This window comes from Oryx dammah, unplaced genomic scaffold (genome assembly GCF_014754425.2).
Source record: "Oryx dammah isolate SB20612 unplaced genomic scaffold, SCBI_Odam_1.1 HiC_scaffold_27, whole genome shotgun sequence".
Lineage (NCBI taxonomy): Eukaryota > Metazoa > Chordata > Mammalia > Artiodactyla > Bovidae > Oryx > Oryx dammah.
In genome coordinates this window covers 130,491,608-130,563,696 of record NW_024070211.1, presented here as the reverse complement: position 1 = coordinate 130,563,696, position 72,089 = coordinate 130,491,608, and the positions used below count along the sequence as shown (strand labels likewise).

Below are 72,089 nucleotides of genomic sequence, written 5' to 3'. Positions count from 1 at the left end.
CGTCTGCCTGCAATGTGGGAGACCTGGGTTCAATCCCTGGGTCGGGAAGATCCCCTGGAGAAGGAAATGGCAACCCACTCCAGTATTCTTGCCTGGACTATGCCATGGATGGAGGAGCCTAGTAGGCTACAGTCCCCGGGGTCGCAAAGAGTCGGACACAACTTCACTTTCACTTTCCAAGGGTATTTCTCATGTAACGCAATACAAGGAAGAGCTTTGACTCACTCTATGGATTGCTACGGGCTTCCCTGGTGGCTCAGACGGTAAAGCGTCTGCCTACAATGCGGGAGACCTGGGTTCGATCCCTGGGTCGGGAAGATCCTCTGGAGAAGGAAATGGCAACCCAATCCAGCACTCTTGCCTGGAAAATCCCATGGACGGAGGAGACACAGGCCTCGAGCAACAGACAAGACCCTCTAAGGCATAAGAAATGGCAGGAGTGAATTTCCTCTGACTGCAGATGACCTTAAGGAAACACGCCAAGCTGGCCCTCCCTATCAAGTATTTGATATGTACCTTTCCAACCCAGCTTTCTCACTGACACAGAGTTATAAAAGTTGAATGAGAATAATCATCTCCTCAAAAACTGGAAGTGCATTTTTGTTGCTCATAGAATAAAGTTTGAGTCCCTAGCTGGCTTCTTTACCCGTTTGCTCCCCCAGCAATGCCATATTCACTAACATTTTAGGCCTTGCTTATGTAATTTCCTCTGACTCTAATGCCTTGTCCACCTGTCAAAACCCTGCTTCACATTGAAGGATATTAAATAACACCACCCCCAGGAAATTTTTTCTGATCAAAATCAACCCTCCTCAATTAAAATCAATAACCCTCCAACCTGTCAAAGCAGTTATTTCATGCTGTATATCATGACTAGTTGTTGACATATCACCTGCTAATTTCTACACTCCTGGACTTCAGACTGTCCCATTTATCTGTGCATGTCCCACAAATTCCACATGTATCCCCTACACAGAAGTTGTGAAAAAGAAGTTGTGTGATTGCTATGTGAGCACAATACTGAGTGGTGGGATAAATACCGAGTGGTGGGGATAAATAGAATATCCCCAATCATTATCCCAATCCTATCAAGGGGAAACTTGGAATCCAAAGAATCTGATCAAAGCTGAGACACCCCTCTTAGACAGATGGTATGTTGGCTCATGTCTTCAGGCCAACTGTTTCCCAGCACACAAAAAACAGCAGGTTCCATTTTTTTTTTATTTTAAAAGGATAAGAAAATCATAGTTACAAGAGAATTATCCTTTCTTCAGTATGAGTTTAGTCTATATTGTCTCAGACAAAAAACAGTGCTTCAATTGGTGAGGTGTGATTACTTTTCTGGCTGACCAGTGGGAAAGGTCAGCTTTTTATTTATTATAGTTGATTGTAGTTCTCATGGTCAGGAGACTGACCTGGGATTAGAACAGCTACTTCCACCCTCATTTAGGGGTAGGCCTGTCCCTTCCCTCCAAAGCTGACTAAATCAACATTAGTACCACAAAAGAAAAAGCCTGATGGGGTCAGGGTTTCAAGATTCAAAAAGGTTTCTCTGGACAGAGCTTCTCTCCCTCATCGGAAAGAATTTCCCCAGAGAAAGGATGAGGATGGGGCCTTTAGTGGTGGAGGGGAGGATGAAGGGAAGGAAACACAGAAGGATGGACAGAAGACAGTTTCCCTTTGAAGTCCACGCTGGGGAGAGTCTTTGCTTGGATAGGACAGAGGAATGCCTTGGATTCAGCCACAGCCGATGCGTCTTTCACACTGCCCCCCTACCCTGAGATCTGACCCACCATGGTCAACAACAGCCACACACTTCACATACTTGGACTGAGGCTCTATCTGTTTGACCAGGCAGGCCAAGGGGTCAGGCAAAGACAGAGCTGGAAGGAATTTTGTCCCCAAGTGGATTGCTGAGAGTGGTCATACTTGAATAGCAGCAGTGATAAGGAGACCCGCTGTCTCCAGAAACAGAGAACAAGAGACACAGAGATGGTCACACTGGACTTCCAGGTGACTGTATTGATATATCAGCAGTTCAGTTCACTTGCTCAGTCATGTCCGACTCTTTGCGACCCCACGGACTGCAGCATGCCAGGCCTCCCTGTCCATCACCAACTCCCAGAGTTTACTCAAACTCATGTTCATCGAGTCGGTGATGCCATCCAACCATCCCATCCTCTATCGTCCCCTTCTCCTCTTGCCTTCAATCTTTCCCAGCATCAGGGTCTTTTCCAATGAGTCGGCTCTTTGCATCAGGTGGCCAAAGTATCGGAGTTTAAGGGCATCCTAAAAGCCAACAGGTGATGAGCAATAGGGATTCTGATAAGGAAAAATTTCTCTTGGTTGGGGGCTTAGAATGGATGAATGGAGATTTAGGGAACTCTTGGTGAACTCTGCTGAAATAAATCATTTGCATAGAGAGAGAAGGCAAAAAAAATCTATGTGGAGGCCATCCTTAAGAAAGCATTAAAGGCTATCTGACCTCCCTTTCCCAGCTGGTGAATGCCAGGGTTTTCCTATCCAGCTGAGTTGGATTTGTCAGAGGACCTCATTGGCTGCACCGTATGGAGCTAGATATGAGAGGTATCTTTTGGGAAAAAGTTCAATCCAAAGCCAAGCAGGTGTCCAAATTCACTATCAATCGGGTAGAGCCAGGCAATGAGAAATCTGGTGATGGGACATAGGACAGGTGTGAAGTGCCAGGTAGGAGGGTCCTCTGAGCCAGAGAACAGACTTGGCTTTTTTCTAGTGACCCAGGGGCACTGATATCTGGATAGCAAGGAAACTCCTAATAGTACTCACTGGCCCCTCTACCCCTGCAAACCCTTGCTTAGGGAATTTGGATTGTATGCTATTAGCAACAGAAAACCATGGGAATTGTTTGTAGTGCTGTGTCTTGCTTTTCTTTAGAAGGGCAATGAATGAAGAAAGTACTGTTGAGGGGAATTATTCTGGAAACAATATACAGAATGAGATGGAAGACAGAAAAAAAGTAGAGGTTGAAATTGTATGAAATGATAAGGGACTAAACTATGGGATGACAATAAGACTAGAAAGAAATGAATGTATGTGTGAGAAGATACAAATGAAAAATCAACAGGACTTGGTATTTGGCCAAATATGAAGAACAGAGAAAGGTATGTTTCAGCAATGACAAGTTTTGAATCTAAGTGAAGATGAAAGTGTTGGCACCAATCAGGAGTAAGAATAATTAGCCTTTCCATTGTCTCCCCTTCAAGTTCTCCCTGAGAGTATTTTGGTGGAAATAACTAATTTTAGGGAAGCCGATAAGCTAAAAATAATTGGATCAGGTAATTTGAGCAGAGAAAGAGAAAGAATGAAACTCTTTGCTGATTACAAAATTCTTCCAGCTAGATAGGAAGGTAATATAAGCAGAGTCCAATGAAGATGGCATGCTGCTGCTGCTAAGTTGCTTCAGTCGTGTCTGACTCTGCAACCCCATGGACTGCAGGCTACCAGGCTCCTCCGTCCATGGGATTTTCCAGGCAAGAGTCCTGGAGTGGATTGCTATTGCCTTCTCTGAAGATATCATAAACTCAAGCTAATATTCTTTAAATATTGTTCTATAGGTGTTTAGTAGGAATGGGAACAAACTATTATTTATTAGCGAAAGCTGTGGGTTTTTTTATGTTAAAAAGAATTGATTACATGACCTGAACGTAACCACATTTTCACATTTTATAGTTTTAAAATCATTCCTGCCAAATAACATCATTCAAATTTTATTTTGCTGAACCCATTGGAATTTGCTTTATTTATAAAGCACAGTGTTCCAGTTTCAGTCAGCTTTCAGTTATAGAATCTTCAGTCGTTATCTGACACAGGAGATATCCAACACTGTTTTATTTGATTTTTCTACATCATACTCAGAAAATGAAATGTATTCTGCACAAAAAAAAATGTTTACATAAACAAGAGAAAGAAACATTCATTTAGGGATTTACTCCTGTAGCCAAAACCAAGCCTGAAACGTTTTGGCCAAAAGAGTCCACATTTCTGTAGCTGTTTGTTTGTTTTGGGTCACTCTCCCTTCAGTTTTCTTCTGCAGTATTTTGAAATGGCACATTTCTTGGGAGTCCTGTGAAGGTTTCAAAATTTAGACAATAAAGCAAACCACTTGTTCTCATAACAGCACCGTGCCTTGCAGTGTTAGGCGTCACAGTTTTAGCTGACTGAGACTTCAGGAGATCGTCAGCTGATCTCATGGTTGATATCCAATTTATAATTGCATGGTGCAACATGCATTTATGTGTTGCAAGAGTCTCACCAGAGATTGCTGTTTGGTATTTCTACCCAAGAACACCAAAGGAGCAAGACAAGTTATATTTAACCTATTATTCAAGGAGCTACTTAATTAAGCACCATGACATTCCTAATTAGGTCCAGTGTGTCCACGTGAATCCCTATTGACTGGAGTCCCAAGATGGTCAACAAGCTAGTTACCTTTTAAACCAGCTCTGAGTTTCAAGTAGTTTCTGTTGTGGGAAATTACATAGGAGTCAATCATTAAACAGTCAACTGGTTTGTTTCAGAGAACTCTGTTACAAAAATCACTTAAAAATGTGGCCATTTTGCTACCTACAAGGCCATCGGTCAATGAAGCTGTAGCTTTCTTTTTATTCTATAGCAACGTGCTTAGCTTTACACGGATAATACTAATGTCTTGTCCCCATCTCTAAAAAGCCAGAGTTATAATTCAATGAATCTTTCAATCTGTGCTATTAGAAAATCCATAGAATTCAGAGACTAAGAAATTTCCTTTGGAAACCAATGTTCTGGTATGTTAGTTTTCTGGTAACAAAGTACCACAGACTCAGTGACTTAAAGCAGAAATGTACTCACTCACAGTTCTAGAGGCTATTCGTCCCCCAGGAGAGTATCAGCGGCATTGGTTTCCTCTGAGGCTTGTGAGGGAGGGGCCTGGTCCGGGCCTCTCTCCTTGCCTTGTAGATGGGCCTCCACCCCTGCATCTTCACAGTTTCCTCTCTGCCCTGTGTCTGTGTCTGAACTTCCTTTTCTTGGAAGGACAGCAGTCGTAGGAAGTCCCACCTATGAGACCTCATGTTAATTTAATTACCTCTTTCAAGACCCTGCTTCCCTGGTGGCTCAGATGGTAAAGAATCTGCCTGCAATGCAGGTGACCTGGGTTCGATCCCTGAGTCGAGAAGATCACTGGAGAAGGAAATGGCCACCCACTCCAGTATTCTGGCCTGGAGAATCCCATGGACGGAGGAGACTTGGCAGGTTACAGTCCGTGGGGTCACAAAGAGTCGGACACGACTGAGGGACTAACACTCACACTTTCAAGACCTTATCTCCAAATATGGTTACACTCTGAAGTGCCAGGGTTGGGGGAGTGGTTAAAACTTCAACATGTGACATTTTTAGGGAAGCAGAATTCTAACACCTGGAGACAAGGTTTTACAGATCTTAGTGACCATTCTGAAGGAGATCAACCCTGGGATTTCTTTGGAAGGAATGATGCTAAAGCTGAAACTCCGGTACTTCGGCCACCTCATGCAAAGAGTTGACTCATTGGAAAAGACCCTGATGCTGGGAGGGATTGGGGGCAGGAGGAGAAGGGGACGACCCAGGATGAGATGGCTGGATGGCATCACCGACTCGATGGACGTGAATCTGAGTGAACTCCGGGAGATGGTGATGGACAGGGAGGCCTGGCGTGCTGCGGTTCATGGGGTCGCAAAGAGTCAGACACGACTGAGCGACTGAACTGAACTGAACGACCGTCAGCCCCTGTCTGAGTCAGTGTAGACACTGGCTCTCAGGCAGTGCGCCCCAAACGCGTGCCCAGATCACACTGGTACTATCTGACATGGGTCCCGGGCTTGCTTTCTCCTACTTCTTGTACATCATCTCCTCACAAGGCTGCTGAGAGAATTCTTCCTGTGGCCAGCCTGGGAGAACTCCCGAGGCCTTGTACAGGGTGCAGGCTCTGCTCCCACAGCTGCCAGAGCTGCCACAGCTGGCAACAGCTCCCCACCACCATTGTCATCTGGGCTCCTGAAGCAGCTGACCTGTACCCGAAGCCTCAGAGTCTTCTTGACTAACATAGCCAGCTCTAGCCTCCAACCGCTCCCCACACAGAGGACCCCGAACAGTCTGAGAGGTGTGGAGACTCCGTTCTGCCCTCCACAGCCTTCTCCTGCTGCACCCCAGCCCACCAGTCCTACAAAGTGTCCTCTTAGTTTCAGAGCAGGGACTCTGAGACAAGGAAGCAAGCAACCTCCTGCACAGGAATATATTTGGGGGGTGAGGGCGGGCAATGTGGGTGCGTGGGTGGGGCATGGCTGTGCAGGCGGGGAGAAGGTGTGTGGTGTGCTTGTATGTATGGACAGTATTGATTATTTTAGCGCAGATGTTGATTTTTCAGTCCCAGCTCTCTGATCACCTGTCTACCGACATTTACAGATGTGTTAATGTTTACATCTGTAAGGTTTCTTAAAACTCACCATTTAATATTCCATGATTCTCTTCATCTTAACACATTTGTAAATGTCGGTAGACAGGCCAATCATTCGGAGAACTAAAACTGAAAAATCAACTTCTGTGCTAAAATAATCAATACCATCTATACATACAAAAACAAACACACTTTGGGCTTCCCAGGTGGCAGCGTGGTAAAGAATCTGCCAGCAGTGTAGGAGACACAGGAGACTAGGGTTTGACCCCTGGGTCAGGAGGATACCCTGGAGAAGGAAATGGCAACTTACTCTGGTATTCTTGCCTGGAAAATTCCAAGTTCAGAGGAGTCTGTCGGGCTTACAGTCCAACGGGTCCCAAAGAGTTGGACATGACTAAGTGACTGAGCTCACACACACACACGCGCGCACACACACACGTGCACACATACACGAGCACACACACACACACACACACGCGCGCGCACATTATCTTTAGAGTTTATGTGAAAAAACTGGGAGGGAAAAAGAAATATTGTGTCCAAGCTTACATAATAGTTCACAACAGATTATATTTTATAAGTCTGAATGCTGACATGTTGTCTAATGATCTCATACTGTGAGTTATAACTGTGTAAAGAGTTTCATATGAAAACACTTTGGAGTATTTGCCTGGTTCATGACATCCCGCTATAATATTCCCCCCCCCCCCACCCCCACCTAAAGTGGACAGATCTCTACCCTCCTTTCCACAGTGAGTTGGACTGGAGTGGACAGCTGATCCAGGCTATGCCAGTCAGAACTCCTTCCCTGGGAATCTGGAGCTGAACTTGGCGATAGAAAGCAGCAGTCTGTGTGATCCTATGCAGCGGTCGCGCTCCCCACGGCCAGTACTGTCCAACCCCGTTCCTCCTTCTGTCGCTCCCCACCTCTGGGGTCAGGGCCCACCCCCTGTGGGGAAAGACTTAGATATGTCCTGCTCCACTGAAATGGCTGGTCCACATGGGCAGATCAGATAGATAGCCTTAAATTCTTAAATCCAGGAGGCCCCCTTCTGCGCCAAGGGGATGTGATGTACTAGCTGCTGTCAGCAGAAGGACCTCTACAGGCAGCAAAGCAACAGAGGCCAGACCTTTGTGGTCCCTGAAACAAGGACAAGTGTGGGCTCACTCCAGCAGTTACCCACGATCTGCGGGCCTGGCTGGGATTTTCCCTGGCTGGGGTTCCCAGCCCTGCTGACTAAGGTACTCAGAGCTTCTCTAGGCCAACTCTGCCTTCATCTATGTGGATCCTGGAAGGTCCTGGTTCCTCATCCCAGGCTTCACTGACCTGCCTCCCTTCTTCTGGGGGTAAGGGATAGTTACACTCAGGGTCTTATTCCTGCTTCTTTCTACTGTATTATTTTTAGGATATAAGCTCTATACCCTGCTTCCTTCAAGGTCTTTTCTTTCATTTCTCACAACCCCTTTTTCTTTCAACAAAACCGACTGCATTCAAATTAAAACTTTGGCTTCTATGCATGTCTTCATGAAGACTTTGGCTTCTTTGCAAGACTTCTGTGAAATACTCAAGGGCAATCGTCTACTGTGGGCAGGTATTCGAGAAATCACCCCTGCAGGTGAGGCACTTTGGCGCCTGGCTGTGCTGACACCTACGGTGGCTACACCACCATACTGGGAGTCTGCGGGCCTGACCACCACGATGCCCTCACCCAGTGCTACTGTGCCAGGCCCACTCCATCCAGATCTCTACGCTGCCCATGACTCCAAGGCCAAGTTCCCACTGCCCTCTAGGCTCCTGCGTCACCAGAATGAACCGTGCTTCACCATCAGGAGGCTCAATACACTCTTTCTTATTTTCTTTCCCATTATTACAGTATATCGAATACAGGATAGTGAATTCCCTGTACAGGAGGACCCTGTTGTTTATCCATTCTATATATGTGTTAGTCGCTCAGTCGTGTCTGACTCTCTGCGATCCTATGGACTATAAGCCACCAGGCTCCTCTGTCCATGGGATTTTCCAGGCAAGAATACCGGAGTGGGTTGCCATTTGCCTCTCCACGATCCTATATATGAAAGTGAAAGTGAAGTCACTCAGTCGTGTCCAACTCTTTGCGACCCCGTGGACTGTAGCCCACCAGGCTCCTCTGTCCATGGGATTCTTCAGGCAAGAGTATTGGAGTGGGTTGCCATTTCCTTCTCCAGGGGATCTTCCCGATCCAGGGATCGAACCCAGGTCTCCCACACTGCGGGCAGATGCTTTAACCTCTGAGCCATCAGGGAAGCCCATTCTATATATAAGAGCTTGCTAATACCAAACTTCCAATCCATCTTCCTCCTATCCCCTCGTCCCCTTGGCAGCCACGAGCCTGTTCTCTTGTCAGTCAATACCCTCATTTGGTTGCAAAGCCTCCTTACCCAAACCTGCCCGAAGAAAAACTTCTTGGGGAAAGGGGCAGAAAGACAGAATGCACAGGAAGCTTCTGCATCTTCCTCTCCATTTTCCTAAGAATCTTCAACTACTCTAAAATGTGAAGTCTTACCAAAAAGAGTTTCAGCTTCCAGAGCTACTGTTTCTGACCAAAAAAAGCTTATTTTGTGTGTGGGGGGGGAGGGCGGAAGCAAGCAAGCATGGACTGTCTTTGCATACTGTCTGGAACTTTCTTAATTCTCTTTGAGGCAGTGTGGATGGCTCTGGAGGAGCAAAAGTACAAAACAGAAACACAAGTTCATGTTTCAATCACCTCCGAAGTGGGTAAGCTCACTATTCTTGGAGGTCATATTCCACTTTGTGAACGAGGCAACAGGAAAAAGCCCGTTGGCAGGGATGGTAAGAAAGTGTACTTACAAAGAGAAGCAGAGAGGACAGCTGAGGAGAGGAGTATGTGGGTTCCTGATACTCATCAGTTTCCCAGTTCCTGCCCAGTTAGAGCTACCCTTTCACCCACGTATTCTTAAACATCACTGTATTTCTAAAACCAATTTCTAATTTTCCTTAAGCTAGCTCACATGAGCTTACATATTTAGCAACCAGAACAGTGATAACAAATACAGTTTTATAGTTTCCAAGTTAATCGACATTTTTCTGTCTTAAAATTTTTTTAAACACTAATAGGTAGTTAAATGGTCCTACAATTTTTGTTGGGAAAGTCTGTATTATTTCTGCAACTCTGTGGTTAACATTTTCTTGATGAAGATTTCAGAATGTGGTTGTCACATAAAACCTCAAGTGCTGGTATCCATCTGGAAACAGACATAGACATACCAGACTAGCTCCGCGATGTTAACTGGTAGCTGTGGGCTGTGGGTGTCTTCTCCAGATAAAGGCTCCCTCTGAGCGTGAGGGAGACTGGACCTTGGGAGCAAGTGACAGTGATCCACCCTCAGTTGCTATCAAGTGCTCCTGATGTTGACCCCTTCGCCTTGATCTGAGGTCTGCCATAGGCTGGGCAGGCTTCCCCGGTGGCTCAGTGGTACAGAATGGGCTGCGGTGCAGGAGACAGGGGTTCAGTTCCGGGTCAGGAAGATCCTCTGGAGGAGGAAGTGGCAGCCCGCCCCAGTGTTCTTGTCTGGGAAGCTCCATGGACAGAGGAACCTGGTGGGCTACAGTACATGGGGTTTCGAAGGAGTTGGACACAACTTAGCAACTAAACCACAGGAACACCATATGTGCTAGGTATAAAAGTCAATTCCTTTACCTACCATTTTCACTCTTCCTAACACCTTCTTTTTAGGGAAGCTTAAGGGAAATTTTGCTGTCATGACTCTCCTCCCTTAGGCTGTTAAGTCGCTTCAGTCGTGTCCGACTCTGTGCGACCCCATAGACGGCAGCCCACCAGGCTCCCATGTCCCTGGGATTGTCCAGGCAAGAACACTGGAGTGGGTTGCCATTTCCTTCTCCAATGCATGAAAGTGAAAAGTGAAAGTGAAGTTGATCAGTCCCGTCCGACTCTTAGCGACCCCATGGACTGCAGCCCACCAGGCTCCTCCGTCCAAGGGATTTTCCAGGCAAGAGTCCTGGAGTGGGGTGCCATCGCCTTCTCTACCTCCCTTAAGCTGGAGCAATCAAATCTCCCTGGGGGGAATTTGAGCATTCAAGACTCCATCAGTCTTGATTGGGGTCTGGGTGGAAAGTCTTTGCTGCGGTTAGCTGGCCATGAATATTCTGAAGCAGACACTGCTAGTGGGACAGATAAAGTAGGCGTGCAGAGGGAAGGGGAAACTAGGAGACATTTAGCTTCTCTGAGAGGCTGGAAACAAAAATTCACTTCTGAACCCTTAGCTTCCTGGGCACTGGTCCCTCCTGAGCCAGCACTGATATCCTGTCCAGGATTCCTTGGGATATACCTGTATTCTTCAAAAAGCTTCCCTATGTGCTTACACTGATTTGAACGGGCTGTTCTGCAGTCAACCAAGAGCTTACTGTAGTCATTACATAATTGATAGAGAAGGTGGTCTGTTGCCCATTCACCTGATTCTCAGAACAGGTAATACATAAAAAAGAACATAATCCAAGTTTATTTATTGTCTTTGCATGTATCTTTTCAAGCAAAGAGGAGTTCTTCAATTTCTTTTTAATATGAACAGATTTAAGAACTTGTTATATAAAGTGCCATTGTATTTTAGTTGCTGGCCTAGATGTGTGAGCCAAAAATGATCTTTGCTTAAGATATGGGATGACAGATTCAGGAGTTCCCATTTTAAATAATATTGAGGACTTCAGATCCTTTTCTTCACAAATTTCAACTACTTATGGAGTGGCGTTGTGCCAGAAATCTCTTACCATCTGTAGGATCCAGGCTGAACTCTAATGAATAAAAAAGCTAACCGAAAATGGAATGCTATCTTTGCCCAAAATAGACATAGACATCTTGGTCAGAGCTTTCCTAGACAATTAAATCTAGAAGAGACCAACGAGGTTAGGCATTCCTAACCTGGAGTCCATTCTGTATTAGGTTAGACCGTGTTGTTGTTCAGTCGCTCAGTCGTGTCCGACTCTTTGCCACCCCATGGACTGCAGCACACCAGGCCTCCCTGTCCATCACCAACTCCCAGAGCTTGCTCAAACTCACGTCCATCAAGTCGGTGATGCCATCCAGCCATCTCATCCTCTGTCGTCCCCTTCTCCTCCTGCCCCCAATTCCTCCCAGCATCAGGGTCTTTTCCAATGAGTCAACTCTTCACATGAGGTGGCCAAAGTATTGGCGTGTCAGCTTCAGCATCAGTCCTTCCAAAGAACACCCAAGACTGATCTCCTTTAGGATGGACTGGTTGGATCTCCTTGAAGTCCGAGGGACACTCAAGAGTCTTCTCCAACACCATAGTTCAAAAGCATCAATTCTTTGGCGCTCAGCTTTCTTTCATGGTCCAACTCTCACATCCATACATGACCACTGGAAAAACCATAGTTTTGACTAGATGGATCTTTGTTGGCAAAGTAACGTCTCTGCTTTTAAATATGCTGTCTAGGTTTGTCTAGGCTTTGTGTCCACTGAAATTTATGCTAAAGTTAAGGCCTGGGTGCATTATGAGAAGAGGATCAATACACTTAATCAGATTATCAGAAGGATATGTGGCACAAAGAATTAACAACCCATGGAAACCTAACTCTCTTTTCACAGAAGAGGAAATCAGGGTACAGCAAAAGTGTGATCTGACAAGTCACACAGTAAGACATTAGCCGAGTCCAGGACTGGAGTCCAGCATCCCTAACCTTACTCAGTGTTCCCTTGCTTCGTGACAGACCCTCCCAGGAGTTAGAATAAAGGCCTTTTTAGTCGGCTTGCAACAAATAAGCAAAGAAGTATGTTCTGTAACGGAAAGAAAGTTTGCAGACCCTAATAATTTTTTCCTCAGTAAATATTAGCCATAACTTTAAAACATCATCAGGACAGCCTCCTGGATTCTTGAGGACACTCATGGAATCACAGAAGGCAACGTCTGTACTGTATATAAGTCTGTGACTATTTTAGCACGTCTTCTATATGCGATAATTCCACCGCAGTCCTGGGGTCTGGAGAGCATTTCATGATCCTCTTCTTACAAGTGAGAAACTAAAGGTCAAAGAACTTTAATGACTTGTTTGAATGTTTCGCTGCCTGCAGATAAAACCATTTATAAAGCAGAGACTCTCTGACCCTCAGTCCTTGATCTGTAGCACTCAGCTTTGAAGTACCAAACTGTACTTCTCTGGATGATGGAGATGCAGGTATAGATGTAGACACATGAGTGAGTCGGTGGCAAATAAATGGTAGATGAGTCAGAACTCAAATTCATGTTTCCTGAATTTTCTCTGGCCACTAGCAGCACAAAGTTCTCTGTTTTGTTTGGGGAAGTACTAAAAATCTCACCTAGCGGAGAGGCAGGGTGTTGCAGGAGAGCACCGGACTAGGGAGACGGGCCTGGGGGTTCGCCGGGGCAGGTGGCTCCGTCACCTGTTGCTTGTGAGTCCTTTGACAAGCCACCAACTGCTGGGCCCAGGTTCATCTGGGGATAGAACTGGAGATCTTAACATTCTACCCTTTTTCGTCACGGGTCCAGTCATGAGTAGTTTACAGTTAAAAGCTTGCTTTACTGAGATGCATTAAAAAAAAAAACAACAAAAAACCTAAATGTTTTCTTTTACACCAAACTCTTCTGCTGTGAAGTTTGGTGTTCCTGATCAGGTATTGTGGGATTCTACCTCAACCTTTCTTCTTTTTAATTAAAAAAAAAAAGCATTTAGCTGCATCGGGTCTCAGCTGTGGCGTGTGGGATCTTCGCTGCTTCCTCACTGTGGTGCAGGGACTCTCTCTAGTTGAGGTGCAGAGCTCAGTTGCTCCACAGCATGTGGTATCACAGTTCCCAGACCAGAGATCAGACCCACGTCCCCCGAAGTGCAGGACCGATTCTTAATCACTGAACCACCGGGGAAGTCCCTCTACTTCAACCTTTTGAGATGCAGGCTGTGACAGGGGTTGGGCTGAGCTTAAGTGATCTGGATACACTGATTTTTGGCTCGCATAGTCAGTGCGATCTCAAACAGCCCCAAGTAAAGCTGTCTAGCCTGTGATGAGTCAGGAATGTGGTGTCTATTCAAACCTTATGTTTGAACGAAAGATCCCATAAATCAAGGTCACTACTAATTTTCATACTCGATTACTTTTATCAGTATGTTGTTTTACTTTGGTGAATTGCACTGAACAGTTGCATCAGTTCTCCCCCCCGCCCGCCCCCAATTACCCTGTTTGGTACCACTCTCTTAAAAGGTTAACAAAGCCCTATTTAACAATCAAATCCAACAGCCTGTTCTCGTCCTACTTGACTCTCACCTACTCTGACATGACTGCTGATCTCCTCTGTAGCTTCCTCGATGAATTAATTCTCTCTCCGCTTCTCTAACTGCCCTTTCCTCCATGTCTGGCAGCTCTTCTCCATGTTTCTTCCCACCTGCTCCATGTTAGTATTTCCCAGGACTCTAACTCTCTCCTATTTCCGTGCTCTCTCCCTCTGATAGCTTCAACCACCATTTATGAGACACCAGTTTAACGCCCAGATCCATGAACCCTGTCTTGATCGGAGCTCCAGACTTTCCTGATCCTGAGACTTTGTTTCCACCCTAAATAGCTCCACTAAGACAAACGGCAGAATGATCTCTGTTCATCTCCAAGGCAAACCATTCAATATCACAGTTATCCAACTCTATGCCCCAACCAGCAACGCTGAAGAAGCTGAAGCTGAAAAGTTCTATGAAGACCTACAAGACCTTGTAGAACTAACACCCAAAACAGATGTCCTTTTCATTATAGGGGACTGGAATGAAAAAGTAGGAAGTCAAGAAACAGCTGGAGTAACAGGCAAATTTGGCCTTGGAATACAGAATGAAGCAGGGCAAAGGCAAATAGAGTTCTGCCAAGAGAACGCACTGGTCATAGCAAACACCCTCTTCCAACAACACAAGAGAAGACTCTACACATGGACATCACCAGATGGTCAACACCGAAATCAGATTGATTATATTCTTTGCAGCCAAAGATGGAGAAGCTCTATTCAGTCAACAAAAATAAGACTGGGAGCTGACTGTGGCTCAGATCATGAACTCCTTATTACCAAATTCAGACTTATATTGAAAAAAGTATGGAAAACCGCTAGACCATTCAGGGATGACCTAAATTAAATCCCTTATGATTATACAGTGGAAGTGAGAAATAGATTTAAGGGCCTAGATCTGATATGTAGAATGCCTGATGAACTATGGAATGAGGTTTGTGACACTGTACAGGAGACAGGAATCAAGACCATCCCCATGGAAAAGAAATGCAAAAAAGCAAAATGGCTGTCTGGGGAGGCCTTACAAATAGCTGTGAAAAGAAGAGAAGTGAAAAGTCAAGGAGAAAAGAAAACATATAAGCATCTGAATGCAGAGTTTCAAAGAATAGCAAGATGAGATAAGAAAGCCTTCTTCAGGGATCAATGCAAAGAAATAGAGGCAAACAACAGAATGGGAAAGACTAGAGATCTCTTCAAGAAAATTAGAGATACCAAGGGAACATTTCATGCAAAGATGGGCTCTATAAAGGACAGAAATGGTCTGGACCTAACAGAAGCACAAGATATTAAGAAGAGGTGGCAAGTACACAGAACTGTACAAAAAGGATCTTCACGACCCGGATAATCATGATGGTGTGATCACTCATCTAGAGCCAGACATCCTGGAATGTGAAGTCAAGTGGGCCTTAGAAAGCATCACTACGAACAAAGCTAGTGGAGGTGATGGAATTCTGGTAGAGCTATTTCAAATCCTGAAAGATGATGCTGTGAAAGTGCTGCACTCAATATGCCAGCAAATTTGGAAAACTCAGCAGTGGCCACAGGACTGGAAAAGGTCAGTTTTCATTCCAATCCCAAAGAAAGGCAATGCCAAAGAATGCTCAAACTACTGCACAATTGCACTCAATCTCACACGCTAGTAAAGTAATGCTCAAAATTCTCCAAGCCAGGCTTCAGCAATACGTGAACTGTGAACTTACTGATGTTCAAACTGGTTTTAGAAAAGGCAGAGGAACCAGAGATCAAACTGCCAACATCCGCTGGATCATGGAAAAAGCAAGAGTTCCAGAAAAACATCTATTTCTGCTTTATTGACTATGCCAAAGTCTTTGACTGTGTGGATCACAATAAACTGTGGAAAATTCTGAAAGAGATGGGAATACCAGACCACCTAACCTGCCTCTTGAGAAATCTGTATGCAGGCCAGGAAGCAACAGTTAGAACTGGACATGGAACAAGACTGGTTCCAAATAGGAAAAGGAGTACGTCAAGGCTGTATATTGTCACCCTGCTTATTTAACTTATATGCAGAGTACATCATGAGAAACGCTGGACTGGAAGAAACACAAGCTAGAATCAAGATTGCCGGGAGAAATATCAATAACTTCAGATATGCAGATGACACCACCCTTATGGCAGAAAGTGAAGATGAACTAAAAAGCCTCTTGATGAAAGTAAAAGAGGAGAGTGAAAAAGTTGGCTTAAAGCTCAACATTCAGAAAACTAAGATCATGGCATCCGGTCCCATCACTCCATGGGAAATAGATGGGGAAACAGTGGAAACAGTGTCAGACTTTATTTTTTGGGGGTCCAAAATCACTGTGGATGGTGATTGCAGCCATGAAATTAAAAGACACTTACCCCTTGGAAGAAAAGTTATGACCAACCTAGATAGCATATTCAAAAGCAGAGACATAACTTTGCCGACTAAGGTCCATCTAGTCAAGGCTATGGTTTTTCCAGTAGTCATGTTTGGATGTGAGAGTTAGACTGTGAAGAAGGCTGAGCGCCGAAGAATTGATGCTTTTGAACTGTGGTGTTGGAGAAGACTCTTGAGAGTCCCTTGGACTGCAAGGAGATCCAACCAGCCCATTTTGAAGGAGATAACCTGGGATTTCTTTGGAAAGAATGATGCTAAAGCTGAAACTCCAGTACTTTGGCCACTTCATGCGAAGAGTTGACTCACTGGAAAAGACTTTGATGCTGGGAGGGATTGGGGGCAGGAGGAAAAGGGGACGACAGAGGATGAGATGGCTGGATGGCATCACTGACTTGATGGATGCGAGTCTGAGTGAACTCCGGGAGTTGGTGATGGACAGGGAGGCCTGGCGTGCTGCGATTCATGGGGTCGCAAAGAGTCGGACATGACTGAGTGACTGAACTGAAGACAAACTGCGGGCCTGTCAAACTCAGTGTGTCCAGCAGAGCTCATGGCCTGCCTCCCCACCCCCGCCCCCGCAAGCAGCCTCCAAGATGGCTGGCAACCATACCCATTCCTGGTACACACGCCCTGGAGTGAAGGCAGAGTATGGGTCTGGATGTGAGCTGTTTGTAATTCTCTTATTGTTTGAGTTTGTTCTGAATAATGTCATCTGTTTAGTATTATAAATGTTTCAAGTTCAGGAGCCATACCTTAATTTGTTCTTATAGTCACCTTATTCTCAAACGCATGACTAAAAAATGTTCATGATAATTTTTGCATTATTTAGAAAACCCTGGAGTTTGAAGAAAATACTTAACAAAACAACACATGATTTCTCTGAAGACTGTCCATTTAAGAAACAAAGTATGGAGAAGGAAATGGCAACCCACTCCAGTATTCTTGCCTGGAGAATCCCATGGACAGAGGAGCCTGGTGGGCTACAGTCTATGGGGTTGCAAAGTGTCAGACATGACTGAGCGCCTAAACAACAACAGTAAACCTGGGTGCTGTCCGCTTTCTTTTAACTTGTGTGTGTTTTAGAATTTTCCATAATAAAACTTTAAAAAGAAAAACAAAAAAAGAAACAAAGTAACAATCTTTAGATTTGAGGTTGTCGGTTCCTTGCTGCTTCTTTCCTCAGCCTTCTTTAATTGTCTCACCGGAGCCCTCACATTGGTCCACATAAAGGAGCTGGAGGCAACTTTGGGGTTTTAAATGCACAGAGCTTTTCTTTCATTAAGGACAGAAACCATAGCGGAAACAATTGTCACCTGCAAATTAATTCCTTCTCAAGGTATCAATGAGCTTCCAAACCTCTCAATGTAGTTTTTCTTTCATAAAAAGAGGAAATCAGTGCAAATGTGCTGGTTTGTGGAAAGGGATTAATTAGGTCACAACTGTAATGATAAAGATAGTCTGCAAGCTTTCAATAAAGGTGTTACTTCCAGAATTTTTCCACTCAGTCCAGGAAAGGAGAATAGATTTCACTATATATATATATATGTATATATATATATATATAAAACAAATGAATGGTTTTTAAAAACTCTTAGGAATTGGAATTAAATATCTGGTTTTATCTGTGATAGGTCTATCTCATCAGTCAAGCTGTCTTCTCACTGATAACAATCAGAAAGATATGCTCCAACTTGAGAATTAGCTGATGCACGCAGAAGTTCCGTCAATCAATGTACGAGCATGTTCTGATAGAATGAGTGGCTGAATTCAGAAAGGAAAAAGACGACCTTGTCCATTTTAACTGCTGACGGAAAACATCCTCACATTATGCTGTCAGAGACTTAAGGGTAGCAAGCGTGTTGTACCTCTTCTTTAGAATTGTAACTAAAATGATGAGATGTTGGAGGGCTTACAGTATAAGAACATGCCACCAAAAAAAAAATCACTTTGTCTTCTGGGAAGGCTACAAAATAACAGGGTATGGGGCTAGACCACAGATGTCTGGTTCAACAGTTCACAGTTGAGGATGGTATGGAGTCTCAGAAAACTATAAAATCCTCAGCTGAGCCAGTTACCGGTAAGATTCCACCTACGTGCGCACTACTTAAATATCTTCCTACATACTTGAGCCTAAATGACCTGTCAGCAGAGGGTGTCTGTGACAGTTGCAAGAGAATGGCCTTACTTGCTTAGGATTGTGTGTGGGTGTTGAACATGGCACTTTTAAGCATAAATTTATGAGGTGCAAACTTTTAATGCAAAGATGACTCATAAAGTTTCAGAATGTGTAAATATGAAGCACAATCTTAACTTATACCGTCACTGGTGCTCACCCACAGTAAGACTAGCCTTGGTAGATTACCAAATTGTTTGGACTACCAGGAAATTGACAAAAATCTGTCACTCTTAATAGGCTGATGAGAAAAATTCTTGGGTTGATTGTTAACACTTGTGTCATGGTATCATCTAAACCAGTGTTACATGTACTTAATCTGCATTTTGCAATATTCTGTTTGATGGCAGCATTCAATTAACTCTATTTCTGATATTGTGAAGAAATCAATTCTTTTGAGAACCTACACTGGAAAACTTAAATAGACAGCAATTATATAGTAGAGTAAAAAAATTCGAGGTAACTTCTCACTTAAGTGTCTGGAATCAGGCAGTAAGAATAAAACAGAAAAAGGATAACTAAACATTTGACCTGAATGTTGCGGTAAAACTAAGATCAGTATTTTTTGTAGTTCATTTGTGATGTTCCTTGAGAGTTTTATACAGTTGCTACAAAAATGTCATAAAAATTTCCACTATAAGATGAATTGGTAAAAACTAGACCTTTAACCTTATTGGGATTAATACTTGGAAGCAGATTATTTAGCTGTCAGAAAAATAACCTTGGAAACTGTGATCAAACAGACACAACCAGGAGACCCAGAATTCAACAGGATATTGTTTTAATGATTCAAAATTGTGGCCCTCAGAAGACAGGAGGAGTATGAAAGAATAAAAATATAAGGGATTTTTAAACCAATTTTGTAAATGGAACCAACGGATTATTCATAGTTCCCTAAAAACTGCTAAACTTACAGACAGAAAAAATTTATAAGATAAACTTAAAACACAGTAAGTTTTCAGATTCTAACTTTAATAAGTTGATAATGAATTTACAAAATAAATTTCTGATTAGCTTTTTCTGCACAAAACATTTAAAACACCATAGAGGTGGTTTTTTCTTTTTAAAAATTTTTTCATAGGTCAGTAGAAACAGAGGCCAGAGAAGAGATTTTAAAGCTGTGACTGGTGTATACTCAAATAAAAACACTACATTTGGCTTTTGATCGCATCAATGTAAAGTAAGAATCATCTTGTAGGGCCACTAAGAAAATAATCAACAGTAAGGCTTTCTGAAATTAAACATATTTACAATAAAAAAAGAATTTCTTGACACTGGATCATTCTTTTATTAAGTCTGGAGGCCCACTTAAGATTATCTCATTTATGAGAACACCCACAGATAGTAACAAATAAATAAGTCTGATTCCCTGAAACACCACCCATGCACACAGCTGGACCATAAGGTGGTTTTTAGTTAAACAGCAGCTACCATATTTGGTCTTATGCTTCAAGCTGTTACAAACACAAAAATGTTTGCTCAACTTGAACTTCAGCTGTTTACTGATGAATTCACTTCCTATAAGAGACAGACCTCCTGAGAGTTTCACTAGGTTACTACCTCAGTTGATTTTCTTTTGAAGAGTTAGTGCAGTATTAGGTGAAGTCACAAGCACAATGGGTATTGTGTCAGTAATACTTAAACATTTGAGTAGCCAAGTGAGCAGACCACGTTAGGAAATTCTTTACATGCTTATTTAGGCTTTGGCTCTTAAACTGTAAAGGTTGACTAGGTGCTCATAATCACCAAATCCTAGAGCTTTTCCCCAGGCGGTTTTACTAATTAAGGACAGGAAAAAGCATAAGCCTTAATACTGAGGCCTAGTTATTTTAACACTTTGCAAATATTAGTAAGTTTGCAAAGTCTTAGATCCTGATGTTCCCCCTTTTTATTGATTTAGTTGGTTAGATACGGTGGGTAGTTTTCAAAATGTCTTTGTAACCTCATTAAGTGAGAACAATATAAACCAAAGTCTCTTTCTGACAGAAGAGTCAACTGAGTACGTGTCTGCCAAAAACTTCATAGAAGTGCAGGCAGCTGACAGTAATATTTAGGCTTAACACATTAAGCCCCTGCCTTTTCACAAGTTCAATGGGACTGTCAAAAGAATGATTATCCATGGCAAGCACTATTTTGAAGCTTTTAAAAAAGTGACCTCCAAGTGAAATGCACGCCCACTACAGCTTTATAGGCACACCCCACATCTTTCCAGTCCTGGCTCATTGCCAGCCTCACTCACTCAATGCGCTTTCTTTCACCTGTAAAGCATGTACTCCCATAACGCCTACTGAACACAGAATTCACTTAAATGTCAGTTCCTTATTTATCCCTCTGTAACACAGTGGAATCTGGATTTTATCTGAGTGACAAATAATCCCCATTCAACTAGGTATTGGGTTCCCAAAGGGCAAAGTTCACATCTTGTATTTTTTTTTTTTTTCCTGTGGCCTCCACCCTCACCCGAGCCATTGGCTCTGCGCTGAAGCTATTAATCTACCAAACTCACCCATTACAATTTCACAGCAAGGCTTTTGCTAATTCTCTACCACAGGTTAGTTCAATTTCATATACAGCCCTTAATACTGAGGCCAAGTCACATTAACGCTTTGCAAATGTTAGTATGTTTGCAAAGTCTTAAGTCCTAATGTTCCCCGTTTTATTGATTCAGTTGGTTAGACACGGTGGGCAGTTTTCAAAATGTCTTTGTAACCTTCTTGTGAGAACAATATAAACCAAAGGCTCTGACAGCCGGTGTAAACCGAATGGCTGCCTGCCGATAACCTTACAGAGAGGAAGGCGGCCGACAGTAACGGGCTTAAGGCAGAAGCCCCTGGCCCTGGCACTCAGTTCAGTTCAGTTCAGTCGCTCAGTTGTGTCCGACTCTGCAAGCCCAGACCAGACGAGCGGGGAGACAGGCAGGCTAGCACTGCTGCGAGGAATGCCATGCAGAAAACTACCAACAGAGGTGTGTGAGGCACAGAAAGTCTTTATTGCCACAGGAAGCAAGTGCACTCATCCCACCTCACCGACAGCTTTTGAGTCACAGAAACGAGGACTTCACACAGTAAAATACAACACAAGACTTGGAGAGAAATGGTCCCTTGGACTATATTGGCTGTAATACTGAGGTAACCAATTGACCTTGTTCAGTGAAAATACCTCTAACACAATGAAAAAATCGACTAGTTATAACATCCAATTCATATATACAATTCAAATAAAAATATATATTATTTGCTTCAATGTATAGCAAGTTTAATACATTAGTGTTTACAAAATAAAAACTGTATTCTACTGAAATTTTTCTTGTGCTTCCCCCTTATCGCTAAGCACGAAAAAAACCAGAAAAGTATGATACTTAAGGAAACTTACTCATGGATTTAAAGATGCAGTTTGTGTGGTCGTGAAAGACAGATAAATATTAGTTGGAAGATCACCACATCTTTAAAAATTGTTGCTTATTAAAATCTACAAACTTGAACTATAAGACACAATTAAAAAAAAAACCCACAAAATTTCTCAAAATAGATTAGAATACAGGAAACGTTTCATGAAACTACTGAGATACTAACCAGTTCTATGGCTAATATTAAAAACTGAACAATCTATGTAAATCATATTCATACTATTTCTACAACAGGGAACAATACAACCACAATTATCAACCTCAAGCTAGCAACCAAGTTGCAAGGTCCATAAAAAGCTTCTTCAGTGGGCAAAACACTATGGTACAATTAAAACATTGAAGGAGGGAAAAAAGCCTTTTAATCGTATAAAAGTTGTTTACTGGTGTTTCTACTGTAAAGCTATTCTACAAATCAACACGAAAAAGGAATTATATATGTGACAGTGATTAGAGACTACAGCGCAGATGTTTCATCTAACATCTGGCTGATGAATTTTAACATAACAGACTGTAACTTAATATTTTTATTCAGTTATGACTCAGAGCAGAACTGAAAACAAAAACACATATTCCAAGTCAATACACTCTCCTGGGCAATCTCTGGGTTTAAATCTGGAGGAAGGAGGTAAAGCTGTCAAACATCTTCTCCTCTTAAACCAACAGAAAAATATACATTGGTAGAAATAGTATTTGTTTTCCATTATGGATTCCAATGGGAAATTTTGGTAAGTATGCAAGTTCGTTACTAACATTTAAGCACACTCTCATATATATGTGTATACCCCACTAACTAAATAGGGAGAATCAAAACAGATTTTCAAGTTAAAATGTGTTTTAAGAAAAAACTGCATTCATAAATCCGAAAAGTATACAAAAATGAAATTGTAAAATAAATAATGAATATAGGTGTCAACTAAACCGCCACAGAAATATGCCTGCAAATGTGGATGCACCGGTCGTCCACAACTGTGAACAGTTTGGATGGGAGTATGTTCCCCACGGAGAACCATCTAGCTTCTCTGACTCTGGTATGTAGGAAAGGATTTTCTACGTACAGGAATTTCTGGATATAAAACAGTGCTTACTCTACTAGGTATATAGCCTTTGTTAACAGTCATCATTCTTATCACATTTAGGGTTAACTTACTAAGTCTTAATCTATATAACACATTCTGAAATAACAATGTTTAAGTCACGGCTTTTATGCACCAGTCTCATCTGTTTCAGGTCCTCTGTCCAAGGAGCAGCTTCCTATTTTTGTTATATTTTAAGTAGCTATCATAGTATGCAACCTGGATCAACCAGGTAGGAGAGATTTTTCTACTCTATCGCTCATCTTTTTAACTCTACTCCAGTATTTATTAACTATTGCCTAATTAAGCCAGTAAAAATGACTTCTGACTGCTAAGAAATGAGACAGTTCCTATTTAAACAAAATCGGTTTTATCAGATATTAAAACTACAACATTTTCCTTGGCTTAAATTGAGTATCTGCTTTCCATTTTTCCACAGTCATTACAACCTTGCCAACAACTACATCACTTAAACTTTCTTTTTTATGACTGCAAAGATTCTAAACTCTGACGTACAATAATATTTACGTAAAACACTTAAAGCAGACAATGAAATTTCAAGTAAAATAAACTTTATCCACATCTATTGGTCCAAACAGGTCTCAACATCTACATTTTACTTCTATAAATTATACAAATACATTGTACATTCTTAAATAATGAATGCTTACAGTATTAATTTGTAAGCCTTTCCACATAAAATGACTTACACAGGAATGTGGATCAGTATTTCTGTTACAGATTGCAACATTCTCTCAGTTTACTCCTTTGTGGCTGTAGTTTTGTCTTCCTGGTTTCCACAGACTACTGTATCAGTCCCTATGCTTTGGCTATGAAATCTGTTTGTGCTGAATGAGGCAACATTGGTTATTAAGGCTTATTTCTATGATGGAGTATTATCCTTAACTCTGATGCCATTTCCAGAGAATAGTGGAAGAACCACGGCTATCTTGAATCCTCAGGCTCTGTTTTGATGACCTTCTTTTCCAAAGTAAAAGCTGAGTGAGGATAGTCTTTTAAAATCCCAAGGCTCTCTGTTTAAAAATGGAAACAAAATATATTAATACTTTAAATCAAAGGTCACAAAAAACCAAAAAGGAAACCCCAAAATCAAACCCCAAAGCAAGCAGTATCAACTATTTGTAACTGCAATTCCGTACAAAATTTTTATGCTTATAATATTGTGGCTAAGATTCTGGATTCTGGATTTATACTCCATTTTTACCAATTACGAGCTGTATACATCTCTAGGCAAGTTACACAACTCTCTAAGCCTTAGTGTCTTCATCTATAAACTGTGGACTGGATCTATACACGGTAGTATGGGACCTACATTACAAAACGCACATAAAGCACGCAGCATATAGGACCTACTGATTTTTATTCAATGCTTGGTCCAAAGTGATAAATAAAACATCTAAAATAAAACTGGTTGCTCACATACAACAAAGTTACTGGCCAAAATATTTACTACCAATGAAGACATGAGGCAGAAAGTCATTTTTCCTGTTTAAACGTGGGACTGCTTTTAAGTTTCTCTAGCCACAAAACCTTAATGTGGGAAAAACAGGGATAAAAGAATGAAGAGACTATTTTTCATAAGGACTCATTCCTTAAGAGTTACATGAATAATTATTTGAACCTCAAATACACACTACAGAATGACAATAAAATGTAGTATATATTTATGTGAGGTATTAATACTGGGGGATACACACATACATATATACACTTTAAAAAGGATTTTAGAAAAGCAACAACATTAATAGCTTATCTGAGATTAGGAAGTTGACTTTATGAATTTCCCATTTAGCATACAAAGAGTAATAGTAGCTACCATTTACTGAATTCTTATCAGCCAGGCAATTCATATAGGTTATCCTGTTTAATCCTCCTAACTACTCAATGAGGCAGAAATTATGTTTTACAGATGAGACAACTGACTTCAAGTGGCTCCTCAAGTTACTTTAACTCAAAGCCTGAACAATACTGGATTCTTTCAAATGGTGTTGGTCTCTGATGCCTTTAACTCTAACTCACTTTGCCTGGATAAAAACATGAAAACACCAGACTATATGAGGGATAGCTTGCCCTTTTATGGAGTTCAGTTTACTTCTGAAATACAAATATCACCCCCAAATGCAGCTGTGTGAAAAGTTTAGATTTTAGAAAAACACAAGTGGTTTTCTTAGCATGACAGCAAACATATAATCAATCAATTTCATATTATGAAAGGCTGGAAAAGGGAATATAATATCTAAAGCCAGTCGTTTATTACCTGGTTTACAATCTTGCAAAAAGCCACCATTCATGTAATAGGTAATCAAAATAATCTCAACCTTCAAGTGCTTTTCCTTCTCTATTTTTGGGAATGTCATGTTTTCAAAAAACAATACAAAACTGGCTATTAATATGGCAATCTGTTATTTCCAAGGCGAGAAAACTGACTAGTAACAGTGTTAGCAATGACCCCTTTCTAAGGAGGGATAAACAGAAGTTAGGAGATTAAAATCAAAATACATTTTATTCAAGTATTACTCCCTCTAATCACATCCTGATGAGCGAGACTCATTTTTACCTGATGAGTGGGACTTTGCCTCACAGGAGTAATGTCTACTCAGCTCCCCATCCACCACAAAATGATGGGGTTGTCTGTTCTGTAAATTAGGCATTCGGAGATTCAGAGGTCTTTCTTCTAATGAAAAGAAAAAAAGCAATATGAATAATTAAAAATGCATCACGGCTTTCTTAAAAATAAGTTTCCATGAATTGCCTGAACACTCCTTAAGAAATAAGTAAGGAAAGTCAACAGGCACTAAAGAAGTTAAATGCTAGCTGGAGAAATAGTTAAGATAATGATTTAGGAAGAAAATGGCAATTCATGCTAGTCTCACAATTTATTGTTCTGTCAGGACATTTCGACAAGCTAATCACAAATGAAACAAAAGATTGAGATTTCCAGGCACTTTCTTATTAGCGCAACCATTTTATCAAGGCAGGTCATTAACCACATAATAACAAGTACTGTAGACACAGGAATCTCTTCTGTGGCTCAGATGGTAAAGAATCTGCCTGCAATGTAGGAGACCCGGATTCAGTCTCTGGGTCGGGAAGATCCCCTGGAGAAGGGAATGGCAACCCACTCCAGTATTCTTGCCTGGAGAAGCCCATGGACAGAGGAGCTTGGTGGGCCACAGTCCATGGGATTACAAAGAGCTGGACACTCTTTGCAACTAACACTTTCACACACAGACACAGAGATGGCTTCAAGCCAACTGCCAATTACTAGAACAACAGCAAAACCTATGGCAAAGCCAGGAAAAGATGTAATTAGGTAGGCTGCAGTCCATGGGGTCGCTAAGAGTCGGGCATGACTAAGCCACTTTACTTTCACTTTTCACTTTCATGCATTGGAGAAGGAAATGGCAACCCACTGCAGTGTTCTTGCCTGGAGAATCCCAGGGACGCGGGAGCCTGGTGGGCTGCCGTCTATGGGGTCGCACAGAGTCGGACACGACTCAAGCGACTAAGCAGCAGCAGCACAGATGTGGTAAAAAATGTCTCATACACCAAATCATATTCCCTATCATAAACCTAAATCCATCACACTTAGCAAACTGCTGCCCTGCACTGGAATAATCTGGTGTCACAATTGAGAGTAACAAATCTTTCATTAATGTCTTTGATTCTTAACTCTCGGGATTCCCTGGTGGCTCAGATGGTAAAGAATCAGCCTGCAGGGCAGAAGACCTGGGCTCGATCCTTGTGCCAGGAAGATCCCTCAAGGGAATGGCTACCCACTCCAGTATTCCTGCCTGGAGAATTCTATGGACAGAGGAGCCAGGTGGAGTACAGTCCATGGAGTTGCAAAGAGTTGGACACAACTGAGTGACTAACATTTCTTAACTCTAATCTTAACTGTCAAGGATGACTGGAGAAGTTAAAAAAGACCTCCACTAAAGTTTCTGTAATATTTTAAAGGAAGAATGTTCTTCACCACTACTCCGATCTTCTAACATGTAATGTTTTACTCTATAGTTGAAGAAGGCTGGTTAGCGTGGTATTGCTATTTAGAAATTTTAATTTTTTGACTATAGTAACCACTCTCTAAAAAAGTATAACAGTAATACATAAAAAAGGTCCTACAAAGTTGCTTTTCTTTCAACTCTATCACTATTTGAAACTAGAGCATCTATTCTGATACTTTGATGCTATCCATCTTTCTCCATTCAAGCATAAGCCGCAAGGAAGCAGGGTCTATCTGACTTACCGCTACATTTTCAGTATGTAGAAGTGTGGCACACAGGAGATGTAAACAAATATTTGCTGAATGAGTGAATGACAGTCACTTGGAATTTTCTTCATGTGTGGATACAAATGAAGTAATTTTAAAAGTGGTAAAAATACTCAAGAAGCAAAGCCTTTTACATCGAAAGAGTTTAAGAGGACAATTTCCGAAGTATATGCCACACAAAATATCTTCCGAGTCTATAGAACAATGTGCAGCCTGAAAGACGGTAACATTTCTACAAGTTTCTCCCTTCTTATACTCTCTCCAAATCTCTATTTGTCATAGTATTTTAGACACAGTTACCACATTCTCTGAGGAACCGAATGTTATAAATTTCAGACAAATCTGCTTATGTAGTCTTTTAAAAAAATACAGGTTTAGTCTTTTAAAAAACGATCAACATCTCCCATGGAATTCACTTCTTGAGGAAAAATGATCTATGCTATTTACATCTCCCATTCCCATCCACCCTCTATGAAATACATGTCAGTTACATGGGGCAGCTCTTGTTTAGGGCTGTGGTGCTAGGGAAGCCTACTGAGAGTCCCTTGGACTCCAAGCAGATCACAACAGCCATCCTAAAGGATATCAACTCTGAATATTCACTGGAAGGACGAATGCTGAAGCTGATGCCCCAACACTTTGGCCACCTGATGCAAAGAGCCGACTCACTGGAAAAGATCCTGATGTTGGGAAAGACTGAGGGCAGGGGGAGAAGGGGACGACAGAGGATGAGATGGTTGGATGGCATCACCGACTCGATGGACATGAGTTTGAGCAAGCTCTGGGAGATAGTGAAGGACAGGGAAGCCTGGCGCGCTGTAGTCCATGTGGGTCTCAAAGAGTCAGACTCAACTTAGCAACTAAACAACAAGGTTAAGAAAAACTATAAATTAAATTTGCAGGCAGAATTCTTTCCTCTTTAGAAAAAGGGACAATTTAAAAATTTTGATAGAGAACTATTAATAGCATTTTGGTGTTTTCGTTTCTTTTTAAAGTGCGCCGAGCAGCTGGCACTAGAGGTGTGGGTCACTCTCAGGATGTACCTTGTCCCTCAGCAGTGTCTGGCGCCAGGCCGTTAGGGCTGTGCTCGTCTGAGCTCTGCCTGTACAGTCCTGCAGACAGTCTTCTTTCAGCATGCTGCAGTCTGTCATAGCCAGCTTGGGTGCAGAGGAACTCCATCTGCTTTGCCATCACCTTTTCAGGCTGCTAGTAAGTAAAGCAAAAATAAAATAACTAAAACATCCTAGATTTTTTAATGGCTTAAAGATGCCAATTTCAGACTCCAGCAAATATATTTAGTATTCATTAAAATTAGTTCACACTTCATGTGGTATACACGTTCCATAAATATGCACTGATGTCTATATCCTCATGTTAAAACACAGAATGTTGGATTTTGTACAAAAGGAAAAAATGCTTTCTGCTCAATCCTATAAAGAGAATTCCATTCTAGCTCAAAAGCAGAATAACCTTAGCTTTGTTTTCCAAGGTACCAAGTCCTTTTAAAGATTTTTCTTTTAAAAAGAACCTCAGAGCAATAGCACCATCTGCTATAAACTGCTTCTAACATAGGGTGAAATCTTGGCATTTTAATTTTAGGATTTGGCACTACACAAACTCCGATATGATGACAGTATGTTTGGGGGAGAAAAGGTGTAAAACGGCTGTCTAGAAGAACAAGACAAACACACCTCCCACGAAAATTAAACAATGCAAATTATGCAGAAAAACCTCAGTGCCAAGGAGGATCTTCACCTTCATCATGGAATAAAACTGCAGTATTTTCCAACCACTCATCAAATGACATGTTTTAAAATACACAATTAGTTGGCTGACATATAAATTTATCTCTGCATGTGTTTTCTAAGTCCCTTCTCTATGCACTGTTCTAAATTACCTGTGTGAGATATTCAGAGCACTGTATTTGTGATATTTTGCCAAGAAGGTAATAGTCCAAAGGCACAGATATGAATCACTGCCATGCCACACAGAAGATTCATACATAGGAGGCTCATACAAGGAATACGTTATATAAAATTAGTTACAATAATCTTGATTCACAATAGCAAAAATCAACAGGTGAAATATGCTAACATATAAAATTACTCATAAAATAGAATAAAAGCTTAGACTATTTTTCTGAATCAAATAAACCAGATTAAAGGGAATCATAACTTCTAATTCATTTATTACTAATTAATAAAATTTCAATAAGATTTCTGGAGGAGGAAAATTTATTTTTCATCCTCTTCACATGAAAACACAAAACCCGGCACCACTAAATCTGATCACAAGCAGATTCGTCATCAGAAGTGAGAGGATCAATAAGAATAAACCTTACAGTACCTACTAGAAGGCAGAAATGACTTTTAAAAATGTTAACTTCTGTGTACACAATAAAATTACTTAGTAGCGAAGGCACCTGAAAGTACGTATTAGTTTTTCATGATACTTGAATTGAAATGATTCAACAGTAGCAACAATTTACTATTACTATTTTACTGAGAACTAGAATTGTTTTATTTCATAGCTGAAATACACACAGAGTCAACATGGCTGTTTTCCTGGTATCAAGTTGCTTCTTCTGAGTTTTCTTAAGTAGAGAATCTGTCTTACTTCCTACAAAACTAAAAAGAATAAACAAGTAGCAGATACTGGGTTCTGCTCACAAAGCAGACCAAACCTAGCTGATACTGCTATCTTGTTGATACAACTGTGGATCAGATGACATTGTAAAAACAACTGGGAATAAATTTAGTCTTTGGATGAAACTGAATTTAAAACTGAAGCTAGCTGAAGGGGCCATTGAGTTTTTCACCCACCGAAGCTGTTATGAAGTGTTAACTCATGGCTGACGTTACCTGTGAGCTAAGAGCAGTGAGCTCCTCACTCTTAGCTTTAGCCTGCTGGAAGAGCGTCTGCACAGAGTCCTGGAAATCTGGAAACCCATCCTGTGAGTCAAAGAATATGTACTTTTTACTTTAAAATAACCATATTATCAAAAACTCAGAAGATGAAGCAAAGAAAACCATCTTTTAAATCCTGATACCTGAATAATCAAGATTAAGATTTTAACATACAATACTTCATTTCAGTTTTTCATGGTGCAATTAATTACCTATTTCCACAGCTGCAACCTCAATAAAACATAGATGTTAAAAGATAAAAAAGTTTATACATTCACAGTGGTTTACACTGAAACACAGATTTTATGATCACTGCTAATGATAATTATATAACATTTCATCTGGTGGTTTGACTGTTTATTCATTATCTTCATATTGGACATTTAGATTATTTGCCTTATTTTTGGTTTTATGAAAAATACTGCAAAAATACTTTCACGGAAATAACATTTTCTATAGTTTAGATTATCTAATGCAACAGATTACCACAGGGAGAACTGGTACGAAAGGATGAAAACTTTTATGTCCACCACATATGTTCCTCAAGGGCCTTTACTGCTTCATTGTATCGTAAGCAAAGTGTGACAGTTTTCCTCGCCAGTACTGGGTGTTGTTTTCTTAATTTTTGCCAATTTATATTTTTGTTTTGATAAGTCAAAAAATTTAACTTTACATATTGTAGCTATACTGAATATACACTTAGATTTTACTTTGTGATTTCTTCTATTACTGTACAATTCAAAAGACATTCTCTTTTGGAGATTTGAGAGGTACTCAAATCTACCCTCTAGTTTTCTAAAGCTGTATTCTATTGTTTCTTTCGTTTTTTAAATGTTAACTCTCTAACCTATCTGGAATTTATTTTGTTATACGTAATGTGGTAAAGATCCAAAGTAAACTTCCAACCCAGATTTCTGCAGAATTCTTCCAAGCTGACTTAACATTTCTCTTTTACCATTTCACACGACAGACAATGAGGGGAGGAATCAGAAAGACCTACACCTGGGTTCTGATTCCACCACCACTTACTAGCTAAATGACACTGGGGGAGTAACTTGACCCTTCTGAACTTTCGTGTCTTCATGTGGAGAATCAGGATAAGAGAACCTGTCTATCAGGGCCGTTGTGAGAGAAAGCAAATGAGATATTGCCTTTAGCATACAATAACTACTGAATAAATATGTCAGTTGGTATTCTTATATATACTTATTTATATCTATTCTTATATTAAGTAGAGTGTACTTGGGGCACTCTACCCTTGGATAACACTTCAACTTATTTCCATTTTATACCATACATATATACATATTATATATATGCAAATCCATTTACTAATTTTATCAAATTTCTTTGCCTGTTTAGTGCTCCATATAAAATTTATAACATCATGATAACATGGGTTTACTAACTCTGGTAAAAATTACTCAGGAGATCCTCAAAGATATTGTCATTAACATCCAAAACATTTTTCTCCTTGTTTGATGAAGCTTTATGTTTGTAGCAAAGGGTGAATAATGAAAAACCAAAATTGTTATATAATAACAGAGCAGAAAAAGATGTAATAATAACAGGTTATTTATACTATTTCAAGTATGAAATACTGATTCATACTTTCCCCATCAGGGTCTTTTCAAAAAATCATTTCTCAACTGTAAATCTCATGTTTTCATATATTACATCTACTAAAATTCATTTCCTAATAATTATTAATAATTGCCCATTAAAAAAACTTCAGAGACATGAAATAAAGTAATTTAGAGTCAAGAGAAAATAAATTTAACATCTTGAAATAGGCTTATGTAGCTCCATGGTGGGTTGATGTACCATCAGTCTTTTTAAATTAAGAACCGCCACCTTTCTAGGCCTGTACAAGACCAAGGGCCCTGGACTTAAAGGGATGCAGAGAATACACTCATTAACTGAACTAGAGTGAATTTCATACAAGTGTATATAATTTAAGTGAAAAGTACACTTTTCTTAGTCATTCCACTTTTCACCTGGGAATTTATGTAGACCTAAAACCCAGCTTTATCTTTGACAAATCCTCCTTTAAATTCGCAAGTTCAATGAGGTAAGCCAGCAGAAATAACATCCGTAAGAGCAGCTATCATTTTTCAGGTGCCTACAGTCAACCAGTTTCCTAACTATGTTCTGTGTTTTACTTGTATTGTCTCATTTTATCCCACAAACAACCCTAGAGTTCCCTCATTTTGTAGCTACAGACACTGGCTTCAAAGCCTATGTCAGAACCATAAAATCCTTGAGTTGCCACCTTTGTGAAACTAACAACAGTTACCAGAGGCATTTATTTCCTTTATTTTAGAAGACAGATACAAAAAAATAATATATTGCTATGATTTATGTCAAAGAATGTCCTGCCTGTGTTTTCCTCTTGGAGTTTTATAGCAGCTGGTCTTACATTGAGGTCTTTCATCCATTTTGAGCTTACTGTTGTATATAATGTTAGAGAATATTCTAATTTCATTCTTTTACATGTAGGTATCCAGTTTTCCCAGCATGACTTATTAAAAAGACTGTCTTTTCTCCACCTTATAGTCTTGCCTCCTTCTTGCAGAATTGGCCATAGGTGTGTGGGTTTATTTCTGGGCTCCCTATCCTATTCCATTAATCTATTTGTCTATTTTTGTGTGCAATACCATACTGTTTTGATTACTGTAGCTTTGTAGTATAGAACTACCACATGACCCAGCAATTCCACTCCTGTGTATATATCCAAAAGAAACAACAACACTAATTTGAAAAGATACATGCATCCCAACGTTCACAGCAACATTGTTTACAATCGCCAAGACACAAGAAGCAACCTAAATGTCCATCAACAGATGAATGCAAAGTTAACCTCACTGCTTCCAGTTTTCCCAGTTTTTAAATGAAGATTAAAAAATAGCTTAACTGCTCAACAGAAATTTGTGGGAATTAAATAAAATAATGCAAACGGTAAAGGTTTGGAAAATGCACATTGGTGGCGGTGAGGAAATACACCTCGTCCAAGGTAAGGAGCAGTGGCTGTGCTTCGCTGGAGCAGCCGTGAAGAGATACCCCATGCCCAAGGTATGAGAAAACCCAATTAAGATGGTAGGTGTTGCAAGAGGGCATCAGAGAGCAGACACACTGAAACCATATTCACAGAAAACTAGTCAATCCAATCACACTAGGACCACAGCCTTGTCTAACTCAATGAAACTAAGCCATGCCCGCAGGGTAACCCAGGGCGGGCAGGTCATGGTGGAGAGGTCTGACAGAGCGTGGTCCACTGCAGAAGAGAATGACAAACCACTTCAGTATTCTTGTCTTGAGAACCCCATGAAAAGTATGAAAAGGGAAAATGATAGGATACTGAAAGAGGAACTCCCCATGTCAGTAGGTGCCCAATATGCTACTGGAGATCAGTGGAGAAATAACTCCAGAAAGAATGAAGGGATGCAGCCAAAGCCAGTACTTTGGCCACCTGATGCAAAGAGTTGACTCATTGGAAAAGACTCTGATGCTGGGAGGGATTGAGGGCAGGAGGAGAAGGGGACGACAGAGGATGAGATGGCTGGATGGCATCCCTGACTCGATGGACATAAGTCTGAGTGAACTCCAGGAAATGGTGATGGACAGGAAGGCCTGGCGTGCTGTGATTCATGGGGTCACAAAGAGTTGGACACGACTGAGTGACTGAACTGAACTGATAGAAATATATAGCTGCACCACTGTCAGGATTATTAACCCTGAGGATTCTGAAAAGCTGGGAGAACCTCAAACTTGACATGGGAAAAGTTTTTACAAAATGGACACTGCTCCATCATTAATAAAGAGAAAGAAAAGCATGCGATAAGCAGTAAATAACAGGTCAGTGGTCTCTCTCAGCTGGGTTCCTTACTCATTCCAATTTTGTCCCAGTCTTTTGACAGTTCATCATGGATGAGAAAACCACTGGGCTGAGTGGCTTTCACTTCATGACATATAAAGTAAGTTCAAGGTGCCCCAAAACATACAACTGAGAAATAAAAGTGAGACCGTGCCCAAGAAAACAGTCTCTTTTCAAATCGTGTTTGGTACAGGACTCTTCTTAGTATGTTCTGAACCTCTTTCCTCAGGAATCAGCTGTACCATGCTATGAGCAATTTGTCTTCCTGCCATTTTTGGCTGCCATCATTAATCACTGTGTTCCCTTAATGGAGAGACTCTGAGTCTGAGCACTGAGAAATTAAAAGATACAGGGTGGGATGCTGCTCCTGACTTAATTACTCTCATCTCATTGCTCTCCAGCCCCATTCCTCCTCATCCTTTCCCACCAGATACTAGCAACTCGCTTTAAAACCACTGCTTAGCTATCTTTAAAAAGACTTGTTCCAACAGATGTTCTTAGCCTCACACGTGCATTTTCCCTTTTTCTACTCACACTTTCTGTATGAATAGCACATTGTAATGCTTCTGTTTTTCTGATCCAGAGGGGAAGAGTCTTCATCAAATTAGACCAGCTTTCCTTTCAACAAGCTTCGTAACAGCGGAGGTGGATACTCTGACCCTCCTCCCCCTCCTTCCTCACTCTCCCACCCCCACCCCACTGGGACTGCAAGCAGATGTTTCCTCTAAGCCCTTCTTTTTCAAGCCCCAATTCTCTGACTTTCTGGTCTCTATTAACACACTTCGTTTCTTTCATCCAGTTATCTCTGATTGCCTTGCACGCCCAGCCCACACAGGATCGAGAAGCCTGTCACCTCTCGCCTCTTTGCCTAGTCTCTAGCAATTTCAGGGCGCGAAGAAAGCTGGCAGGCGAGACTGGACAGCAGCAGTCCGTGCAGTCGGCTGCCACCACCGGGCTGAGACTGGCGCTTTCACGCGTCCTCTCTCTCTCCTACGACAGTACTTACTACACGGGAGGAAATGACAGGGTTTCCTCAGAGGATATGCTCCTGATAAAAAAGAAAAGATATCAACCGGATCCACTCATAACTGATGTGTAACTGAGAGGAAGGCAAGACAGGGACTCTGGCTCTTGATTTTTCATCTCCTTTAACTTGGAATCAAGCCTTCTTAAATACGTTCTGTCACACAGTATAAAAAACTCAAACTAATTTTTTTTGATTTATTCCTCTAATCTTCCCAATGCACTGTTTTTTCTTCATTCTAAAAAATGAGTATGTCAAATGGTGCTATCCTAAAAACATTCTAACTTACATTGTTAAACTTTCTACTCAAAATGTATACCTTCCTTGAATTAGCTAATAACTGTCATTCTTTCCTCCTCTGCTAAGACTGCCAGTCGTGTGCACATTTTGCCATTCTTACCATACTAGCAGGAGGAAAGCATTTTTCACACCTTAGGTGCTTTGTGAATGATCATTAGCACCCAGGAGAGTGGTACTGCTTTGAAGTTTACAAGTCAGACCTAGATATGAAGGCCAGGCTCTGGCTACTAGATAGCAATGTGAAAAGGCAGGTAAGTTTCTGAGCCTTTCTGGGTTTCTTCTCGGCTCTAAGGGGAACTCATAAAGCCTTCATACAGAGTAGACAAGGTTTGTGATAATGAATTTCAAATGCCTAGCAGGGACAGGCATATAACAGATTCAATAAAATCTGTTATTTCCACAAATGACCCAGAGCTAGCTTTGAGGTCTCTGATGAAAAAGAATAAATGTAATAATCCATTAGCATTTTAGCTGAAAGTGGATTCACAGAGGACGGTGATCTAGTCTCAACAGGAGAAATATTCCCAAACTTCACTAACATATAGGGCCAAAGAGGTTTTCCCCAGAGGCTGTATAATAAGTGACAGGCTACCCTAACAAGGCCTCTGGAAGTCAGCAGGCTGTTTTCTCCGTGACTATCTCATATATTCTAGGAATTATAAAGTTCCAAACGTCCACGTTTTTTAATGTCTTACATCCCTATAGGAAGGAACACTATTCAAAAATAAGAGATTATCCTGAGTACTTCACAACATGTATACTGGCACTCAATAGTGACAATCAATAAATAGTTAACTATTAGGGGGAACAATCATATAGATATATACACATATATATTTTTATATAAAATATAATATATATAAAAAATATACTCTATATAATAAGAGAAAAATCAGACAAGGATTTTAACATTTTGTTCCATTCAACCCTTCACCAACAGATCAGGAAAATATGCCAGCAACTACTGAGCCTGACTAAAGCACGAGTTTTTTTTAGTGTATTCTCGTGCATTGAAAATGGTGCAAAAGAAAATGTTTCTCTTTCCTTTACATGTCTATTTTGAGTTACTTCTATTTCACCTATCAGATATTACATTTCGTTTTGTTCTCCGATGTTACAGATCTTAAACACGGTCTTTTTAAGATTGAAAAAACTTAGCAACTTGGCATATATGCTCATTGGTTGCTGACAAAAATTTTAGAAAAATAAAGATGAAGAGAATCATTAATTTGAGCCTAGTAATTAGGAATCTTACACTATAATAAGCAAAGCTTATTTTTATATAACTTTTTCTTAATAGAGAATTAATGAACTAAGAATCACAAAACAATACTCAAATGAAATAAGACAAACATACTCAAAGAATTCTAAAATCTTTCTCATTTACTTATGATGTCCTTTGTGTCAGCCACATATTCTGGAAAAACTGGTCTTACTGTTCTCTAAACACACAGAGTATCTTCTTACCTCTGTGTCTTTGCCCACGCCAGTCTTCCTTTGCAATGCCCCTCCACCTTCTACCCCACATCCCTATCTTCTGAAATCCTACCCTTCTTTTAAAATCCAGCTCAGACGGTATCTCCTCATTAAGCCTCCCCTCATCTCTTCTCATGCCAGAAATCCACAGAGAAGGTAGGCATAAAGAAAGCACTAACGCTTGGTGAAGCCTTCTTAGGGGAGCAGTAACCCTATACTGCCAATACTAACTACCTCAGTATCAGCTTCCGAAACCAAATGGACAGCTCCAGGACCTCAAATCTGACTTAGAGTACACAAGAGAATTTTAAATGCCTGGCAGGGACAGGAATATAACACCATTTATGTCAGTACTGTATATTTTACAAAGCATCACACATTACACTATATACATGTGTAGGTATACACACAGGCATAACACACATTTTGCATAAATCAATGCTCTGCAATACACAAATTAAAAAAAAAAACTAAGCAGAAACAAGACAAAAGAATAAACCAACAAAAGTAAATAGCTGTCCTAAATTAAAAGCCAAAGTCCCTATTCATTTCTAAAATCAAGAGTTTATTGTCTATAAGAACACTTGGGGTTTATTAGTCACTTGTCTGTTTAGGAAGGGTTAGAACAGTTATTCACAGAAAAAGGAAACAATGATTATCTTAATTCTAAATCCAAGACTGTGCAAATGGCTTTGGGAAGTCTAGTGAAGTAATTAACTAATCATATAGAACTGTAATTCAATTGGGGCTTCCCAGACGGCGCTAGTGGTAAAGAACCTGCCTGACAGCGCAGAAGACCTAAACGATGTGCGTTTAATCCCTGGGTCGGGAGATCCCCTGGAGAAGGGCATGGCAACCCATTCCAGTACTTCTGCCGGGAGAATCCATAGACAGAGGAGCCTGGTGGGCTACAGTCCACAGGGCTGCAAAGAGTCAGACACGACTGAAGAAGACTTAAAACGCGCGCATAACTCAAATATCTCTAGTGAATATAAAGGACTGGAAGGGTCGCATCTAACTTCAACCTAACACCGTGAGCTCCTAAAAAGAAATCCAAAACCCTGTACCCGGATATAGAAATAATAAGCTTACATTTCAGATCAGGGCTATTGAGAGGGTCAGAAAGACTTATCAGTACAGCCTAACAAGAAAACACTATAGTTCCAACAGTCCACGAGATTCATGATCTCAGACTTCAGTGTTCACCAGTGACCTCTGAAGCTAGACAAAAGGAAACCATGGCTTGAAAATGTGAGAACAGCCTGAGTCACAATGGCATGGAGGGTCAGTGGTGAGAAAGAGAGGCAGACATATTCTCTAATAACCCAGCAGCTGACTGATTACCTTTCCTGGCCACAGGGTAGGTTTTGTACCTTCCTGCCTCTAAATCCGCCAATGGCACACGCCCTTTAGTAGTTTCTTTATCCAGTTTCCCTTCTAGAGGCAGAGTCACGAAGAGATAAATCCACAGGGATCCTCTCTTATTCATTAGTTTGAGATGCCACAGGAGAAAATATTTCACCAGTTAGCTCTTTCAATGGCCTTAGGGTCATTTCAGTGAGTTTTTTGAGTACTATATGTGAGGTTTAACCCATCTTAAACGTTACTCCAGAGTTAACACTGAAGTAGATTACAAACATAAGCATAATTTTTTAAAAGGTGCTCATTTTGGACAACATTTTTCTTCTGTGAGAACCACTGTATATGGCTAAAGCTTCTAGAATGCAAAGATATTTACTCATGGCCATTCATGATTTCATTGAACAGATTTTAAGTCCTACTAAGTACAAGGCACTATTCTAAACTAAGTAAAAGTAGTAGACAGGCAGATTAAGAGCTCTATTTTCACCTAATGGGGCAGACCAGTAACAAATTAGAAACACATACCTAACAGTTTCAGAAATGGGTAAGAGCTATGAAAACAAACAAGCCAGGCCAGGACAAAGAGCCTAGATGTGAATATGCGGCAACAGTGCCTCTTTAGAGAGGGAAGCAGGGAACTCCGAGGAAACTCTCGGCTACAAGCTGAAGCCACGTGAAGATTTAGAGAGAGATCCAGGGAGAGGCAACAGCCAGCCAGCGCTGAGGCATAAATGAGTTTGACGTGTTCCAGGAACAGAAGGTCGGTCAGTGGAGCTGGGACACAGTAAGAATGGGGAAGTGTGGAAGCAGATGAGGTTAGAGAGTCGAGTCAGAGTCAGCTCTTGCAGGGTCTTCGGTGCCTCAGGAAAAAGTGTATATTTTATTCTAGGCACAGTAGACAGCCACTAGGAAGATTTAAGCAAGAAAAGGGATGTATGTTTTTAAAAGATTAACTCTGGCTTTGGTATAAATGAAAGATTATTGCAGGCAATCAGATGGTTAGAAGAACAATCTGATTATGGAAATTTAGGGTAAACACAGCTTGTTTTCCTTAACAAGAAATTAAATAATGAATGACCAAAAGTAATGACCTCTCTCCCTTGTCCAAGAGAAAAAGGAGCTGCCTGCTCTGCTTCAGACGGGCCTTCAGAAAAGTATCAATCCAAATTAAGGAGTAGTCATTCTGAAACTAGTTCTGAGAGCCCTCCCTAAGAAAAACATATTTTTCTTGCTCAACCCACCTTACTATTCACAGGTCTAAAATCAGAAAGACAGCCTCAGCAGTGATACCCTGAAAGAGGCTTTTAATTACAGTGAAGTTTTCATAACTTATAGCTACTAAAGTCTCACTTCTCTCAGACACTTAATATAAAGAAATTAAACTTTAGCTCCTTTGAGTCTACTTGATAAGATGACTAATGATGTAAATAAAATTATAAAAGGAACTGTGTAACCAGTAAAGAGTTTTAACTGTGTAAGAAACACCTACTTACAATTCAACCTTTGATAAACTGACTGCGCACCAAGCTCATCACTGTTGTTGCCTTCCAGGAATTTTCTGAGTATCCGAGTTCAGATTACTAAGGATACTTCAAAGTGACCAAATTCTGGATCATTTTTCAGATTACACAATTCACATTTTCTCACTAGCTGGAGGGACCACTCTTTCTTTTTCAGTTGACCTAGTAAGCAAACACTATGAGCAAAAGAAAAGATAACACATAATCATACCTCTACTTTAATTCTCTTCGGGGATAATTCATCTCTCTCTCCACATTTTGACCTGAGGGGAATGAGGGAGAGAGAAAAATTTGAGAAGGTAATAAATTTTTTCTAAAGGCATCTAAATCTATAAACTTCCACCAAAACAAATAACTCTGGAACCCTGCCACCAGAAATAAGACATTCATAATGAACATTAAATAATGAAAAAGGGACTTTTCATCATTTCTAAGTTAACAATGGGGAAAGAGACAAACACAACTATGTGATATATTTTAAAAGGCCATTACCTAAGAATGCCTAACACAGAAAACACCCAGTATTAATGAGGACCACAGAATGAAAAAGGGAAAAAACCGAGGACTGTCTTCTATGAGATCCTTCATGGACCAGTACAGTTTAGAATAAAATGACAATGATGACCATTTAAGATGAATGCTTAAGGCTACATGAGAGTAAAGCGCATTTTGTCTACCTATCAAAACTATACATGCATCTTCCGTTGATCTTTAGGTACCCCTCTGCTGGGAAGCTATCCCACAGAGGCACATACACAGACATCAAATATAACTGCCAATTCAACTATGGCAAGTCATACATTTTTAAGTTACACCTCAACACAAAAGATGTTAAAATGTGGAAAAACACATCTCAGTATCAACAAAGTATGTATGAGGTTACTGTGGTATTACTTATAATGACAAAGGACTAGAGACAACTCGTGTGTCCATCAAGGGACTAGTTAAATGAATCACGGAAGAGCCACATGACGCAGTTTCCTGCAGCTGTTAAAAAACAAACAAACAAAAAACAGTGGCAAAGATGTATCTGTACTAATACAGGAAGGTCTCTAACACATGTTAAACTAAGAATGAAATACAACATAATGTAGACACATGCTACTTCTTGTTTTTTCCAAAATAAAAAGAAAAGAAAAGGTATAAGTGAGAAATACATGCACATAGACAAACACTAGAAGGACGAAAAAGACTAAGAAAAACTACTAACAGTGAGAAGAGGAACGGAGTAAAAAGACAGAAATGAGAGCGCAACTTTTGGCATTGGCTTTTTACTTAGTTTCAACTTATAATGTGAAAGTCTTGTGTATTTTAAAATGATTTAACTTAAAATACACAAATGTAAATAAATACTATAAAAAATAAAAATTGTTGAAAGCAGTGGCTTCTGGGTCTTAGTATTCAGAAGGAAGGGGGAGCAGGGTAACTGCTTTGTAATAAGCCTTGTGTACTATAAGACTTCATATATCACATATATGTACTACTTTGATTAAAGAAAATTATTTATGTAAATGTCAGAAAAAAGTTTTGTATAATACAGTGAAGAAAACGTCACAAAAATCAGCTCTTGAACATTCAACTCAAAAAAAAAATATCTTGTAAATAATTCTCCAATGCTGCTGTATATTCTTACCCTAATCGTTTATTCTGCATAATTTTACTTGTTGCTGATTTCTAAGTATGTGGGCTCTTGACAGAACAGACGACAAAGCTACTATGAGTTAGGGAAAGCAAGTGCCTGTCTGGGTGGCTTTCAAGTTTGAACACGCACAAGAATCACAGCAGCTACTTGTGAAAGTTTGGACTCTAAGGTTCCATCCCCAGAGGATGTGATTTATTAGAGCTGGGAAGGGCGCTCGAGATACGGTCTTTTCAACATACACTCAGTCATGCTAATTCATCTCCTCACAGAAGCAGTGGCAAGCACAGCTGATAGCACACTGGAAATCAGAGTCCATACGAAGTCAAGTGGACAAAATCAAAATGTTCCTCTATCTATAGACAATGCTTAGGTTATACGTGAGAATAAGATGAAGAATACAGTATGTGTACGTTTACATTAAATTTTAAAATCACCACTGCTTTTCAACATGAGGTTTTTTATTTCAAACACATTCCATACTTCACTTACTAGTAACCTAGTATTTTCCAATTTTCCTTTGCATACTGGGTAATGAAGTCTTTATCTCTTTAGCTAATCTTATCAGATGGCAAAGTGAAGTTGCTCAATTATGTCCAACTCTTTGTGACCACATGGAACTGTAGCCTGCCAGGCTCCTCTGTCCATGGGATTTTCCAGGCAAGAATACTGGAGTGGGTTGGCTACTTCCTTCTCCAGGGGATCTTCACAACTCAGGAATCCACCCCAAGACCCCCTCATTGCAGGCAGACTCTTTACCGTCTGAGCCACCAGGGAAGCCCCTCAGACTGGCAAACACTTTGCGAAAGAAAACACATTCCTTTCAGAGAGAGTTCAAAAAGTGCATGCAGTTTGTATAGTATACAAATAAGTCTATACATGCTGCTTAACTAAATCCTTTCATCACACTCAAAACCAAAGCATCTATGTGAGAGAAGAATGTTGACAACCACTACCAGACCAAGGCTACAGTGCTAGGGAACTATCTTTCAAAAGACAATAAAAGAGGATTAAACAAATTAACAAAAACCACTTCAGCAACAATGTTTTAAAAATTCACTTCACTGTTGATAGAATTATTTAATTCCACTTCTACTTTTCTTAAATATACTCTATCAATGGATTGTGTTTCAAGCTCTACTTTATCAAACTGCAAAAATACTGTCAGGTAAACACTTACTTGGTGGTTCTGTAAGTATATTTATAGGTGACTTCTCGAGAAATCTGCCTGGCCAGGGCAAAAAGTTCGTCTCTTCTCGTCAGCAGGGCATTATCCTTTACACAGAGCTGAGCAGCTGCTTCATTAACGGTGAGCTGCATTTCAAAAGTTTCAAAAGTTATAAGCATTTTTATTTCATCGATATAGAAAATGTTTCACTTAAGTATATAAAAACGTCACATCATTATGTAGTTAAATCATAATTTATGAAAATAAGAATAGCCTTTACTCCTAATTAGTCTTACTGCCTAATTTCAGAAGAAAATCAAGTCACCTACACCTCTCAGAACTCAAACTAATCAACAGTCATCTTGGTTTTATTTATTTATATGCTTTATTTTTAAGTATAAGATTTATGGAAAATAAGCAAAATAAAAAGTTTAAAAATATTCTACATCTTTTTTTGTTTATGAGAAACCAAGGGATCTGATTATATAATATGGTGATAATATTTCCTTAACTAAAACAGAATATATCTCAAAAATATACAAGCAGTTCATGCAGCTGAACAAACAATCCAATCAAAAAACAGGCCAAAGAACTAAACAGACATTTCTCCAAAGAAGACATACAGATGGCTAACAAACGCATGAAAAGATGCTCAATATCACTCATTATCAGAGAAATGTTAAATCAAAACCACAATGAGGTACCATCTCACACCAGTCAGAATGGCTGCTATCAAAAAGTCTACAAACAATAAATGCTGCAGAGGGTGCAGAGAAAAGGGAACCCTCTTATACTGTCCGCGGCAATGCAAACTAGTACAGCCACTATGGAGAACAGTGTGGCGATTCCTTAAAAAACTGGAAATAGAACTGCCTTATGACCCAGCAATCCCACTGCTGGGCATACACACCGAGGAAACCAGAATTGAAAGAGACACGTGTACCCCAATGTTCATTGCAGCACTGTTTATAAGAGCCAGGACATGGAAGCAACCTAGGTGTCCATCAGCAGATGAATGGATAAGAAAGCTGTGGTACATATACACAATGGAGTATTACTCAGCCATTAAAAAGAATACATCTGAATCAGTTCTAATGAGGTGGATGAAACTGGAGCCTATTATACAGAGTGAAGTCAGTCAGAAATAAAAACACCAATACAGTATTTTAATGTACATAGATGGAATTTAGAAAGATGGTAACGACGACTCTATATGAGAGACAGCAAAAGAAACACAGATATAAAGAAGAGACTTTTGGACTCTGAGGTAGAAGGCGAGGGTGGGATGATTTGAGAGAATAGCACTGAAACATATATATTACCGTATGTGGAACAGATCGCCAGTCCAGGTTCGATGCATGAAACAGGGCGCTCAAAGCCAGTGCACTGGGATGACACAGAGAGAAGGGATGGGCAGGGAGGTGGGAGGGGGGTTTGGGACGGCGGGACATATGTACACCCGTGGCTGATTCATGTCAATGTATGGCAAAGACCTCCACAATATTGTAATTAGCCTCCAATTAGTTTACAAGACTGAATATACATCATCTGATAGATATTTTAAAATGTGAACTGACATGAAAATTCGTAGGAAGGAATAAAAATTAAATGATATTAATTAAATATTTATAAAATCACTTAGTAAAAGATAATAAAGTATTATCACACATGAGGGCTAAAAAGGAAAGACAAGGTCTTAGAGCTACCAAATCTCTAAGATTCACATTGTTGTTGTTCAGTTACTAAGCTGTGTCTGACTCTCTGTGACCCCATGAACTGCAGCACACCACGCTCCCTTGTCCTTGATCCTCGAGTTTGCTCAAACTCACGTCCATTAAGTCAGTGATGCCATCCAACCATCTCATCCTCTGTCACCCCCTTCTCCGCTTGCCCTCAATCTTTCCCAGTATCCGGGTCTTTTCCAATGAGTCGACTCTCTGCATAAGGTGGCCAAAGTGTCAGAGCTTCAGCATCAGTCCTTTCAATGAATATTCAGGGTTGATTTCCTTTAGGATTGACTGGTTTGATCTCTTTGCTGTCTAAGGGACTCTGAAGAGTCTTCTCTAGCAGCACAGTTCGAAAGCATCAATTCTTCTTTATGGTCCAACTCTTACATCCGTACATGACTACTGGAAAAACCATAGCTGTAACTATACGGACCTTTGTTGGCAAAGTGATGTCTCTGTTTTTTAATACACTGTATAGGTTTGTCATAGCTTTTCTTCCAAGGAGCAAACGTGTTTTAATTTCATGTAATTCTACTCTTTTATCTAAGTGTTAAATATTGCCAATACAGAGTTGCTCATTGACCAAATACCAGTTCTAAAAATTTAAGTATCAAATGTTATCCTAAACGCCAAGTCTATAATTTGCTTAATAGACTAGAAAATGTTTTTCATATAATTTTGTCAATTTAAATAGATGTAAGAAACTGCCAAGGGGTATATCAGACTTTTTTAAAAAAGCAAGAAACCCATTCCAGGCATGATTGACGGCAAACTGACGGGATTTGAAGGCAGAGAGGCGTAGGAGTCTGCTCCATCACTTACCAGCTGTGTAATTTTGGACATGTAAAAACGTCTCAGAGCCTCAGTTTTCTGAGGCAAAACAGGATAATATCACTACCTCCAAGGACTCTAACAAGAAGTGAGAAGACACACTTGCCACAAAGTTGTTTTAGTATCAATTCTCATTTTCCTCTGATAAGGAATCAGGCATTTACTCTTCCTCCCTATCTAGACATCCCACTTTATTCACAATAGTTTTTTTTTTTTAAGTTTTGAAAATACAGAGAAGCAAAAGAAAACAAATGTAACATGCATTCCATCCAGAATGACTATTAATATTTTTATGCATATTATTCCAGTAGTCCTTTGTGTACATACATGTGAATACAGGTGTGTAACCTCCTTTCCTTCACTTAACATATGCTGTATTTTTTTTATACGTTAAGGCAGAGACTTGGCTTGTAAATATTGACTGACTAATGAATGTATTTAAGTATTCTTTACATTTTAATTTTTACTACCTAGACACACAAATCACTGCAGTTGGTGACTGCAGCCATGAAATTAAAAGACACTTACTCCTTGGAAGGAAAGTTATAACCAACCTAGACAGCACATTAAAAAGCAGAGACATTACTTGCCAACAAAGGTCTGTCTAGTCAAAGCTATGGTTTTTCCAGTAGTCATGTATGGATGTGAGAGTTGGGCCATAAAGAAAGCTGAGCACCGAGGAATTGATGCTTTTGAACTGTGGTGTTGGAGAAGACTCCTGAGAGTCCCCTGGACTGCAAGGAGATCCAACCAGTCCATCCTTAAGGAAATCAGCCCAGAATATTCATTGGAAGGACTGATGCTGAAGCTGAAATTCCAATACTTTGGCCACCTGATGTGAAGAACTGACTCATCTGAAAAGACCTTGATGCTGGGAAAGACTGAAGGCAGGAGGAGAAGGGGATGACAGAGGATGAGATGGTTGGATGGTATCACCAACTCAATGGACATGAGTTTGAGTAAGCTCCGGGAGTTGATGATGGACAGGGAAGCCTGGTGTGCTGCAATCTATGGGGTCACAAACAGTCAGACATGACTGAGTGACTGAACTGAACTGAATGCTTGTAATATGGCTACTAGCAATTAAGGCCAGGTTTCTTATTTTAAACCCATGGCTGAATATAAAAGCATAATAGGAAGAAATTATTTTCAGCCTTCTCCCTCCCCTCCTAAAGAATCATCAGTAGATCAATTTCTTCCCGAAGTGCTTTTGATAAGCACAGTATTACAGGAGCAAAAAATATACTTCAAAGAATAATTTCCTAAATAAATTAACTTCAATTGCAGCTTAGTGGTAGCTACAATGACTTTTAAATATCCTTTTAGAGTTGCTTGTTATGTAGCTGGTTCTTTTTTGTGCTCATAAATCTAAGTAAGTATGGAGAAATTCTGATTGTCGGTAAGATATTTTAATTGACAACATTTCACAGGTACCAGCTCATGCACAACCATAGATAATAACTTTTCAACATAAATTTAAAACAGTGCTCTAGTATTCCTTCCATCATCCTACCAGAAACCAAGAAAAGCAAACAGAACGCAATCTCTGTAACTGAATTCAGGCTCTAACAGACCAAAAAACCATACTGAACTCCCCAGGCCCTCAGAGAGCCTTCTGGCAGAAAAACCGAGGCTAGAGAAATAACCATAATATGAAGCCAATTCATCAGGTTTTCCCCTCAAAAATGTATTTTCTGTAAGTATCTTCTAGATTTTATAATCCTAGTCACTAATAATTAAATCAGTAACAATTATGATGTATTTTAAAAAGAAAAACTCTCCAGTAGTTAGTCACTGCAGCACCAAGCTAGCTTTTTAAAAGTTCTGAGTTTCTAATTTTGTTAAAAGTATAAAATAAGATAGTCTCCCTCATTGGTTTACTTACTTCCTCCACTTCCTCCTTTCATAGCTAAAAATACCAAAATTCCATTCGTATCTTTGTGAAAAGATTTCTTAAAGTTAGCCTTCTATTATTTATAACTAGATTTTAAAACTGTCTTTGCTGGGAGTATTTAAAATTATAATCTTTAACAATCAAATGAGCGTGACTTTCAATTAAGCTTCACGTAAGTGTTAGCATAGAACTACAACATGAAGGCTATGTAACAGGGAGGCTCAGAGGGCAATCAAGACTTCCACTTCAAGCACAGGAAGGCTAAGTTCTGTGCCTGGCCCTTCTCACACTTCTCGCAGGAAAAATGTTGACTAAAATAGAAAGAAAAAATATCTTTACATTAATAAGCCAGCAAGACAGTAAGAACTCCTGAAGCCAAAATGAATGAAGACAGTATCTCAAAAGACTCAGTTGAGGACAGATGCTAAACCAGATGAACGTAAGCTTCAATCTTTACAGCCTTGTTAGGCTGGTGAGTATGTGGAGAGAGTGAGAGAAAAAAGCCAGAATCCATCAAAGGAGAGGCTGAAGAGTCAAAAAGACCTTTCCTCCATAAAGGTGAAAAATAATACGAAAGTACTACAGCGAAATGTAAGACAGAAGCAGAAATATACCTGTTCACGGTCCCCTCTTGCCCACCGGGTAAATGCCAGGAGAATTACCTGTCTTGAACCTTATTACTAATTGGGAGAGAATTTCATAAACCCAAATCAGCTCTTCACATGGATTTTCAGCCCTAATTCACACTAACAGTCTGAGAATTTACTTTCATGGGGCTCCAGAGTTGTAGTGTGTGAAGTACAGATGCCCAGTAGAAGCAAAAACAAAAAACCTCTAGGAGAGTCCATATTCTTCCTAGCTCTCAAAACATTCCCACAGTTTCAAGAAATATGAGCTCATAGATAGAAATCATTAAACAGCCAAAGAAAGAAGGAGTCAAAAGTAAAACCAGCAGAAACAGACCCTCAAGGACTTCATTTAAAGAGATAAAAGGAGCTGAAAATATGACTAAAAGAGTAATATAGTAAAAATGACCAAAAAAAAATTGAGAAGTCAGAAGGAGAGAATTAAGGAGGAAGAAGCATTGGGGCATAGGAAAAAAAAGACTTCTAAAGCAGACAATAGTCACCTAACCACTGGCTCCTAAACACAATGAAAGCCAAAAGGCCAGGGAAATGATACTTTTGATTACGAACAGAAAGTAAATGACAATATAGAATCTGATACCCAAAATAAGTAGCAATTAAGAATGAAGGCAAATCTAGTGGTGGAGCTAATGCAATTCCAAATCCTAAAAAATGATGCTGTTAAAGAGCTGCATTCAATATGCCAGCAAATTTGGAAAACTCAGCAGTGGCCACAGGACTGGTTAGTTTTCATTCCAATCCCAAAGAAAGGCAATGCCAAAGAAGTCAAACTACTGTACAACTGTGCTCATCTCACATGCTAGTAAGGTAATGCTCAAAATCCTTCAAGCCAGGCTTTAGCAGTATGTGAAACGAAAACTTCCAGATGTACAAGCTGGATTTAGAAAAGGCAGCAGAACCACATATCAAATTGGCAGCATCTGCTGGATCACAGAAAAAGCAAGGGAATTACAGAAAAACACCTTCTGCTTCACTGACTATGCTTAAAGCCTTTGATTGTGTGGATCACAACAAACTGTGGAAAATTCTTAAAAAGATGCGAATACCAGACCACTTTATCTGTCTCCTAAGAAGTCTGTATGCAGGTCAAGAAGCAACAGTTAGAACTGGACATGGAACAACAGACTGATTCAAAATTGGCAAAGGAGTGCATCAAGGCTGTATATTGTCACCCTGCTTATTTAACTTATATGCAGAGTACATCATGAGAAATGCCCGGTGGGATGAAGCACAAGCTGGAATCAAGATTGCAGGGAGAAATATCAATAACCTCAGATATGCAGATGACAACACCCTTATGGCAGAAAGTGAAGAACTAAAGAGCCTCTTGATGAAAGAGGAGTGTGAAAAAGCTGATATAAAACTCAACATTCAGAAAATTAAGATCATGGTATCCAGTCCCATCACTTCATGGGAAATAGATGGGGAAACAGTAGAAACAGTGTCAGACTTTATTTTCTTGGGCTCCAAAATCACTGCAGATGGTGACTCCAGCCATGAAATTAAAAGATGCTTACCCCTTGGAAGGAAAGCTATGACCATCCTAGACAGCATATTAAAAAGCAGAGATATTACTTCGCCAACAAAGGTCTGTTTAGTCAAAGCTATGGTTTTTCCAGTGGTCATGTACGGATGTGAGAGTTGGACTATAAAGAAAGCTGAGCACCGAAGAATTGATGCTTTTGAACTGTGATGTTGGAGAAGACTCTTGAGAGTCCCTTGGACTGCAACGAGATCCAACCAGTCCACCCTAAAGGAAATCAGTCCTGAATATTCATTGGAAGGACTGATGCTGAAGCTGAAACTCCCAATATTTTTGCTGCCTGATGTGAAGAACTGACTCATTGGAAAAGACCCTGATGCTGGGAAAGACTGAAGGCAGGAGGAGAAGGGGATGACACAGGATGAGATAGTTGGATGGCATCACTGACTCTATGGACATGAGTTTGAGTAAGCTCCAGAAGTTGGTGATGGACAGGGAGGCCTGGCGTGCTGCAATGAATGAGGTAGCAAAGAGTTGGATGTGACTGAGAGATTGAACTGAACTGAACTGAGAAAAGCTTTTGTATACATATATATGAATATGTACAACAAATATATTTTAGAAAACTTACACACTTTTTTCCTAACTAAAAAATTACAACATTTTGGTTCCACTTGTTTGACTCAGTATGAATAGAATGCTAGATTTCTAATTAAAAAATAGATATGCAACAAAGGTCTATTGTATAGCATAGGGAACTTCAGTCAGTATCTTGTAATAACTTACCATGGAAAAAATTTCAAAAACAATATATCTGTATTTGTATAACCAAATCTGTAATACCAAATCTGTATTTGTATCACCTTGCACTGTACCTGAATCACTGTAAGTCAACTATACTTTAATAACACATATATATATTAAAAAAATCAAATGCACAGTCTGGAAATGAGGCAGATGATTTGTAATAAGAAGATACTCTTGAAAATATGCTGCCTCAGATGTATACCCATCAATATCTCAGTACTATTATAGCCAATACCCTCTTCTACCCAAACTTACTTACATTTCAAGTGAGATTTATCTGTTGTCAACCCAAGAAAATAAATTGCTTTAGTATTAAAAAAACCACAAAGAAAAAACGCTTTCTCCTTGGAAGGAAAGCTATGACAAACCTAGACAGTGCATTAAAAAGCAAAGAAATCACTTTGCTGACAAAGGTCTGTGTAGTCAAAGCTATAGCTTTTCCAGCGGTCATGTACAGATATGAGAGTTGGACCGTAAAGAAGGTTGAGCACCGAACAACTGATGTGTTCAAACTGTGGTGCTAGAGAAGACTCTTGAGAGTCTCTTGGACAGCAAGGAGATCAAACCAGTCCATCCTAATGGAAATCAACCCTGAATATTCAATGGAAGGACTGATGCTGAAGCTGACGCTCCAACACTCTGGCCACCTGATGCAAAGAGCTGACTCACTGGAAAAGATTCTGATGCTGGGAAAGAATGAGGTAAGGAGGAGAAGGGGCAACAGGGGATGAAGTGGCTGGAGGGAATCACTGACTCGGTGGATATGAGTTTGAGCGAATTCCAGGAGATAGTAACAGAAAGGGAAGCCTGGCATGCTGCAGTCGGCACGGTGGCAAAGAGCTGAACACAACTTAGTGACAGAGCAACAGTAACAACAACAATGAGGGCAGAATGAAGCTATTTCCCAATAGGGTGGGGAAGGAGAGAGTTTGCCTACAGTAGGCCTTCATTAAGAAAATTCTAGATAATGTACTTCAAGCTAAAGGACACTAGTTCCAGATGGTAAATGTGAGATATGAAAAAGGGGAAGGGAAGAAATACAAAATAAAGGAAATAAATTCAAAACATCACTGTAATAAATTTAAATGGACCAAATGTTTGCATTAAAAGACAAAGAATGTAAGACATGATTTTTAAAAAACCCAACTATCAGTATTTACAAGAGATATATCGAAAACATAGATTCAGAAAAACCAAAAGGATGCAAAAAAGAAGTAACAAGCAATTAGTAACAAAAAGAAAGCACATGTATTAACATCAACACAAAAATTTTTAAAAAACAAAATGCATTATTAAAAAATCAATAAGGCCACTACATAATTCAAAGAGAAACAGACAACTCCACAATCAAAGTAGGTGATTTTAACACATGACTCAGTTACTAACAGAGCAAGCCGACAAAATAAAAAATTCAGTCTACAGAAGGTTTGAATAAGAGACCTAAAAAGCTTGTTAAAACAAACACACACAGAACACTCTAACAACAACTGCAGAAGCACATTTAAAACACTGACCACATACTGGGCCGTAACTAACACCTCTACATATTTTAAAGGGCTGCTGCTGCTGCTAAGTCGCTTCAGTCGTGTCCGACTCTGTGCAACTCCATAGACGGCAGCCCACCAGGCTCCCCCGTCCCTGGGATTTTCCAGGCAAGAGCACTGGAGTGGGGTGCCACTGCCTTCTCCAATGCATGAAAGGGGAAAGTGAAAGTGAAGTCGCTCAGTCGTGTCCGACTCGTCGCAACTCCCATGGACTGCAGCCCACCAGGCTCCCCCGTCCCTGGGATTCTCCAGGCAAGAGCACTGGAGTGGGGGGTCATATCATGCAAACCATGTTCTCTGATCACAATGTAATTCAGTCAGAAATCATTAGGACAAAGAACTGAGGAAACACCTCTCATATTAGGAAATGAAATAAAAAACCTTCTTAACAATTTGTGAACAGAAAGCATAAATAAAAAAGAGAAATAAACAGAATTGAAACCTTTGGGAATAATGCTAATTCAACACATAGTGAGAATTCATGGCTTTAATTGCTTACATTAGAAAAGAACAGCTGAACATTAATGAACTCGAGATAAATTATGTTAGAACAATAAACTATATGAAAGCAGATGTAAACAAACACAACGTAACTACAAAGATCAATTAAGCCAAAAGTGCTTCCTAATAAAGAAGTGAGAAAGCTTTTCTGTAAAAGGTCAGACAGTAATATTTTAGGCTTTACAGACCAGTCTGTGTTACAACAACCCAACCCTACACTGTAGCTCAAAAGCAGCCACAGATAATGCATAAACAGAAAGGCATGTCTATATTCCAAAGTTTATCTTCAAAATTAGGAAGTGGGCAAAATTTTGCCCACAGGCTTCGGTCTGCAGATCCCTGAAAAGACTAATATAACTGACAAATCTCTGGCAAGACTGATCAGGGGGAAAGAGACAAAGGTACAAACAATATTAGGTTTTAAAAACTATAAACTATCCCAGTAAGTTTGAACACTTAGTTGAAATGGACAAATTCTCAGAAAAAAATGTGACTTATCAAAAGCGACTCAACAACTAACACTAACCTAACAGCCCTATAATCTACTTTTTAAAATGATCAAAAGGAAATATCCAGCATTTCTTTCAAGAATGAGATGTTGAAACCGTTCCACTCAAGCTGAGAGTTCGGAACAAAGCATTATAACTACCAGTAGTATGTTCAGGTCTACCAGGTTCCCTGATTTGACGATCCCCCTCTCTCGAAACTAAAACTGCTGGGCTTCTCTGACACCCTCAGCCTTGCTTCTCAACATTACGGTGGTAGCTGACCTAAACCTGGCACCCCTATGTATTCCATGGGCCCTGCTCCTTGTTTTTGCAATCTGCTTAGCACTCCAGTTTCCATTACACCTACAACTTACCCACTGACTCTACCTTCTCTTTTTCTCCATCCTGTCTTTGAGTTCCAGAGCTCTTTGGCTGGAAGTCGCTATCTGCTGACAGACATTCTCTGTAATGCCAACTTGTCTGTGTGCTTCTCTCTCTGAATATTACAAGCCCCTCCATTCTCCATGGCCTTGCTATTCTCAACTTTCGGTTTCTCTCTCTCTCCCCATTTACTGCTTTAAAGATTTGATGCACTCTGCTTACCTGGTTTACCACACACTCTACCAACACATCTGCGCAGAGGGAACTCTGCCTGCCTGGACCTCTTGGTAATCCTGCTCCTGGGTTTGTCCCTTAGCATCTGCCCCCACCAGTCACTAGTATGGTTCTAGGCCTCAGCCTCTTGCATTTATGTTCATGGTCTGACTCCTCTCACCAGGCCACACCTAGCCATGTCCTAAGACCATCACTGACTCTCTAGCTTTAAAAAAAGTGTCTGTAACAATGATTCATTCTACAATTCTCTACAATAAAATGTAATGAATTATAAATTTTACAAGTATACTGGGAAACAAGTATAAAATGCATATAAAAATGAGAATTTTATGTACTTGTGAGTTGAAAATTATTTTTCTGGTATAGATAACTTCCTGATGTTCATCTACTTGTGACCTACTTATATGTCTTCAAAGATTAAAAGAATAGTGTCCACAGAGTTTGTAATACTATACACAGGGTCAGAAATACTACCAAAAGTGGATTAAGAATAAGTCATATTTTTCCTTATTTAGAAATTGAAGACAAACTAGTAACCTTCTTTAGTCTTAGGAATTTAGAAAAACTTAAGTCTCTCTCTCATTTTAAATAGTCAAAAAAAAAAAGTGAAATTACCACAATACCTAAACGGTACACTTGATGGTAGCTTCTTTAATTCCCTCAGGATTTCATAACTTCTACCAAATTCTTGGATGGTTACTAGTTTGAAGAAAGTGCTCTGATGCACAAACTTCTATCCTAAAATATATTATCGGACCAGATTCACACACTTGACTTACAAATAATAAGTGGTCTAAGTTAAGTTTCAAAAACACAGGCCACATTTTCCAAAGCTCCACCCCCACATCTCCGCCTACTAGCATTCATTTTGATTGTTTCCTTCTTTTGGAAAACCCACAATGGTCTCATTACTTAAATACCACCTGTGCCTATTTATTCAAAGCAGCAAAGTGCCCCTTAGGAAAAGTGAAGTGTGAAATAATTCATTTTGGATTTTTTAAAAGCAGGTTAGGAATTTTTTGAGTGAGATTGATAGGGTTTATTAAAGTCATTTCTTTAACATACTTTTGCTTTAATAAAAATACAAGTCCTTGACTGTGTTTCATCTGCCATATTTAAAAGCTATATGAAAGCTAGATTAAAGCATGAGCCTGAGACTGCCAACATGTCTCACCTTTGTTCCCTATTATAGTAGCCTTCAGTAGATTCCTCTACATGGGGTCACAGGCAATGAGAGTGTCAAAGTGTAGCTGAATTATAACGCTACTTGTATTTTCTGGATCTATCCACAAGTTCTTGTGAACTCATTATTGGATGCCAACTTTACACAACAATTACACAAGGACATGCCCAAAGGAGTTCAACTCACAGAGTCCCTGTGACTAAGTTTGCTAACCAATTCTCTCATATCAAGCATCAGCAGACATTCACATCTACAAGAATTTAAAAATATCAGATGGTGAAACTGCTGAAAAGAAGATTAATATATAAAAATTGGCCAGTGATAGTAATTTAAAAAGGAAACAATTTCATTTACAAATATATCCCCTTCATATCTTACATGTTCATGTATCTATACAAGCGAAATAAATGTAAATGTTTATAATACAAACATTTAATATACACATATATAACACACAGTATTTGACCTAACAAGAAATGTTCAAAACTCTGAATAAAGAACTAAGAAATTACATTAGAATACAGAAAAGCTAAGTAAATGCACATACTATGTTACTCTATGGGAGTTTTCATTATTGTAAATATATCATTCCCCCCCCAATTAATCTATACCTTTAGGGCATTTCTAATCAAACACCAACAGAAATTTTGGGGAAATTTGACAAACAGACTAAAAATTTCATTTGAGAAGGAGAAATGTGTATGATTACCTAAAAAAAAAAAGAAGCTACAAAAGAATACTATTGAAGGAGCCCTTGCCTTTCCATATATAAAATATACAGCAACTGAAGTAACTTTATACCAGTGAAGGAACAGAGAATTAGATAAATGAAATGACACAGGACAAGATCAATGACTATTAACTATACAGAATTAAACTTCCACATGGCAACCAGTCTAAAAGGTCAAAGGACAAATGATAATCTGGAAAAATATTTACAGTCTAAGACAAAAAGTTAATACACTTACAATATAGAAAGTTTTTGCCAATATTTTAAAGGTAAGACAATGCCAACATTAAAACAAAGGATATGAATATAAAATTGGATGTCTATTAGCCATAAGAAAAGACGCTCTTCCTCAATAATGGAAGTTACTTTGAGCAATGAAAATTTTTCTTAGACTGATGAAAATTAAAAATGACAAAAGCAATATTAGCAAGAGTGTGGAAAAATGGACACTTGCATATAATAATGATGAAGAAAATATGAATTGTTCTAGCTTTTTTAGAAGGCAATTAAGCACTATCTACTAAAATACTAAATCTATGTATCCTCTGGGCCCGTAATTTTACATGTTGGAGTCTATTCCACAGGAAAACATGTACAAATCTGAAAAGGTGTATGTCTAGCATATTCATGTCTCACCACATATAAAATTTCTTAAAAATGAAAACACATTAAGTGACAGCAAAAAGTGAATGGTTAAGATAACAGCACATTCACACTGAAATATAATGTAACCCATAAACGAATACAGCAGCTCTATATGTAACTGCCTGAAAATATATCTATAGTAGACTGTACTTTGAGTATCTTAAGTTTTTTAAAAAAGAATTTGGATTAGAGTGTGCAAAATATGACCCCACATTTGTATATGTAAAGAAAAGTAGCTGGATGTTTACAGATTCAATTACTTCACATCCTTCTGTAGTAACTGAATACTTTTTCAGTGAGTATATACTATTCTTTGTGTTCACGTACAAGTCTGTGGGGAATGATCTTATGTTTCTAACATGAGATACTGCATTCAACTGAACATTTTTTTCCAAGGAGAATTTATCTCTTTCTTCTAATGGATAAATGGCTATAAATTTTAGCTGTGAAACAGCTTTTGTTTAAAAAGGTAATTTTGAAATGCATTTATTTTTCAAGCATTTATTGAGTACATTAGATTCTAAAGATATAAAAATGAATGAGATATAATTTCTGCCTTGAAGAATCCCAAAGTATACTATGAGGGACAGGCCAATATATTAAAAAGTACAATAAAGTGTTGAAGTTACTGTGATAGAAGTATGCACAGGGATAAAAATGGAAAGGAAAGGTCATTCTCCTTAGGGGAAAACACACTGTAAAACACTTAAGCTCATGCTTGAGTCTTAGATGATGTACTGGCCAGACAGACAAGAAAAAGGGAGCAAATGTAAAAGAGATATACATACATGTATTCTTCTACTTAAGCAAAATATTTCTAGACAGAATGCTACAAAAATAAAATGAGGATTTTTAATATCAAATGTCACACCAAAACAATATTCAAAGCTACAATAATTCTTCTAACATTCATCTAATATCATTTTGTTTTCTATGCTAGCTGAAAATCACTTTAAGTTCTGGTTATTTTTTACAACTTTTTTTTCTAAAAAGTCTACAACAATGATTTTTAAGTTAGATTTTAAATTTCATTTTTAATTCTTAATTAAAAGACAAACTGCCTTCTAAATGGAGGCTTTATGCTCTCACTGGGGCTCCCCTGGGGGCGCAGAGGGTAAAGCGTCTGCCTGCAATGCAGGAGACCTGGGTTCAGTCCTTGGGTCGGGAAGATCCCCTGGAGAAGGAAATGGCAACCCACTCCAGTATTCTTGCCTGGAGAATCCCACGGACGGAGGAGCCTGGTGGGCTGCAGTCCACGGGGTTGCAAAGAGTTGGACACGACTGAGCGATTTAAACTGATAATATGGTTTCACTACTTAAACTGATATTATTCCAAGAGTCACTCTACAATTTTAAAGTCAAACATGTTTGAATTCAACACAGAAATACCTTAACACAATCAATATGGTCTCTTTTCACTAAAGAGTTATATGTTGCTGAGCCTACACGTCTTTAATCCAGGGAGGGTATTATCTCTGCTGTAAACTATTGCCAAGTTAATTTCTTTAAGAGACATGCACACCGCATACACACAGAAGGAAAGGTGGGCCTCTTTACCTCATGAAGCGTGAGGTGCTTCCCGTCCTTTCTCTTCGAGTCGAATCTGCCGTATATCGCACTGTATTTTCGAATCTCCTCCTCTTTGTGTGGGTCGTCATCACTCATCTCGAAGATGTGGCCGATCATCTTGGCCAGCTTCTTGTTGGTTTTCAGCAGCTCTTTCACTTCGTTCAAGTCACTTTTTGGCAGCGTGGCGGCCATCCGCTCCACACATTCGGCTACAGAGAGTGCAGCGGCAGCATCCAGCACCTCGCTGCTTTCTTTAGGGGAAGCCGGGGAGCCCAGGTCAGCTGGGGAGAGGCTGTGCTCGCTCTCGGTGCTGTGGTGGCCCTGCCAGAGCCGGGAGTCGCTGATAGCCTGCAGCGCTAAGCTCCCGGCCACGTCTGACTTCCCCGGCCCCAAGCTCTGCACGCACGTGGTGGCAGCACACTTGGGGATTTTTAAATGAGGTTCTCGGGAACCGCTGTTCCTTTCATAGCTGCTGCAGGATATTCCCAGCCATGTTGGTGAGCCCTCTGGTAACTTATAGATGGGTATGCTACTGACAGGCAGAGACGTCAGTGGCTGATTGAAAAGGCCAGGGTTCGTAACCCAGTCTCTCAACGCCTTCTGCAGCCTTCTAACATGCAGGGGCTTGCTAGCCATGCCCACAAGCGCCATGATCTCCAAGAACTCCTCTTCTCCAGCTTCACAGAGTTGCTGGACATCATCACCACCTTGCTGGATAAAGGCATCGAAATAAGAAAGCAGGTTGGCTTTTTGTAATATTCTATATAGCTGCAATTCCCCCAGGGTCCTGGGTAAGGCTGCGGCCATTACTGTGGATGGGCTTAACCTGCAAAAAGAAGAGAGGAAACGCTCACCACACTTGCTAAAACACTTCTTAAGCCTCTTGATCGGACACTACAGGATTTAAGATTGCAGTAAAAAAAAAAAACAAGGAGCATTTGCACAGCAACTGACTGTTAAGGAAGCATTCTCTCTATGCTGTGTGTGTGTGTGTGTGTGTGTGTGTGCGCGCACGTGCATGTGTGTGCATGCACTCAGGCATGTCTGACTCTTGGCGACCCACGGACTGTAGCTGCCAGGATCCTCGCTCTGTCCATGGGATTTTCCAGGCAAGAATACTGGAGTGGTTTGCCATTTCCTACTCCAGGGGATCTTTCTGACCCAGGGATCGAACTGAGTCTCTCGTGTCTCCTGCATTGGCAGCTGGATTCTTTACCACTGATACCATCTGGGAAGCCTCTATCTGTAAGTTATCTTACTCTCCTAACAATCATAATGATCAACAGTCAGTAACAGTTCCCATTTTAAAGAAAAAAAATATAAAGGCTCAAAGATCAGTAATCTGCCTGAGATCTCACAGGTGGCTAAATAGGTCTAGCGACTTCAGCCAAACATGGCTCACAGGGTTCTGTATGCTGATTTTTGCGTATTCACTCTGCTGCTCCCACGGAGTGCACAGAGAGGAGAAGCAAAGGGTAATAAACTTCTGAAGGAGGTAAGTATACTCTGCTACCATGCAGGCACTGAATACCTGTGTCAGACCGTATGATAAACAGGCACTCAACGTTATGTCTCATCCTCACAACAGCCCTGTGAGACAGGTATAGTTAGTTCCTATCTTATAAAGCAAAAGTAGTAAGATTAGTCTGGCAGGCAGATGAGTGATTTCAGTATGAACTAGAATAAATAAGATACAAGGTGGTATATTTAGGAATGGAGAAAAAAAGAGGCAGGAAAAATTCAGACAAATAAATGGCAAGACTTGGTGATCACTTAGGTGTAAGTGATGAAAGAGAGGAAACGGTTACCATTTTTTAGAAACACTTCTGGTGGTTCTAGAAAGAGACGAATAGGTGACTATGGGATTACCTATGCGAGAGTCTAGAACTGCAACAGGCATCAGGGATACAGAAAATTAGGGATGCTGGAATTCTCTTTCAAACACATGGCACTTGAGAATGTGGTACAAGGCATAAGGCTGAAGCAGAGCGGTCCTGTTTGCAAAATAACAGCATGGAACCCACGTTTGTCTCCAGGTTCAAGAGACAGGACGAAGCCAGTGGGTGTGGAAGAGCCCAAGACAGAGCCAAGGAAGTTATACTTCTAGAGCCCAAGGAAGGCAGAGAAGTCTCCCTTTCAAGAGACAGAACAAGACCCAGCAAAGCACTTCTTGCCCTCTTAGCAGTTTTATTTAAAAGTCATTCACAGTTGCCTGGAGACCTCCCACATACATAGAGGAGCTGGCCACGTACTTCCGCTGAAGAGAAACAAACTTGTAATCAATGCACCTTTAGGATTAAAAGGCTCCTCCAGCCCTCTATCGCAAAAATTATAGAAAGCCAAAAGAATACATACATTGGAAGAAAATGCAAGTACACTCTCAACTCAGCAAAGTCAGGAGCAATTGTTAACTGGGAGATTCGGCAAGCTGCGGAACACTGGGAACAGCCCTGAAGGCCAGATCAACAAATTTGGGGCTTCTCTGCTTTACATCATGGGCCAGAGTGCTACACAAAACTCTAGTCTCAGTCATCCCATCCAAGGAGAATGCATTTCCCGACCACCTTAAGGACTGACTCCTGGGAAACCCCAGCTCCTGGAACCCCTGTGTCATCCACAATCTGCTCTCATCAACTTCTGACCTCCGCAAATCTTATGGCTCTTTGTAAGTCATGACCTGATGACTTCCCAAGGTATATATATATATATATTTTTAATTAATTAATTAATTTATTTTTAATTTTTACTTTACAATTCTGTATTGGTTTTTTGGGCCCAGTAAACGTCTGCGGACAGCCAGAAAATCACTTGGAGGAGCTTCTGAAAAATGTAATTTCCTAGGGTTGCATCTCAGAAGACTCTTGTGATTTGGCAAACCTGGCAGACTACCCTGGAAGATTCCGTTAGTGTGCCCCTTGGGCACCACAGACTCTTACAGCTTTTGAGACCACCTTTGGGTTCATGTCATGTTAGTTCTCTGGATAAAAACATTTCTGCACCTTCTGAATCGTTCGTAAGAGGATTTGTTTTGTCCTCCCACATAAAAGGGAGACTTCTGAGGGAGAGAATTTATCATCCAGCTGGACACTAACCCACAAAAACAAGCTCTGGGGAGTTACAGACGCAAGTTCAAGTCTATATTGAACAACATTATACCAAATAGAAGGGTTTCTAGAAAGCGTATGAGATAGAGGGAGGGCTCTCGCTCAGTTGTGTCCGACTCTTTGCGACCCCATGGGCTGTAGCCTACCACGCTCCTCGGTCTATGGGATTTTCCAGGCAATAGTCCTGGAGTGGATTGCCATTTCCTTCTCCAGGGGATCTTCCCGACCCAGGGATCGAACCCGGGTCTCCCACATTGTAGACAGACGCTTCACCGTCTGAGCCACCAGGGAAGTCATGAGATAGAGGGAAGGAAACCCATTTTCCCTTCATACACTTAATGCAGTAATTCCACAAGCTTTCAACTCCAGAGTATACACACACAAAAACATTTATCAGTTCAGTCGCTCAGTCGTGTCTGACTCCTTGCAACCCCATGAAGTGCAGCACGCCAGGCCTCCCTGTCCATCAACAACTCCCAGAGTTCACCCAAACCCATGTCCATCGAGTCAGTGATGCCATCCAGCCATCTCATCCTCTGTCATCCCCTTCTCCTCCCGCCCCCAATCCCTCCCAGCATCAGAGTCTTTTCCAGTGAGTCAGTTCTTTGCAGCAGGTGGCCAAAGTATTTGGAGTTTCAGCTTTAGCATCTGTCCTTCCAATGAACACCCAGGACTGATCTCCTTTAGAATGGACTGGTTGGATCTCCTTGCAGTCCAAGGGACTCTCAAGAGTCTTCTCCAACACCACAGTTCAAAAGCATCAATTCTTCAGCACTCAGCTTTCTTCACAGTCCAACTCTCACATCCATACATGACCACTGGAAAAACCATAGCCTTGACTAGACAGACCTTTGTTGGCAAAGTAATGTCTCTGCTTTTGAATATGCTATCTAGGTTGGTCATAACTTTCCTTCCAAGGAGTAAGCGTCTTTTAATTTCATGGCTGCAATCACCATCTGCAGTGATTTTGGAGCCCCCAAAAATAAATTCTGGCACTGTTTCCAGTTTCCCCATCTATTTCTCATGAAGTGATGGGACCAGATACCATGATCGTAGTTTTCTGAATGTTGAGCTTTAAGCCAGGTTGAGCTGGCTTCCCTGGTGGCTCAGACGGTAAAGTGTCTGCCTGCAATGCAGGAGACCTGGGTTTGATTCCTGGGTCGGGAAGACCCCCTGGAAAAGGAAAAGGCAATCCACTCCAGCACTCTTGCCTGGAAAATCCCATGGACGGAGAAGCCTGATAGGCTACAGTTCATGGGGTTGCAAAGAGTCGGACAGGACTGAGTGACTTCACTTTCACTTTAAGCCATACATACACATGTGAAAGCTTTTTTATAAGAGGGCTGTAACCTTGCAAGATTCATGGTGTCATCAATGATCTCACCATCTATACTCCCCCAAATTATGGAGTAAACTAAAAATTACCTGAGAAAATCTAGAACAGAGTTCTTGAATCTTTTTAAGAGCAATAGAAAGAATATATCATGGACAAATATAAAACAGAAATTTAAGAAAAAGAGAACTCAAAACACAAACTTAGGCTTTATTCTTCTGAGATAGGCAATGGTTTTAGAAAATATTTTCAATTTTTATCATTTCTCATCTTTTCCCAGAAAAACAAAAAGGACCCCCCCCCAGTTTCCTAAGAGAAAGCTCTTATGTTTCAGTAAGAAAGTAGTTACCATTATAACATCTCCACAAGGACTGACAAGACCAAGTGTACATTTCTAAAGTCAAGACACCAGATGAAAGATAAATAAGCAAACTATTTAGAGTCCCAGGAGACTTGCTAAAGGCCCACACTTACCGCTGGGAAAGGAGTTTTCTCCCTAAGCTTTTTGCTTTAAGAGCACATTTCAGTTTCTCATAAAGCCTGTTGTGATCATTTAAACACCCACCACTTCATACATTAACTTAATTTGATTTAAAAGAAAATTTTTATACGACAAGATTTTCTGTTTTTACAAATTCTGTGTCTATTCATGCTTCAACATGAAGGTCAAATAAATCAAATGAAAGCTGCATCTCTCCAATCGGAAGTGAGTACAGAAGGATTCTAATACAATGCAACATAACATAGGCAGCTAACAGCCCAGCAAGTCTACTCAGCTGAAAACTCCAGTTACCTGGCCTTTGCAAGAGATGCTGGAACAACCATGCTGAGTCTGACCTTTTTATGAATTCCACAATTAAGAGAAATCAGTTATCCATTTTTACTGCATTCAAAAGCTAAACCAAAGGCCTGCTGCCTATATACAGCAAACCTCCACTTGCACCAGCTTAAATGTTCTTCAGTCCAGTTAGTCCCAAAGGAAGAGGAATAAAACAGGGGATTCATTTAAGGCCATTTGTTGTTGTTTGCTATTCAGTGATCTATTTTAAATGGTAATAATTTGTTCCAGAACCTTTTAACGACAAACTCACTTTGGCTCCTGGGATAGGATCAGTCATCTGCCAAGATTTAAACTATGCTAAGTGAAGTAAGGAGCTGGTTTGGCTCCAAAAACTTTACTGGTCAACTCCTGCTTTGTCCTTGAACCATAACACAGAACTTAGTATAAATATGGGAAACAAAAATTCTCTTTCTTCAAGCTGGGATGTGGGGATTTAGGGTAAGACAGACGTCTTAATGGTCACAAGGAAAAAGGAAAACCATTCCTTCAAACCTGCCTCAATCTAGTCCAAGAAGCTTCAGCCTGCCTTCTGTCCCAGCTTCTCCATGAAAGCTCCCAAGTGACTACTGAGTGATCACCAGCTTTTCTCTTTAACCTCTCTGCAGTTTGACATCACTCCTTGAAACGCTCTTCACCTGACTTTTTACTATGTTATGCTGCCTTCCTTTACTCTAACTACAGGAATTCTCTAAATTTTTATATTAGATCCCATTTCTACTATCTTTCCATATTCTCTCCTGATAATCTCCATCCACTCCTAGGCTTCAATATTACCTATAGCAGACTGACCTCCAAACCGGTATCTGTAGCTTGGACCAGTGGTTCATGGAGTCACTGCCAATTGCTCTCAAATCCAAACGCACACCAAACACTGACTTACACATATACAGCTACTTTGCAAAGTAAAAAAAAAAAAAAAACTTTGTGATTTAATAAAATCTCACTTTTAATAGTGTGATCAAATTCAAGTTGTCATTTTAAGTATTCTCTATTGATAAAACACTAAAAGCAAAATCAATGAGTACTTGCTATTTTTTAAAAAAAATTTAGGAAGTGGTCTTCAAACCTGAAAACTGTGAGAACCCAAATTGTTTTTCTTGAATTGAATTTTTGAAATTCAGCATTTCACATGGAGGCTGTCAAACTTCTCAAATCTGCTAAGCTCAAAAGCAAGTATGTGCTATCATTTTCCTCCCTTCTTCCAGATTCCCAAATCCTCTTCCCAACTCTCATTACTTTTAGTTGCACCACTACTCTTTCAGTTTTCTGGATTAATAAAAGGATTTGATTTTTAAAAAAATTTTACTGTGATACTTGATGTATAATATTATACAAAAGATTTATTCACAATTTTTAAAAAATGATTCACAATTTTTAAAGGTCATATTTCTTTTCTGGGCTTCCCTTGTGGCTCAGAGGATAAAGAATCTGCCTGCAATGCAGGAAGACCCCCTGGAGAAAGGATAGGCTACCTGTTCCAGTATTCATGGGCTTCCCTGGGGGCTCAGACAGTAAAGAATCTGCTGGCAATGCGGGAGACATGGGTTTGATCCCTTGCAGGGTTGGGAAGATCCCTGGAGGAGGGCATGGTAACCCACTCCAGTATTCTTGCCTGGAGAATCCCATGGACAGAGGAGCTGGGCGGGCTACAGTCCATGGGGTGGCAAAGAGCTGGACACAACGAAGCACAGCACAGCGTTTCTTTTACAGTCATTATAAAATATTGGCTCTATTTCCTGTGCTGTACAATATATCCTTGCAGCTTATTTATTGTATACATAGTAGTCTGTACCTCTTAATCCCTTACTCCTATCTTGCCCGTCCGTTTTTCCCTTCTCCAGGTGGTAATCACTAGTTTGTTCTATATTTGTGAGTCTATTTCTTTTCTGTTATACTCACTAGTTTTATTTGTAAAATTCCACATGTAAGTGATATTATATAGTATTTGTCATTCTCTGCCTGAATACCATCCAGTTCTGTCCATGTTGTTGCAAATGGCAGGATTTCTTTTTCATGGCTGAGTAATACTCCAGTGTGTGTGTGTGTGTATATCGTCTTTACCCACTCATGCTTTTGTTTTCCTCTTCCTTCTTCAAATCTACATGTCCTTAGGCCCCATCACCAACCTTTTTCTCTGCCTCAAACGCACCTAATTCTGATTTTCCCCTTGCTTCTCACCCCAACTTTGAAAACAGCCTCCTCGCCTTCGAAATATGCCCTAATGAAATGTCGACTTCATCATCCTAAAGTACAGATGTGGCTCTTTACTCACTTAAGCAAATTTCCCCACTGGATGGAGGAAAAAATCCAAACAACTCATACAGGTATCCTAGACCTATCCATCTTCCTCTGCAGCTCTTAACCTTTCCTGATGCTTGTGCCAAACACTGGGCTTTGCTCCAGCGGTTCTTCACAGTTAAGAACCAGGAGACAGAGAAGTAAGCACACACTTAAACACTATGCTAAATATTAAACATAGGGAGCCATCAAACAGAGAAACACACTTACATGGCTCTGTAGAACAGATTCCCTCAGGCTTTAAGCTCCCTGATGGCAGGAGAAGCTCCTGGTTTAGCAGTAAAGAACCCGTCTGCCAATCAACGCAGGAGAGGTGGATTTGGTCCTTGGGTCAGGAAGATTCCCTGCAGGAGGGCATGACAACCCGCTCCAGTATTCTTGCCTTGGACAGAGGAGCCTGGAGGGCTAGTCCCGTAGAGTTGCAAAGTCTGACACGAATGAAGTAACTTAGCATGTAAGATGTAGGGACTAGAGTCTCATTCAGCTTTTATCCCTCTCTAATCTAAGTATTCAAAGAGGAATAACATCTCTGTTAAAAGCTTCTGTTGATTGAAACCCAACATTTGAGTCAGACTCTTGATTGCAGCCTCCTTTTATGTATCAGGGCTTCCCTAGTAGCTCATCTGGTAAAGAATCTGCCTGCAATGCAGGAGACCCCGGTTTGATTCCTGGGTCTGGAAGATCCTCTGGAGGATGGATAGGCTACCCACTCCAGTATTCCTGGGCCTCCCTTGTGGCTCAGCTGGTAAAGAATCCGCCTATAATGCGGGAGACCTGGATTCGACCCTGGGTTGGGAATATACCCTGGAGAAGGGAAAGGCTACCCACTCCAGTATTCTGGCCTGGACAATTCCATGGACTGTACAGTCCAAGGGGTCGCAAAGAGTCGGACACGACTGAGGGACTTTCACTTTGTATTCCAAAAGGGATCCCCTCTGTGTTAACTGGTGTCCAATCTAGTAAGAACCCATCCTGCTACTTTACCTACCATCTTTCTCATTCCCTCATCCTCAGTACTTCCCCTTTCTTTAATTACATGGTGGATTCCCATAAGATGGCCAGATGAGCTCCCTTTACCAGAATACATCATTATTAGCCTAGCCCCAACAGCAGCATTTTGAGAAGTCACTTTTAATTATAAGAGATCCTAGGTCTTTTCCTTCTTGATTTCTATGAATTAAAGTGTCACCTCCAGATAACAAATATCAATCTTATTAATGATCATTAGATTCAAATGGATTCACAAACACCCTCTTCATGATGCAGGAAATATACAAACGTATATACACACTTCTGTAAAGTCTACGGCATTCCAAAGAAGAGAATCTTCCAGTAGTGGGTAGAAACCAAGGGCAAAATTCTAGTAAAATCTGACTTATGCAGAGGACTATCAATTCCTGCCTCTCAACACAGCCTGAAAGTTTTACTGTGAAATTATCTAAGTTAACACCAATCTCTTCCAGACTTCTAAAAAAAAATGTGAAAATACTTGCGAAGAGTTAGCTCATGAGTCATTTACAGATTAAGGTGAATTAGTTCCACGAGACTGTTTTCCTCTAACACCTAGATGATATCGGGTACACACACACTAAGGGAATGAAAGGTAGAGACAGGAAATGGCAAGGAAGGAAATAGGAAATCTGAAGCGGGCGGCTACATTTAAAACCTCTCAGGTATAGCCAGCTTTGGGAGAATGTAGCCTGAAGGCACGGTTTCTCTGGTTGCTCAGATGGTAAAGAATCTGCCTGCAATGCAGGAGATGCAGGTTTGATTCCTGGAAGACCCCCTGGAGAAGCGAATGGCTACCCACTCCAGTATTCTTGCCTGAAGAATTCCATGGACGGAGGAGCCTGGCGGGCTATAGTCCGCAGGGTCGCAAAGAGTCGGACATGACTGAGTGACGAAGCACACACAGCCTGAAGGTACAGGAGTCTGGGGAGAGGGTGCAATGGGTACTTTACAGGTTGAGATTGAAAAGACAAGCCAGAATCTGGATGACCCTTAAGCCTAGGAGTGAATTATTCAAATTTTGTTTTCCTAATCCCAGAACTCAACCTAAAATAACCAAGTGTGGCTTAGTTACATCATGGGTTATTTAAGATTGCAGGGTGGTCCAGGTACTAACTCCTATGTACGTGTTTCAAGTATCAAAGGATTTAACCAGGCATATTTACTATTAAGCATTCAGGAATATATCTTAAAGCAAGATATTTTTGAGAAACCAACATAATACTATAAAGCAATTATCCTCCAGTTAAAAATAAATATTTTTTTTAAAAGCCAAAAAAAGATATTTTGGGATCTTATTCTGTAATATCTATGAATTAAACATATATCTTCTAATACATTAACAATAATTTAGCAAACTTAAAATGTTCTCGCCTACTGATTTTTTTTCCTGAACTCTGAATGAAGCTGGAAAATATTTCGTATAAATCTCTTAAAATTTTAATTATTCAAGGTGTAAGCTTAAATTTATCAGTATTAGGAAAATCAGATTTATTTTTTGCAATTAAATAACAAGTATGCCTTAACTGTGATAACAACAGGTAAACACTAGTACTTCATATAATATGACTGGAAATTCTTCAATCAACTAACAGTCAAGTTAGTCCCAAATATTAAGTGCCCTCTGAGCATGCAGTGTGCACACAGTACATATAAAATTTTATTTATTTCAGAAATTCCTCTTTAAAAATTATTTAACTAACATACACTACAACTTAAGATGCAACTCTCTAAATACAATGTATTGATAAATGACAAACTATCTGAAAGCTTAATGGTACATTTTAGGTGTGAGAATTCTGACAAGGATTACTATTTTTTCCCCAACATCAACTTCCCACTTGTTTCATTGTTAAGTTTAAGAGAGTATATTCTACTATTGTACTAGTTATTGAAAATGTCGGATCAAAAGGCAAATTTGCATTTAATATAATAACTGTACTATTCTTCATTCTACTAAAAGGAATGAACGAAACAGTTAAAACTAAATCCAAAGCAAAGGAGCTAGGAACCTTATATTGAGCTTAAGTGGGCATCATTTGTTCCTTATTGCTTTTAATAAATTTTACGAAATATGCATACAAAGACGATTATACGAAGGAAGATCTTAACCTGTTCAAAAAGTATTATAAAATGGTCATTTCTGTGGAAGTAACATAAAATGTATCATACTTCTGTGGTATCCAGAATACGGCTTCACATTTAAGGGTAAATTTTACAAAGCTTTTATTCCCAATAATGTACATGCATAGCATCAACAGAAACAATTAAGACTTATAATGGACCAGACGAAGCCCAAGTATTAGGACAGAGTCTAGGTTAACAGACCCAAAAACCTGACATACTTCTGTTGCCATGCAACCATTTTTTATTTTAAATATTTAAAGTTCATGCAATAAATTCTTCAAAGGTCTCTGCCACTTTGTCATACACTATAATTTTTTTCTTTCAAAACAGCCATGGTACAAATCCCCAAAATCTTTCATAATAAGCCAATATGCTCAAACTGTGATTAAAAGAAAATACCTAATGCTTTAACTGATTCTCCAAATAACAAGGAGAATGGCAATATATTAATTTTCTACAGGGAAACGGATGTTACTAGTCAACAAAAAAGGAAAAATTTTCATTAATTTAACCGAGATTATTTAATTTTGTTAATTCTCAAACAAGGAAAGATATATTCACTGGATATAGCAAATTACTTATTAGCTATATAAGCTCACTAAATTTCCTTGTATTGGCTACAGTATTCCTAAGGATTTCGGTCATGTTCGCTACATCCATAATTAGCAGGAAGAATGAAATAAAAATCTACAATGCCTCAATGTCTTTATTATTATCACTGATTTACTCACACATAATAGGAAATCACCAGAGGCAAGGAAAACAAAATTTTCCTAATACCAGGCTGACATATTAACTTTTGTGTAAGCTGCTAAAAATAATAAAATTAAAACGAGAAACCTTCCACTGGTTCTTTGGTATTTTCTTTCATGACCTGATTTCCCAATAACTTTAATACCCAAACAGAAATAAAGTAGGCTGACCTTGCAGATATATATAAACTCTCAAGAGAATCCTGCTGCTCACTCACTCAGTCGTGCCCAAAGCTTTGTGACCCCCATGGACTGTAGCCACCAGGCTCCTCTGTCCCTGGGATTCTCGAGGCAAGAATACTGGAGTGGGTTGCCATTTCCTTCTCCAAAGAGAATCCTAACATGCACAATAATACCTACAAGGAGAATATAATTCTTAAAACTTAACGAAAAGACAGTATTAAACGTTTCAAGTACTGGAAAATGGAGGAAAAGGATACCCCTGAATCTAAGAGACACTTTTACTGGCCCTTAGGCTGGACTAGAAGCAGCTTTTTAAGGTCTTCTGGAAAACATCAGCTCCCATCCAAAACAGAGAAAGCAAATCCTATGCATCTTTTCTCCCACTATTCCTTCTTAAAACCCACACATAAATTCCGACATGTCATAATCTGGTATGGTTTACAGGGAAATTTTTCAAAAAAGTGAAAATCAAAGAAGGTATTTCATTGTGTGCACACTTCTCCAACAAAACAGCCTAGCATTTCCTACGTGACTAATCTTTTTAAAATTCTGTTTCACTGTTCCTATGCAATCTAATATTATCTATTAAAACTGCCAAAATATTTTAAAACAAGATCTGAGTATTTCCTTCTCAGCTCTGATCTTTGCACTCCTTAAGCTTGCAGACATGTCACTGGCAAACCAATTGGTAGTGACAGGTTACTCCAAACCAACTCTTTCTGAAAGAAATTTTAAATTGACAGCTACCCCCAAATTTTCCCTGCCTCCCGAATCTCTCTGAGTGAGGCATTAAGTATATGCAAGTCAAGGATTTCTCCTGATCACCTGCTGCAAAAGTTGCTCTGCAGAACCTATAAATGCAAATTCCAATTCAATTATCCTTTCGCCCAAGATCTTACAAAATTTAGGCTCACTCGAAGTGTCCTTTCACATCTTGGGCCTTCTGAACCGCGAAGTTGCAGTCCCAAAACATTTGACTGCACTCGCAACGTTTCTCCATAAATAAGGTCACAGACTTCTGCATCCAAGGCTTGTATGTCCCACATGTGTTGGCAAATTTCATACTCGGCCTTAGCGAGCACAAATGAGTCTCTCGCTTCCATCTCACCTCGGTGCCAAGTTTCTGTAAACCACTTTCAAGCAAAACTCTCCTTCCGCCTTTAAAAAGAAAACGACTACATTCCGAAAGAGAGGATACTCAGGACGAAAATTAAGACTCTAAAGTAAACAAACCAACAAAAAGACTCTGCCTCTGCGGAAAGAAGCTGCAAAACTCCGGGGCCGGCGCGCGCTCCCACGGCGCACAACCCACGAGCGCTCCGCGCCGCGCGCGACGGCCAAAGCCGGGTCGGAAGAGTGGACGCCGCACCCCCGGCTTTCTGGGAGCGGGACGCACAGGTCGGCCCCGCCGCCCGGCTCGACCCCCGGCTTTCTGGGAGCGGGACGCACAGGTCGGCCCCGCCGCCCGGCTCGCCCTCTTCTTGCTGCCCCTGCGCACCGGTCCTCCCCGGGAATCGTCCACAAGAGCCCGAGGCCGCCCTCTCCTTCCGGCGGCGGCCGCGCCGGGCCCGCGGCCCTGGACGCCCGCCCCCCAAGTGCCGGCGCAGCCCGGAGACTCCGCCGCCCCCAGTTCGCCCGAACACTGAGGCATCTGGCACTTGGCGGACAGCTAGTCGGTACGTACGCGGCCAGCTGCTGCAGCGGTCTTGGCGCGCTCTCCCCAGAGGACGCCTCAGCCCCAACTCCGAAGTGGCGGCCCCCGGCTCGGTCTCCTCGGTCGGCTGCGGCGGCCGGGACGCCCCCGCTCCCATCGGGAGGGGAAGGGAAGGTGGTGGGCGCGCTCTCCCTACTCCCCCCCTCCAGCTCGGGCCCGCGGCTCCTTCCCGCCCGCCAGCCCCGACGGCACTCGCTCGGCCGCGGTAGCGGCGGCGGCGGCGGCTCCTCCCGACTCGGGCGCGCGGGCGGCTGAGGCGGCGGCGCCTCCCCCGCCGCGCCCTCCCCCCTTCTCCCCTCCCCTCCCCTGGCGCGCGGCACCCCCCTCCCCCGCCCGCCTCCGCCGCCTCCACCCCCCGCGCGCTGTCACGCTGGGAGATTCCGCTCTTGCTACATGCGCCGCTCCGGCTCCCGCCCACGCGCGGCCGAGTGACGCAGATGCCGGCGTGGGCCGCCGCGGGGCGGGGGCGGGGGCGGTGGCCGCCGGGGCCCGGGCTCGGCCTCTTCCCGCCGCCCCCGCCCCGCGGAACCCGGAGGGCGGCCCATTCACGCGGCAGCTGGGAGGAACCAAAAGGGCGCCTGGGAGGGGGCGGCTCCCGCGAGCCCGGCGGGGGGAAGGGGCTGGAAGGAAGAAGACGGGGGCGGCGGGCAGGAGAGAGGGGAGGCTTGCCAGCTGCCGGGGGAACTGGGAAGGTTTGCAATTAAAAAAAAAAATTGTTTAATGTGTGAGGTTCCCAATATAGTATTTCAAAGAGCACGCCCCGCCAAATCCAACATCCCCCGCGAGGCTGACTTTAGAAAAAATAGCACGCTGGGCCCACTGATCCGGGCGCCTGGCTCGCCCCGCCCCCGCCGGCCCGAGGCCGGGGGCCAGGTGCCGCCCCCACCCCCGCCCCCGGGCCGGCCGGCCCCCGGGTCCTGCGGGAAGTTGGCTGCGGCCGCGAAGCCGGGGGCGACGGGGGAGGGCTGGCAGGTGCGCGGGGCTGGAAGAGAAACTGGCAGTCCTTGTGAATCTCTGCTTCGCCCATCTTGCCCCCTCCCCACCACCGACCTGGCATAGGAAGGTGGGAAGGAATGGGAACCCACGAATCCGAAGTGCGGCTTTGACGACTGTCTGGCTTGCTGGGTAGCTTCATCCCAACCTTGTCAACTCTTCTGAAAACCTACCTGTTATTTCACTGGTTAATATTTTCTGTTTCAATGGTGTAAAAATCTGACGGCGCTAGAACAGCCCTGGGATGTGTTAAAATTGAGCTCCGCTGTAGAATTTTTTAATTTGGTTTGCGTGAACTTTTTCTAACGAAAGAAAAGTATTAAAACACCTCCAAAAATGTACTTAAACTATTGCCAAAAAATTCGGAAATTTGTTTTAGAATCTATTTTTCCTTTCTTTGCAAAAATGGGACAAGGGACGAATTCCTCGAATTTTAAGATCGTGTTCTTGAAGGCTAGAGAGTGTTTAGTAAATATAAAACGACTGCAGATACAGGTAAAATTACGTTTTAATGTTCATATACAAACTCGGTTTTATAGGAGGCCATTCCCACATCCTGGCTGGCCTCCCAGAGTGTGCCTACTTTGCTGATGGCTATACAAGGCATTCTTTGAGATGGGAAATTCTTCATACCACATCTGTATGTTGCAGCAATGGATGGGCTGATAACATTGAAAGAAAAAGACCTTATTAAAGTACCGAACCTTTTTCTTTTTGCAAAAGC

General features: G+C 40.7%; 1 protein-coding gene across 2 annotated transcripts; it reads right to left on the bottom strand.

Moving 5' to 3' along the window:
• Positions 1–19,257: 19,257 nt before the first annotated feature.
• On the bottom strand, positions 19,258–70,630 carry NAB1 (NGFI-A binding protein 1). 2 transcript variants are annotated; one of them, XM_040227841.1, is made up of 8 exons: positions 70,343–70,630; positions 57,001–57,838; positions 42,361–42,494; positions 39,753–39,804; positions 29,941–30,030; positions 28,123–28,285; positions 25,364–25,480; positions 19,258–23,819 (listed from the first exon to the last, which is right to left on the bottom strand). In XM_040227841.1, the coding sequence occupies exons 2-8, from the start codon at positions 57,817–57,819 to the stop codon at positions 23,731–23,733; spliced, it is 1,464 nt and encodes a 487-aa protein (XP_040083775.1). In that variant the 5' UTR covers positions 57,820–57,838; positions 70,343–70,630; the 3' UTR covers positions 19,258–23,730. The 2 variants fall into 2 exon arrangements, with proteins under 2 accessions (XP_040083775.1, XP_040083776.1); XM_040227842.1 differs by having other exon boundaries at positions 28,123–28,282.
• Between the last annotated feature and the right edge of the window lie 1,459 nt (positions 70,631–72,089).

Excerpts from the sequence above, each read along its gene's own strand:
- NAB1 (XM_040227841.1), bottom strand. The coding sequence starts at position 57,819 with ATGGCCGCAGCCTTACCCAGGACCCTGGGGGAATTGCAGCTATATAGA. Across the intron at positions 28,286-29,940 it reads TCACTGCTCTTAGCTCACAG|CAGCCTGAAAAGGTGATGGC; the intron begins GTAACGTCAGCC and ends TTTACTTACTAG. Across the intron at positions 25,481-28,122 it reads AGACACTGCTGAGGGACAAG|AAGAAAGACCTCTGAATCTC; the intron begins GTACATCCTGAG and ends TCTTTTCATTAG.